This window comes from Hydra vulgaris, chromosome 09, assembly GCF_038396675.1.
Source record: "Hydra vulgaris chromosome 09, alternate assembly HydraT2T_AEP".
Taxonomy (NCBI): domain Eukaryota; kingdom Metazoa; phylum Cnidaria; class Hydrozoa; order Anthoathecata; family Hydridae; genus Hydra; species Hydra vulgaris.
The window spans coordinates 29,166,693-29,224,544 of record NC_088928.1 but is presented as its reverse complement, the minus strand read 5'-3'; the positions used below and the strand labels follow the sequence as shown (position 1 = coordinate 29,224,544).

Genomic DNA, 57,852 nt, shown 5'->3' with positions numbered 1-57,852 from the left:
ATATATATATATATATATATATATATATATATATATATATATATATATATATATATATATATATATATACATATATTTATATATACATATAAACACAAACACACACACAAAAGAAGTTCTAAACGAAAGAATAAATAAATTTTAATGTTTTGAAAAAAAAGATCCGTTGTTAAGAACGCCAAATAGCTTGAATTTAAGAGTACACAAACGCAAAAAAAAAAAAAAAAAAAACAAAAATAACCAAGCAGACACTATGATTTAATCCTTCTTCTCTTTCAAAAATAAGGCTTTCACTTTTTCTGGAATTTTACTTTCGATTCTAAAGAACAAAAAAACAGTTTCCGATAACTGCTAATGATAAAAATTAGATCATTTCTTTTAAATAAAAAGATAAAAAAAAATAAGATACTATCTTTGTTTTTTTGAAAAATTAAAGCGTACAAAATATATTTTGAAATTGCGTCTTTAGATATATATTATCTGTTGTGTGTATGTATAAACGCGGGCCATTTTTCAACTTTTTACAATTAGTGCTTAGGTCATATGAACTTTAAATGTGTTGGCCCTAATGCAATTAATTCAAACTAATGCAAAAAATATATATATATGTATATTTTAATTTTTAGGTTTTCAAATTTTGACCTCAAAAAACAAAGTTTTGAATAAGCAATGCGATATACGAGGTTTGCCTCAACTTTTGACCGGTAATTCAGATTGACTCAGAAACATCTTTAATCGAATCCTCGATCCCAAATCCCTTTATTAGACACCTAGACAATCATTGTGATCGAAAAACTTAATAATTTAAAAGTTTACAAAGATCGTTTTTTTGCTATACTTTGTTGTAATATCTTGCATAACAATATGACTGTAATGTAGAAAAAAAAAAAGTTTGTAAATATCAGTACTTTAATCAATCAATTCGATAATAATTTCAGCATCAGTGTTAATTTTTGGAATTTTTCTTTATCTAACAGCAGTATTTTCTAGAGAACTTAAATTTCTTATTGAAAGTATTGCCTTCATTAAAAATATTCTCTCTTCTTTATCTTTGCTACAAAGTAGTGGTTGAAGAATGGATTCACTATAAGCATTCCAGGCAGAGCAACAAACAGAAAAAATTAGGGTAAAACTGTTTTCTGAGTATTTAAGTTCATTTTTCGGACAAGTTCCAGCTGTTTAATAATATGATATGGTCCATTTTTGTTTTACCTAAACATTTTTATTAATAAAATTATCCATACATACACAAATAAAAACTATCAAAGTAAATATAAAAAATTCTTACCTTAATTTCAAACCATAATACAGAGTATACACCAACACAGAAAGGTGTTTTAAAATCTCAGCATCGTTTCCATTTAGTCCATGGTGTGAACACCAGATTCTGCAAGCCTACTTGTCAAGTTTAACCAGCGTGCAAAACTGGTATTAACTTAAATTTCTGTCTGGCATTATTTTATCTTTAATAACTTTTGTTATTTGGTATAGATTTATTTACATTAGTCGAAATTTTGAGATCATTGGCAATAGGAACAAGTTTCCCAATATTGCCAAAAAACTTATTGTTTGAAATTGTTTTGCCATCAATAACTGACATTAAGTACCTCAAAGATAATTGATTTGTGTGCAAGGCACAAACTATCCAAATAAGTTTGGTTTGAAGTTTTTTCCCTAAAAAATGAATAATACCTCCTTTCCTGCCTAAAAAATACTTATTTAAATATATGCATGCCATTTAACATCAAAAATTTACCTGTATTTATCAAACATTTATCTGTATTAAGATTGGTTGAATCACAGCCAACAGCAACTAGAGTGGATTCTATACCATGCTCTATAATCCATTTATAAATATGTTCATTTATAAATAACTCTCTATGGGGTAATAAACTCAGTAATAAAATCTGTAAAATGGTACAGATATAAATCACCTGGCTCTGCACAAACCGAATAATGGTCTTCTTGTACAAGTCTGTGGTAAAATTTTCCATCTTCTCCAATCAAAGAAAATTTTGTCTCATCCTTTTTCTTATCAAACATTATAAATTAAGAGCCATTTTCTGAGAAAACCAGGCAATACTCAAAAATGAGATCTTTGGATCATTCTCAATTTTACATATTGTATAGTTTGTAATATTAAAAAAAAGTCTGTAAATTTTTTTTTTCTGAATATTTCTAGTTCCTGAGTTATGGTCGGTCAAACTTTTGCTCTATTAATACTTGGAAAGTCACTTTTGGGGTTTTATGATTTTTAAATAAGATTAAAAGCAATGAGACCACTTTACCCTAAGTTTCTTTTCATATTATGGAAGCATAGGTAGAATTTTAAATAAAAAAGTAAAATAACCTGAGGACAACCCTTCCTTTGTCTAAAAATTATAACCTGAAATCACACATATTTGAATTTGGGGCCTACTTCAAATACATTTATCTCGAAACATAAAAAATGCCTGTGATGTATTTAATCCCATTTAGAAAGAGTATCCCATTGTAATTTTAATGGTCTAAAGAAACTAAGAGGATATTGTTTATAAAAAAACTTATGAGTCATCAAAGTATCAAAAAAATATTTTAACTAGCATTCAAAAATCAGTCTTAACGGGAAATGGGAAAGGTCCCAAGGTTGAATGTACTGATTTTCTATTACTCCATATTACAATTTTTTTAATGCAAAAAAAAAAACAAAAAAAAAAAACAACAAAAAAACAAAACTTAGGGGGTAATATTGCATTGTTGAAATAACTTTACATCAAAATGATGCTGAATCTGATTTTTTTTTTTTAATTTATGTTTGTAGACTTGAAAATTTTTTTTTTAAATAAACATTTTTAACTTGATGTTTATTAAACGTAATTAAATTATTGTTAGGCATTATATCTTAATTTACAGTTATTTAGTATGGTTTATTGACCATTTACTTTTGAATTATTCAGAACAGAGAATGAGTATTTTATGCTAAATATACTTAAAAAAAAAAAACTAAGTTGCAAAGAAAATGTCAGAGCTAGAGGTTGTTGTTGAAAATGTTTGCAAAGTTAATGATGTCAAGTGTGGACCATATCTACTTTTAAATGAAAAAAGGTTATTCAAGATACAAAATCTAACTTTGGTTGTCAAAGCACACTTTATAAAAATTAAAGTAAGCAATGCTCTTAAAAGTTGTAAAAAAAAAAACTCCATTAGCATCATATAGTAATGTAAAACGATTGTTGTTTAATTCCCTCATTATATTTATATTGCATAATAACCAAGTTTTATATTTTTAAGTTTTAAAGGCGCACCAAGAGACAGGATGAACAGAAAAGTCACTTATAGAAAACCGAAGGTGCACATCAATTTCTGATAACAACTATATGTCCTTAACCTAGATTTATCTTAGGTAAGAATTTGTTTACATCCATATTTCAACAAAAAAAAAAATTTAATTACTAAACCTTTAAAATAAATTTTTCAAATTTTGACCTTGAAATTCAAGGTATTGACTGGGTTCCTCCAAGAAGATGCTGTCACCCAATGCATGAACTAAACGTTGGTAAAAAATCAACTACTGTAAGAAGTATTTCGATAAATATGTCCACAAATGTTTCAAAACATTACAACAAAAATGTTACAGTAGGTTCTGTATTTTGTCACAATCACCTAGAGTCATAGTGCACTCTAATTAAAACTAAAACAAGTACTGCCACTAACAAAGAGTTAGTTGAAGGCACAACTGATTTTGATTTTGAGCCTAAAGAAATTTTACTTTCTGGAGGAAAGGTTGAAGGTGTTTTTTTACTGGTGCTACATTTACTGGTAACAGGTGCTACTTTTACAACTGGTAACAGGAGCTACATTTACTGGTAACAACTTATCAGAAGCACTCCACATCAGCCCTTTTCAGTTTAAAAGATATCTGATCTCAGCAATGGAACCAAAAATAATTTACAAATAAAATTTGAAAGAGCCAAGGTAAATCTTGCAAAGAGGTTCGCTGAAGCTGTTGCCCCAGATCAGAGTGAAGACTTTATCTCAAATGTTTTAGATCTTTCGAAACTTTAGACAATGATGTACCTGATGATCTAAAAAAATTGGTTAAAATTTATAAAGATAGTGACTCTATGGGTAAACATGTTGTTCTGTGTTTGATTGAACATGAAAAATTTACTTAGAATTTTTCTTAGGAAAGTTTTTGCTTCGAGTGATTTAACCGACAAACAGTTGCAACAGATTTTAATAGCACCTAATGATAAGATATGTTATGAGTGCAAAAATTTAAGCAAATCCTTAGTTGAACTAAAAAGATTAGCATCAAATATTTCAGCCAACGAAGATTTATGATACTGAAATTGCTGAAAACGATATCATTGATTATAAAAAACATTTAATGCATGATTGTCAACAGAAAAAAGCTAAAGTTTTTGTTTTTGAAAGTCTTGATGAAGAATCTGGATTTTGGTTGAAAGACTATTGCCAAAAAATTCTATCCAAATTCAGGGAAGGTTAAAAGAAATATTTTGAATGTCACTGCATGTAGACATTTTCTTCACTAAGAAAAACAACATTTTACAGAAAAAGGTGTATTTTACAGCTCTTTATAGGTGTGAGCAATGTTTATCAGAAACACTATCAATTGCCCAATTAGTTCTTCTGAAGTTTAAGCATAACCATTCTGATGTTAATAAACTCTTTGCAAAATCTGACAATGCTTTATTGTACCATGGCAACTTTATAATGGAAGCTTTTTTTATGTTGTACAAAAATAACCAAATACAGCTTAAGCGCTACGATTATAACGAACCTTGTCATGGCAAGGATCTGTGCGACGGAGAAGCTGCCGGAGCAAAGTCATTGATTTATAGCTTTGTTGATGCTGGCAACGATTTGATGTGTGCAGAGGACATTTATACTGCTTTACATTATGGCCATGGGAAGTATGTTCTGACATCAGCAAATATGTTAAAGATTGGGCTTTACCTACGCACAGTATCTTCCGGTATAGTATGAAACAAAATGGTATATTATATAAACTCTTTATGTAAGGTGAAGTATCAGGAGAAAAGTTTAGCCCAAAGCAGGTGCACCTTTTAATAAAAAAAAAAAGCTCCAAGTCTCAGAATACGTAATAACTCAACAAATAAGATCACTATTTTCATGTTGGAGCAGGCAAAAAAAAGACAAAAGATTGAATGAACCAATTGATGTTGGTAGTACTAATGTGGATAACAAAGAAGAGTAAATAGCAGATGAAGGTAATACATTTTATATCTACTCTCATTATTATATATTTTGATATTATTTGGTAATTACAAATATTTGTATAAATATTTATATTTTTTCTTTCTGTAGATCAGGAAGAATTAGCAAACTTGTCATTTATTTATCTTGTGCATGGCATGGAAACGATTGGATTGTTGTTATTTATATGGGTAATTGGTAACCTAGGATTATTTTCATTCAAAGTTTAAAAAAAAAATGTTTTTCATTCAAAGAAAACTTTTTTTTTTAAACATCATTTGATCATATCAATTGTGTCACTTAAATTTAAATGAAGTTTACTTTTGTCGAATAACAATCCAATTTTTCAAACTATTTTTATTAGAAAAATCATTACTCATATTAAGTTCTCAGTGATGGTTACATGGTGAGCTGTATGAAGTATGCTTCTGCCATCAAGAACCTTTTTAAGTGGCCAGATTTTTCAGATGTTACAAAGTACAAAGACAGTGAAACCATTTTTGGAATTCTACCACATTGCCATGAAAATAGCATGAAGACTATAATTGATGATCAATTTGAAAAAGCCCAAAAGGAATTTTAAGCAACAATGCATTAAAACCAAAGACATAAGGATAAGGATATGTAAAACTGATTTATGACGCAAACAATGATATAATAAGATAAAGACGTAATATATATGTCGATTAATTCCACTGCGACATTCGGTTGTTTTTTTAAAAAATACAAAAAATTTAACTTTTTGTAGTGGAGTTATTTTAATAATGCAAAATTACCCCCTAAGTTTTTTTTGCATTAAAAGAATTGTAATGTGGAGTAATATAAAATCTGTATCTTCAACCTTGGGACCTTTCCCATTTCCCATAATGACTGATATTTGAACGCTAGTTAAAACATTTTTTGACACTTTGATTACTCATAATTTCTTTTGCAAACAATATCCTCTCAGTCTCTTTAGACCATTAAAATTACAGTGGGATACTCTTTCTAAAAAGAGTAAGATAAGTTGAGTAAAATGCTTCAATGTTTTTTATACAAAACAATTTTTATCTGTTTTAAAATAATTTTTTAGTAAAAAAATTATCTAAAAGTTTTAAATAACAAAATGAGGAAAAAAGAAGACATCAGTTCTGAAAAAAAAATCCATCTCTAAAAATTCCACTTTTAGATTGGCTAGGAAACTCCCCAGATTTAAACCACATAGAAAATGCAGGCACCTTTTAGGTTCCGAGAAAAATATATTTAAAATAGGCTCCAAATTCAAAATATGTGATTTCAGGTTATGATTTTTAGACAAAGAAAAGGTTGTCCTTAGGTTTTTTAATTTTATTTTAAAGCTCTACGTATACTTCTATATTATGAAGAGAAACTTAGGATGCAGTTGTCTCATTGCCTTTAAACTTAGTCTAAAAATCACATAACCTCAATAATAACTTTACAAGTATTAAGTAAGACCAAAATTTACAAGTATTAAGTAAGGCCAAAAGTTTGACCGACCATAACTCTAAAACTATAAATACTTTGAAAAAAAAACTTTACAGGTTTCTTTTTTACCCTATCAGTGTTACTGTATATAAAATTGAGCGCAATTAAAAGATATCACTTTTGAGCCAACAGTACTTTTGCCTGGTTTTATCAGAAAATGGCTCTTAAACTCAATCTCTTTTTACCATATCATTTTCAGATTTTAATGTTTCATCATCTGCAATTTAGAGCATTAAATTTTCTTGTGATCTGTCACTGTTTCACTTTCAGTTTTAAAAAAGCCTTTAGCTGCTTTCAGAATTTAGAATTTTTTTCTTGTTTGTTAGCTAAAGTTTCTATTCTGGAAATTTTGTTTTCTCATGAACTAAAACACATGAACTACAACTTGCCTCCTCACATAAAATAATGTCACACTTGCACTTCGCTATATCAAATAGCTTGTCCAGATTAGAGTTAAACTTAGAAATGTTTTCAGTGTTGCACCTGAAGTTAACAATATCTATAGTCTTTTTCCATACTCTAATTATTTTATTTATACCAACTTTGTCCGTCACAATGGGAATTTCAGGATTCGCTTTCAACCATTGTGTTTTCACTTTAAAGAAAGCCTTTTGCATGTATCTTTAAGTTTTGCATTTGCTTTACAGTTATCATCTCTTCTTAGAAGCAGACCGTATTTAATATCTCTTAATGTTGGTAACTCAGAATCTAAAAATTCACTTGCAAAACCAATCATAACGCTTAATTTGCAACTGACTATTTTTATATGTTCATTTAGCTATCAATAAAGAACAACATTTTTCAATGGAAGATGTTTTGAGTCAAACCTGTCAAAAGTTGCAGCAAACTACTACTTAATTACTTAATTATGGTTATAACCCACTCTCAACTCATTTAAATGAGGAGGTAAATTTAAATATATAAATATATATATATATATATATATATATATATATATATATATATATATATATATATATATATATATATATATATATATATATATATATATATATATATATATATATATATATATATATATATAGTCCATGATCAAATTATTAGCCCACTTTATAAAATTTGTAGAATTTTGATTATTTAATGGTTTAGGGGGGATTAAAATTGGTTTGTAATGTTTTTATTTGCTGATGTATGTTTTTAGATTTATAACTTTCAGGCTATTAGCAATATAAAATTAATTTCAGGGTGCCAACATTTTTAGGGGTACAAACGACATCTGTTTAATTCATGACATTTGTGTTTTGTCTATTGTGCTAATGTACTATGTTTTCTTTAAGTGCAGTAAATTTTTTTGTTAACTATTGTGATTTATTTACATTAGATTTATATTATAATATACTTTAAACCATTTTTAAACAATATTTACGCAGTTTGTATACTTTGCTTCAATGTTTTTTATACAAAACAATTTTTATCTGTTTTAAAATAATTTTTTAGTAAAAAAATTATCTAAAAGTTTTAAATAACAAAATGAGGAAAAAAGAAGACATCAGTTCTGAAAAAAAAATCCATCTCTAAAAATTCCACTTTTAGATTGGCTAGGAAACTCCCCAGATTTAAACCACATAGAAAATGCATGGGAGCTATTAAAGAGAAATTTAGCTAGAAAAGGTCACAAATAGGACCCAATTGATTAAAAAATTATTTGGCATTGGAACCATAATGCACATTTGAAAGAAATGTCTTTAAATTGCATTTATAGCATACCGAATTGTCTTCATGCAGTTATAAAAAAATACTGGAGGATGAACAAAATATTATAAGTTCATGGTAATAAACATATTCTTATTGTTATTTTGTATATGTCAAGTTAGAAAATAGTTATACTTTATTTACATTTTAAGTTTTTACCTGTATTTTTATAAAAACATAAGTTTTCCCTCTAAGAAGATAAAAAAATATCAACCTGGGCTAATAATTTGATCAGGGACTGTATACACACACGCACACACACATATATATATAGATATATATATATAAATATATATATATATATATATATATATATATATATATATATATATATATATATATATATATATACACACACACACACACACACAAACACACACATATATATATATATATATATATATATATATATATATATATATATATATATATATATATATATATATATATATATATATATATATATATATATTAAGGTGGCTATAAAAAGAACTTTTTGAAAATGCTTTCACCCCCTTAATGTGTTCTTTATAATAAAATAATACGAGATTTAAAATTTTTTTTGTCAAGAAGTAGTATAGGGGTCATCAAAGACCCTAAAACAACAGTCGGGTCCCTAATAATATAAAAGTTGTACTCTATAGTGACATATGTGGTATGTCACTATAGAGCACATATTAGCTAGACAGAATGTAACAAACATACCTTAACAAAACTTGCAAAACTCTATCAATAATCACTTGATAAAATGTTTCAACTTCATTCTAAATTAAAAAACAGTTTAACTAATTCCTTTGTATTTTTAGGTGCCGAAATTATATTTGGTTTCAGCACTCAAAAGATACAGAAAATTTTCAAATAAAAACAATTCCTAAGATCCTTATCATTAAAATATGCAAAGTAAACTGGAAAAAAACAAACGAGCCATTCATGAAAACTACTAACATAACAACAATTTGATGTCAATTTTAGAATTTACTGCGAACTTAATATTATTTAAATGATTAAAAATATTTTTTAAATCCCGAATAATATTAGGTTGGCTAAAAAGTAATGAACAATTTTTCAAAAAATATATACTTAATTTATAATTATATAGATAATATTTAACAATCATTGTCTATAACCTCTAGTCAACACTTTGACAAAGAATAAAAACCAATGGTGTAGAGTTAGGTTTTGAATCAAAAACATAATCAAGGTCCTAAATGCATCCAAGTTTGCTTGTTAAGCAGAGCAGTTAATAACTCTATTGGTCTGCCAGATCTGGGTCTTCTTTCAAGATTAAGTAACCATTATATAACCAACATATTGCTGTCACCTGAGACACCGAACCCTAACATATCTGATTGCAAATATTTTGTGGGGCTTCAACTGCATACATGATATACAAAATTTGCAATACAGGAATTTTATTTGACTTGATAGAACTTTTTATGCCATATATACTAATTAAATTATGGAAACTTTTCAAAGCTTCTTAAAAATAAATAATAAAATAAATAATTAAAAAGACTTTTTGATTGTTAATAAAATCAGAATGCTTTATACAACAAAGTTAAAACTGATGCAAATAATTTAAATGAAGTAAAATACCTGCTTTTCTTCGTAAAACTTTGGAACAGTAAAAAGAAGGATGAAAACTTAAATGAGAAATATTGATAAATCTGAAATACTTATAATTAAGAATATTACACATTTAAAAATAGTAATTATTATACTAAAATATTTTTCTAATAATTATTTTTAATACTAATGTTAGAGCAAAACACTTATAAAAAAGCTGAGCAATATCATACCAATTATCATTAAAGTCAAAACACTCAGACAAGAACCAATGTAAGATACAAGCCATAAAAATAACCCAAACTAAAATTTAAATAGTAAATAATAATTTCTTAAACTTATATTTTTTAATTTATAATTTGGGCGTGCTATAAATATAAACAAGCATTGACTTTGTACTTACATCTAGTCGAAGTGAACCTATATTGAAAGCATTTGCAAATGAAAAAAAAATAACGTAGAACATACGTATGGGAAAAAAAGGGAAAACTTGAGGTCAGGTTATAAGAAGAGAAGGAAAAGAAAAAAAAAGAGAAAAAAAGACTCAGTAATATAAAGGAAATTACTAAATATAAGAAATACAACTTTGACATTTAAGGACATTATATATATCAAAAAATAAATAGGATATGTATACAATATATATGAAATATATATTGTATACATATCCTATTTATTTTTTGCATAGGTATAATATTGATATACCTTTCATATATCAATATTATCCCACTGGTGTAAATCCATGTTACTTCACCAGTGGGATAATATTGATATATGAAAGGTATTGTTAAAAAAAGAATAGCAAGTTTATAAAAATAAATTTATGTTTTACTCAGTGTGAAGTTATTGCATACACCTTAAATATTTCTACTCAGTGTGAAGTTATTGCATACACCTTAAATATTTCTACTCAGTGTGAAGTTATTGCATACACCTTAAATATTTCTACTCAGTGTGAAGTTATTGCATACACCTCAAATATTTCTACTCAGTGAAGTTATTCTATACCCCTTAAATATAAAGAAAAATAAGAAATCTTTTTTATTAAATAAAAAATTATTTTGGTTAAAAAAAAAATGTCCAAAATTTTATCGATATTACTTCTCCCAATAATTAGAAAGTTTTATAACTTAAAATGTTTTATAATTAAAAGTGAAATCTATTTAAATTATTTGTTAACAAAAATGATTTCATTTCCAGTGACTAGTATACCATATCACAACAACATTGTTGCTTTAAACCACAATATAGGTATATGGGTAATACAGTTTTACACTGCAGTACATTTGACCTGAGTACTATTAGTTGAAAAGCACCAATAAAATTATTAATTTTGAACTATACATGAATGGTTTACATCGGAAGTTTTTAATGCATTTTATTTGATCATTTTATAGAATCAGAATAATAAAAGGTAATAAACAGAAATTTAATCTAAATTAAAATAGCAACAATTCAATCTAAAATTAAAATAGAAATAACTTACTTTTAGTGAATCAAAAATGTCATTTATGAGAAACAAATGCTGACATGTTTTAATAGTCTTATTTCCATAACTGCACAATATTGATGACCATTTTGCAACCTATAAAATTTAACTACACAATAACACATCAATACACACATGTGGACACGCACACATTAATATTGTTTTTTTATAATTTTTCTTTGTAACTTAAAAGAAAAACTTCTATTAAGTATTCTGTGTTTTAATGGAAGTAATCTACTATTATTTATATCTTTCTCTCTTTTATCTATAATATCACTAATATTTATTAATTAATTGTACCAGAATATTAACTTTTAATGATTTTGTTACTAATTTTTATTAATATCTTTTTAATAGCACTTATAATTTTAAATTTAAGTGCTATTAAAATATGTTGGTTCTCAACAATAAAAAGGTAAACAAAATAAAACAAGTACAATAAAAGAAAATAGTAATCAAGATAAATAATTAAAAAAAAAAGATAAACAAATGAATAATAACAATAATAAACAAATATTTATTGCATAAATCAATATGGTATAAATTTAAAAATGTAAACAATGTGTAAAAATGTGTACAAAGGTGAGACAGACAAATAGATTTAAAAAATGGAAGATTTGGTAAAATAGTTATTTAAAAATCTTGAATTAGAAAAACAATTGAAAGTATTAGAAGATAACCAATTCTAAGTTATCAGTAAAAACATCAACATAAACACCACTTTTTAGTAGTTTATGTAAAAAGTCATTTTAATAGTTTATTTCACAAGTCTTTGGAACTAGAAGAAAGCTTCAACATTAAAAAATCTGAAAATTGCTAAAAAAACACCAAAATGAAGTTAAACTTTAGTATTTTTCTATTGAACAAGTTTTTATATGTAAGTTTTCTGATTAGCTACTATTGTCTGCAATTAATGCTTTTATAAGTATAGATTTTAAATGAAAGCATTACTTATTTAAATTATATTTTATTATAGGCAATTAAATTGCTTATAACAAGTAGGACAGTAGATTCAGGCATCAATTGCAATGTGAGCAAGATGAATTAAATCAAAACAAAATTTTTTTTCCTTGAATAATCACTTCCTTTTTTTCTTTTGAAAAGCCATATATATATATATATATATATATATATATATATATATATAATATATATATATATATATATATATATATATATATATATACACACGCATATATAAATAAATATATATATATATATATATATATATATATATATATATATATATATATATATATATATATATATATATATACATACACACATACATCTATATGCAGCAGTGGTGTAGAGCACTCACTTCATAAGCAAGAAGGTTAGAGTTTGATCTCCACCATGTCCTTGGTAGTACCACACTTAACTGCTTGTCTGCACAGTGGAATTTTTTTTCCCAGTTATGGAGTTCAGAGAGGGTTGTAACCTCAATTAAAGCCTCCTTGACTGTAGTGTATATATATATATATATATATATATATATATATATATATAAATATATATATAAATATATATATATATATATATATATATATATATATATATATATATATATATATATATATATATATATATATATATTAGGATTATGACATTTTTTGAATCTGTTGTGGCCATACTTCTATAACCTGAGAAATGTTGAGTAATTGATAAAAAACTGGTTTAATGGTAGTCTAGTTGCAAAAATAACCCCCCCCCCCCTTGATAATAACATGATTTTTCATAGATTACATGAGGACACATAAAGCTTATTTCAAACCCATTTATGAACAGCCACAAAAATAAATAAAACTAATTGTAAATTATCTTTAGTATTTATCAACTACATATCATTGAAGTGGATCATTAAAAGTAATTATTTTCAGCAAGTTAGTTTTAACGCTTCACAGGTCATTCTTTCCAATAAATTTCACATTTGCATATTCCCACTTTTTTTAATTTTGAAGGAGATCTTCCATCAATTTAATGCCTTGTTCAGCAATGATGTTTGTTCTTGGAATATGAACTACACTATCTTCTTTGCTCCAGTGTTTTTAAATACTCTTTAAAGCAGCTGTACACTTAATCTCAGTCAATGCATCAAGCATATAGTCATATGATTTATCATCAAATAATTGTTTGCTGAACCAAAGTTTTTTCTATTGATTTGCAATAAAAGCTTCTGCACTTTTAAGTTCACACCTCCATGTTGGTATAAGAAAATAGGCAAGAAGAACATATGATGCTCTAGAGTTCCATCTAGCACTGTGCAATGGAGGAAGCTTGTGGTACTTAATTTTTGGTAATTTTATTATGATTCTTGAAGTAACTAAAAGCTTCACATAACTCATAAAAGAATTTGAAGTCATCTTGCCATTCCAAGTTTATGTAATGATTAGGCTCAGTTTCATATGTATAACTTTTTTGAAGATTTTCATAATTTTCAGTTAAGTCCTTCACAAATTTATAATCAAAACCAGGACTTGTCGATTTACAATTTACAAAATGATCCAAAACGTGTTTTAAAAGGAGATCCAGTATATGATGCTGACATCCTAAATATTGTGGTTTAGTAAAGCCTCTGGTTTCCATTTCATTTTGTATTTTTATAACTATACCATTTAATCTTCCTGTGTTTACTGCTGTTGTGTCACATATAATCATTGAAATCATTCCTGTTTACTGCTGTTGTGTCACATATAATCATTGAAATAAATTAATTACATGCATCAAAATCATTTAGCAATTTTTTAAAAGCTTCAAAAATATTATTGAATTTTCCACTTCCACAATTCCTAAGTTAATTCCTTTTCACATTTTGAAGTGTCACAACTTGGTATTCAGTCTTGTTTATTTTCTTTCCATCAAAATGTAGGCAGAATTGTTCTTCTTGTACTATTTTAGCAACAATTTTCTTCATGCTTTCCCCTTGCCTTATAGTTGATCTCCATATTCCTGTCTGACTTGGAGTTTCTATTTCAATACCTTTTTCAAATAACTTTTTACAGATTCTAGCCGATTTATTTGTACTTAAAGATTCAGTTATCACAAGATTAGATACTAACTTTGTTCTATTATATACTCTCTTTATGGATTTTTTTAATTCCACTGGTTCATAATTGTCTTGTGAATCTAAATCTGAACCACTTTCTTCTGATGCAGTTGAACTGCTAACTGGACAATTATTTGCTTTGCTTGTAGAAGTTGAATCTTTTGCATTACAAACTCTGACATTTGAAGGATGTAATGACACTTGTGTGTTAGTACTGTGACCAACTTCTCCTGAACTTAATAACTGTATATTATAAAAATTTTAACTTCCAGACTAAACCATATGCCCTTAATATTGGTGATATCAAAAAGATCTCCAAAAACAGAGCATTCTTCCTTTTTGCCAGGCTTTTTAAGATACTTGTCATGTTTTTCTATAACCTTTTCAATTTTTCTTCCAACTGATTTTTTAAAAATACTCAGAAAGTTGAGTTTGTTCCATAATTTACTTATTTTAACAGCAATTAACTTTACTCTTTCTTTTCTGCTTTTTTCAATTGATGCAATTGAATGGTTTTTCAATAAAGGGACCAATTCTTGATGTTATACGTTTTTTAAACGAAACTAAATTTTTTGACCATACTCTTGAATATTTGTCAACAACCGTTTTGCTATATTTATTTGACATTGGAAAAAATCTAAAATGCATGGATAGTATATGTTAGTAACGTTCTATGTTTTAATATTATTTTAATAAAAATACTTTTCTTTAAAAATTTACTGTATAAATATAAAATTAATTAAAAAAGACATTGAAATGGGTAAAGACAAAAGAAATGAGTAAAACATAAAACACATTAGTATTAACTATTTTCTGTATTTGTGTAATATTTCAGTTTAGACCAACATATTACACAAGCACATAAAATAGTTTTTACTTAGGTGTGTTTTATGCTTTATAGCGAATTTAAAAATCAAATACTTCTATAATAGTCATAAAAACAACAATATTTTTATAGCATAACTTAATTGTGGGTGGGGGACATTTTTTAACTATATTCAATATTACTATGAAATTTTAATATTAACTATCAATTTCTCAGGTTTTAAAACTATGGCACATTAAAACTGTGACAAAAGTTAAAAAAATCATAATCCTAATATATGTGTGTGTGTGTGTGTGCGTGTGTGTGTGTGTGTGTGTGTGTGTATACAACTGTCACTAATAAACAACTGAACTTTACTTTAATTCCTGGAAGAAAAAAATTTGGCTGTGAAGAAAAATTAAGACTCTTAAAGAAATTGAAAAGAAACATGATCCATATTATATTTTACATACATATTACACATCAACATGTTTCAGAGTTATCAATTTCACCTGATAACTCTGTTATACAAACTAATAATCAAAATTCTTGTCAGATAAAATTTGGTGTCTCCTTATTATCCAGCATAAGTGTGCTACAAATGGACAAAAATATTAAAAATGAAATTTGTTAAATGATTCATTGAATGTCTCTGAACAAAAAACCCCAAATTAGTAGGCTCAAAAATCCCTTATTTGACTTGCTTGTAGAAAAGATAAAACTGTTCATCTATTTGTCATATATGTGAGATCTTAAATTAAAACCTATCCCTAGAAAGCAAATGTTATTGTGTTATATCCGACAATCTGCTTCACAATACTGTGGCAGTCTTCAGTTATGTTTCAAAATGCTCAAACATATATATGTACAAGTTTAGAAGATTATTTCAGTGATGGTGCATCCAATATAAAAATAACCAACTTAATATTTTAATCCACAATATTCAAAAAAATCTGATTAAACTCTGTTTAAAGTATTATATTTGAACAATAATGGGCTTTAAATAGTTACTGCCCTTTTATTTGTGTCCCTAACCAGTTTAAAGACCAGATCAAAGATGAGGGAACCAACTATATCTTCTTTAAATAACTTATAATTATTTGCATCCCTCACATGGGAAACTAGGCATGTTGGACTGGTTTCCAATAATGCATTGGAATTTACTAATGTTAAAAACTGACTACTTTAAAGCCTTATCACTTTTTTATAACTTTCAACAAGTGTCAATATCGCTTAATATGGGTCTTCCATAAAATACCTAAACAGGTATGGGGGATGGTGAGTTAACACGTGACGGATCCAGGATTTTTCGGTGTTTTACCCTAAGTATGAAATTTTTTTTTTAGTTTACAGGTCTAATTTCTGTAGGTTCAATTCTGTAGTTCAATTCTGTAGGTTACATTAAATTTATACAGTAATAATACAAATTCCCTTTTTTAATAATAATAAAAAAAACAACCTGTATATAAACTGTGAAAATTATGGCCATAAAAAGTTTAAACCTTCTCAATTTAAAGGGGTTACAAATTTCATATGGTCATAATTTTTGAATGCTGAGAGATAATTAAGAAATTTAAAATAATTTTTGAATGCAGAGAGATAACTATGAAATTTAAAATTTATCGATAAATATAATTTTAGCTGAGAATAGTACAGAAATTTTTCATGTTATAACATAAGTATTTTTTATAAAAAATTTCAGTTTATAAAACTAATATTTTTTACAAAACATGCATAAAACTATTTAATTCTAGTGTGGGTTGAGGTCAAATGTGCATTTTCTAACAGCTGTTTTATCATAATTTCAATAGGATTTAATATGCTGATATAAGTTTTATACTTTGGTGAGAAATAAACCAAAAGCTCATTTTCGACAAATCGAGATTTACTAGGTCAATGATTTTAAAAGCCGGTTACACTGAAAGTTGTTGCTTTTATCGGTGACTGAAATAAGCATTTTCTGATTTTTAAGACCGATCTTCACTGAAGTTTTTTTTTTTGAGTTTTAAAGTTTTTGTTGATAATAAGTAAAAATTAATAAACGATGGGTGGGTGGGAAAATATTTCAAAAATTATTAAACATTACCCCTCCTATTAAGAATATATTCCCCTCCATTTTAAACCAACTAATTCTATCACAAATCCATGCGTTATTTAACAAACCAGAAATTTAATTAGAAAAAAAATGTAGTTGATGGTGCAGAGTGTGTGCTACGAATTTCAAGAATACAAACTTGATTAATGAATGTAAATTAGTCAATAAAACAATTTTTCAATTAAAATAAAAATTAAAAAATCCAAACTTCATTGAGATAAACTTAGTAAAAGATTTAAAACCCAAAACATTTTTATGTACATGCACTGTGTATATGCACTCAATGTATATCATATGTATATGCACTTAATGGAAAAATCAAACACATACAAAAATACAAGCATTCAAAAATAGTACAAAAATCTAATTACTGTTAAAAGAATCATTGTTTCTCATTTACAATATTCATTAATAAATTATATAATCTTTAAAAATCAATTCATTTAGGAGAGCTGCCAAAGTTATGGAAATCAGAAAACATTACATTACTTTTAAAAAAAGGAAACATGAAAGATTGGTTCAATAACCTATCATCAACATCAATACGAAGTAAGATATTGGAGAAAATAATTAGAGAAAAGCTGATTATTTATATAATAGAAAACAATTAACAATTTAACAACTTGGTTTTGTACAAAGCAAATTAATTTAAACCTATTAAAAACTTTTAATAGTATTACAGCTAAAATTGAAAATGGTTATCCAATTGATTTGGTGTACCTAGATTTTGCTAAGGTGTTTGATAAGGTACCACATCACCAACTTGCATACAAGATTTATGCAGTGGCGTGCTGGCTCCTTTCATTAATGCCGGATTTTTCTAAAAAGGCCTATTTTTGCAAGATTTTAGTGTATGCGCTTGATTTGAAGATCCATAAATATACAAACACTACATTTTATAAAAACAATAAATTAAGTACCATTACATTGCCTTATAAAAAGATCTGGTTCATATCAGCGTTGATATTATTGCTTAAAAATGTAATGATAGATTTAAAAATAGGTTAAATGTTCAAAAGATTGTAGAAAAATTTATGGGTAATTTTTGAGATTGTAGAAAAATTAATAGCTTATTTTTATCACCTGAAGGATAATTGTTAAAACAATATTTTGTGTTAAAAAATACTTTTATAATGTTAAGTAACTGAACAATACATAATTCAGGAATTATAAAAACTTTATTTTTATAACTGACATATACAAAGTTTTATTTAAAATAAAAACTTGTCTGATAACTTGTTAATCTAGAAATTCTTATAGTATTTCACTTTATTTTCGAAAACAGCATGTGTTACTATTTTAAATAAAACAAGAAAGGTTATATGAAATAATCTAATTGGTAATTTCATTCAAACCAAAGATTTAAAATTGTATTTGATCATGCTAAACATTTAAAATTAGAGTCCTTTTTTTCTTTTGTTGTTGCTTGAATTTTCTTGCTCTCAAATCTTTATAAATAGTATTAAACATTTTTTGTTATTATTTTGAGGCTGACGTTAGATAATTTCTTACGTCAGTCTTAAAATAATAATATACATACTATCGCTCAAACTTTAACACTTTAAATCAGATAATTAAAAAAAATTATTTGTGATAGCATAAATAAAGTGAATAAGAAATAACTTGTTGATCATTTAAAGAATATAGTGAAACAATTTTTTTTCCAAAACATCTCTATAATATAAAAAGCTTAAGGCCCATGCAGGATTCCCTCTATAGTATAGCCTCTGGGACCAGTAAGCCACTGGATTTTTGAAAGTGGAATATAAATGGAAAATATTCTGAGATAGGATGTCTTTTTTAAAAAAAACAGAAAACAAAGAGTTTAATGGGTGAAGTTGTATCAGATTGGTGTAAGATACCCCAGTGCATGGTATTAGATCCTCTTCACTTTCTGTTAAATAATAATCTTCCCATATGCAGATGATACTATAAATTATAACTGTTATGAATATTTTGCAAATTAATTTGCAAAACAACATCAATTTATTAATTGAATAGCCAAATAAAAGGTTAATGGATTTGAACATAAGTAAATGCAGCGTTATGCACATTGAAAAAAAAAATAATAACTACAACTACAATATCAAAAAATCACAACAAAAAAACAAGACACATGTAATAAGGTCATTTAATATGAGATGGAATCCATAAGTAACTACATGTAAAGCACAAAATATTTTATGCATGATAAGAAAAAAGCTTAACACTGAAATATATATCTTAACACTGAAATGGCAGCAGTTAGTAGTTAACAGCTCGCTGGTAAAAGGAGTAAACCACAGTAATGCGCTTTACTACTACTGGTATAGAAAAAAAATATTTCCTAGGGGGGTTGACACCCCCTACACCTCCCTCCCTAGGGATAAGTAGTAGTAGTAGTAGTAGTAGTAGTAGTAGTAGTAGTAGTAGTAGTAGTAGTAGTAGTAGTAACAGCAGTAAAGGTAGGTACAACATATTAAATACAAAAATTAAAAATAAGTAGAAAAATGACTTACAGATTGCTCTGATATCTCAATCTTCTCTTCAAGAAGGTTTCTGATGAAAAAAAAATTGCATATAAATATTTTCCAACAAAACTTTCTAATAAGCTTTTTGAAAAAAAAGTTTTAAAAATGAATGGAATAAAAGTCACTTGAATGGATGTTCAGTTGATGTTTTTTGTACTGCATTAACCACAGTCATTCCAATTCGATAAAGAAATGCAACAATTAACAGTGACAGTCCAAATACAGAAACCACTTGAATGACAGGGTAATAGTATAACGACAAAAGCAAAAATAAAACACCAGCAAATGTGAGCATACTTCTCTGTATATCACACCAGTAAATCAATCTAATAACTAAAAACAAAAAACTTTAGAAAAATGTAAAACTATCATCATAACTTATCATCAAGAGTTTTCAGACACATGAATTATTTTGAGAAATAACATGTAAATATAAGTATAACATATGTACATATATCCAAGATTTACGTACATATGCACATTTATCCAAGAATTTTACACATGTACATATATCCAAGTACATATGCACATATATCCAAGATATATATACATATGTACATATAGAGATATCTAAAATATCTGCATATGAATACACTCAAGATACGTAAATACACAAATAAAACATAAAAGATTATTATACTTTAAAATAAAGGATTTTTATATTTTAAAAGAAAAAATAATATATTTTAAAATAAAAAATAACTATATTTTAAAATTAATAATTAAAAGAACAGTTGTGAACTACAAAATAAAACATTGTCATGCTAATATATTTTTGCCAAAATCTTTTATCTTAAGTTTTTTTTAAATATATTAACTAAATCCAGACATTTCACTAGATTAAATCTTCTTCTAGACATTTGTATTAGTCTAAAATGTTTTTTAATATCTTTGTTTCTGTAAAAATATAACAAGAAATATAAGGTTTTGAAAGTCTGAGTATTCTTCTGGCTTGAGAGGCCATTGATAAAAAACATAAATTTAATGTTCCTAGTGGTAGTATTACAACTAAAAAAATTGCTTATTTCTGATCCACAAAATAAGAATTTAGTAAAGCATTTTAATTTTAAGTGAGCAAAATATATTAGTACATTGCTAATCTAAATCTGCAGGAATAAATTGTTTTGGAAATTTAAAAAGAACCTGTTATTTTTCTTAATTAAAAAAAAACTTTCTTGAAAAAACTTAAGGTCAAAGTCTTTACAAATAAGCTGGGACAGAATCAAATAATAGTTTTCATAAAGTCAAACAACATATTTTTGCGTAATTGTTCAATTTGTGAATTTTAAATTTCTAAGGGTATTTGTAAAACCTTAAATTTCACAAAGATTTAATTGCAAATTGTAGAATGGAATGAGATATTCAAAGCAATAATTTATTTGTGATATTTCAAGTCTAATGTTGATGTTGTAATATTTTAAGTCTATTACATTGTTTTATCGTCAGACTATTAAACTAAATTAAAAAATGTTTAGAAAAACTATTCAAAAGAAACACTTTGTATCAACACCAGTTTTGAGGCTGAATAAATCATTTGTTTCCAGAAACTAGTGTTTAAAACACTTGGTAGTAAGGTAATTCTAAAAACAACTTTTTTTGAAATTGTCTGCTGCCACCCCCTAAACGTGTTCTATGTAATAAATTAATACTAAATTTAAAAAATTTTTAAATAAAAAAAATTTTTAGGGGTTGCTCAAGACCCTTAAACATCGGACGGGTCCCTAATATTTTGAAAAAAAAAGTTCTTCAAAAGCATATCATGTTGGGTCTCAAAAGAAGTGAAATTTTATAAAAATTTTAAAAATAGTAAAAAAAATTTATGGAAAAACACAAATTTGAAAAGTTTGTTTAAAAACACTATGAAAATATGTACTTTTTTATTTTTAGTTAAAAAATAATAGTCTTTAAGCTATAAAACTTAAAATAGTAATCTTTATATAAAATGATTATTATTTTTAGAATTTTTATAAAATTTCACTTCCTTTAAGACCCAACATGATATGCTTTTGAAGAACTTTTATTTTCAAAATATTAGGGATCCGTCTGATGTTTAAGGGTCTTGAGCGATCCCTAAAATTTTTTTTTATTTAAAAGTTTTATAAAATTAGTATTAATTTATTACATAGAACACATATAGGGGGTGGCAGCAGACAATTTCAAAAAAAGTTGTTTTTAGAATCACCCTACTCGGTAGATGTTGTATATATCTATACCAATCTATTCTGATTAAAGAATTAAATTACTTAAAGTATGGATAATATTATTATTATAATTTGTTCAAAAGGACTAAATTAAAAATTATAAAAATAAATAAGCTTATCGGTCTTTTAAAGTACATTCAGATAGTAAATAAATTCAGATCTATTGATTTTGCTTTAATGGTTACTATATCTGAAAAATGTTTCCAACACCGTGAGTTAAATGCAATAGCCAATGCATGAATATTACTAACATAAAATCTGTTATACAATACATTGATGATAGCAGCATTGAAGTTGAAACAATCAAACAGGCTAATATATAGATGTCAAACCATAAGCCTATAGTTTTTTGTTGACTTTTGATAAATTTTAAAGATCATAGAAACCTTGGAATTGCAATAATACTAACACATGGATCCAAATGGAGATGAATTTGGATGGCAGGTAATATTAAAACACTGGTTTCTGCAAAAAATGATGCATTTTATTCAAATGCAAAACTGATATCAATAACAATGTTTTTAAATTTTGTAAACTTTTTAAAATCATATTTATGCTGTATTTATTTTATATAATTTTATTTATTTAAATTTTAAGTTGCAATTGTTTTAAGGACACAAGCTGCCTTTAAAATAATCGTCTCTTAAATTTTATTAGCAAAAAAAATTATATACTTACTTGAAACATTTATATTTTCATTTATCCATAAACCAAGAGGACTCTTTAAACATAATTCTAAATGAAATAATAATGATATCTAACCATTAAAAAATAGATCATTTATTTGTTACAATATTTCTACCATTTTACTTTTATCTGTTCAAAGAATTCTTAGGTTCGTTTATGTTTGCTTATTAGATTTGTTAGTGCCTATTAGATTTGTTAGTATATGTCTATTAGATCTGCCAGTATCTGTCTATTAGCTATAGTTACATGGTATTAAAAGATATAACAAACTTATAAGCAAATATAAAATCATTTAGCCATTTTAATTATTATTACAGTTATACAAATCTGCTAAATACGATTTATATAGTTAAGATTGAATAGATAAATGAAGAGATGTTGTAACAGCTGTATAAACCACATAAAACATAGAAAAAGTTTAAGCTTGACCACATCCTGGTAGTACTGCGCTCAACTTGTTTCTCTGCAAAGTGGCCTTGTTCTTCATATTTCAGAGATAAGGATTTGAAAGAAGGTTGTAACTTTTCCTCAAATCTATTTCTTTGATATATTCATTTCAAATCTATATCTCTGAAGATTTGTTATTGCCTTAACAGGGAAACACAAAATCTCAATAAAGCTTTTAAACAGATAATCTTGAAAAAAGTCCTAAACATTTTTTTTATTACTAGAAACTCTCTAGATCTGGGTATCGCTTTAGTTATCATAATTTACAATGATGGTTTGGGAGATTTTGAAATTTTTTTTAATTATTTGGAACTCTTGTCTGCAAGATTTTTTGATAGGGCCCATTATTGTAAGTGATAATGGGCTCTAATGAAGCACACTCACTTATACATGAGTGAGTATGCTTCATTGGTGTAGTGCATTCTCTTTTAAAAAGAAATTAGATGGATGCCAAATTTACTACACACAGATCTCATTATTCTTTGCTCTTCTCACATTGACATCAAAAAGAAAATCTAGTGTAAAAGAGCTTTGGGTCAAAAATATGAAGTTCTGAACAATCAAAGAAAACTAGGTCTTGTTTAACTGCTTCTTTTACTACATAAGCAAAACTACATAAGCATAAGGATGTAAATCCTTATTATCTTTAATTAGGTATTGGTTTTAAACAGAATTTTATTTCAATATATTCATTTCAAAATGATACTTCTGACGCCAAAATTACAATCTACACTTAAATGCTAAAACAAACGCAAAATATACCTTTATGTTTAGGTTTTTCAGTTTCTAAAGCGTTATCATAAGATTTAGATTTATCTAGGAATTCGTGTTGAGTTTCATGATCTTTGCTTTTTATCAATGTTTCAGTGCAAGGAGCTTTTGGAAGATGATCTATTAAAGAATCAGACAGAGACTCTTGACCATTGCTTGTACTTGAAACATCGTCAGAACTAATTTCATATTGTTCTTTTGGACTAATTGGTGTTGTTTTTAAAATAGATACATCATCATCTTGTATAATATCAGATTGTAGTTCACTAGTTTCTTTATCTACAGAATTATTATTTGGTGTCGGAGAAATAAAGTTATCTTGAATATCACCCATAATATTTTTTTTTAAACGTTTTTTATTTAAAATAAAATACTTTGCAAAGGCTTTTAAAATAATTTTGCAAGACTTATGCGCCGATTCTTTTAAAAGCCCGGGTTCAAAGTACGATGATATTAAAATAGCTGAATTATCAAAAGCGAATAAATTAATTCGTTTCCAAACTCAGCTTAAATTTTTCATGACTTGGATGATCGATAACAAAATCTTCATTGGGCACGCGAGATATGCCAAAAAAAATATTAAAATATTATTTTAAAGAAATTGAACCTGTCATTTCAAAAAGGGCACAAGTTCATTTATTAAATATATATATATATATATATATATATATATATATATATATATATATATATATATATATATATATATATATATATATATATATATATATATATATATATACTAACCTTCTAGCACAAGCATTTTGTAGTTAAGAACTAAAAGGTAAATAAATTATATAGCAAATGCTAATTATTTTAAATTTGAGATTTCTGCACAAGTAAACAAATTCTTTTTCTTCACTACTATTAAACAAACTAAAATTAAAAGTCGTACTTAGTTTTACTGAGAATTTGTATTTTATTTTATTTTTTTTATTCTAAAAAATAAAAAACAGAAAGTTAATATACAACAAGTTATTGTAAGAATATGTTTTGTTAAATAAATTAATATTTATATTTGAAATTTATGTAAATATGTAAAATTCCGTTATTTTTATGAAAAAAATCTTATGCTTAACAAAAAAATATATTTTTATTTGAAACTTATCAATATTTGAGCTTAAGATATAAATCTTGATTATCATCAGTTTCTTAATTTTCATAAAGTCGTTCCTTATATCCGCCGCCATCAAAAAATTTTCTTGTGGTTCATATATTTTTTTTTTATCAACTATCTACTACTGAAACGAATGTTTTCAGTAGGAGGTAGGACGGTTACTAATTTTAGGCATAATGTAAAACCAGAAAACACTAGCATGTTAGTTTTAGTGAGTCAAAATAACGCAAGGGTTCCCTCTAACCTCAGTGATTGGGAAAAAACTTGCGAAGAAGAACCATATGATTTACCACATGTCACTACTAACTAAGAAGACTCACCAACAGGAAAAATCACATAGTCAAACCTGAAAAGACTTCTCCAACTCAATCAGATACTCAAACTGGTCCTGAACCTAAAGAGCAACAACAGCTACAGTTAGATACTCAAGAGAGTCAAAAGACTCTAGCTCAAAAAGAAGGGTATGAAAGGACTCATGGTGAAGACCAAAGACAAAATGTCTCTTTGTTTATTCCAATGACACTCCAGCAAAAACAAAGTAGAAGCAAAAAAGCAAAATTAAGTAATATAATGAAGTCGAATTGGAAAGAGAATGAGAAAAAAAGTACAGAGCATCTGAGTTTGGAAATATTTTATTTTGACAGATGATGAAATATCTGATGATGAATTTTTTATTAATAACTTGTTTGTTTAAACTGTAAATGTAAAATTTACTTATAGAAATACAAAAAGCAATTTAAAAAATCCTTGTTTAGTTTTTCGGTAACCAGCAAAAAAAGCGGTAAATTGTGATAAAAAGCGGTAAAAAGTGATAAAAATGGTAAAAAGTGATAAATGCGGTAAATTTGCGTATTACGCATTTTTATGCAAAATTACGCACTTTTACGCATTTTTACCGACGCACAGTGGAGTATTTTAAAGTAATAGTCGATCAAAAGTCGATTACCCACGACTAGCATATCTAATAAAAAAAATAAATAAACACGAGTTTAACAAAGCGCTATTTGAACTAAAGCGTAACAAGTCATGTAGATATGACGACATTACTAGTAATGTAGCTATCTATGTTATGGATAGTATAAGTAAACCATTATTTTATTTAATAGCATTTTCATTTGAGAATAGTATATTTCCTGATAAATTAAAATTAGCTAAAATTCACCCAGTTTTTAAAAATGGTGATTGTTCTTCTGTTTCCAATTACCGCCCTATATCACTACTCCCTGTCTTTTCAAAAATATTTGAAAGGGTAACTTTTAATAGAATTTATGATTACATGACATTAAATACGCTTTTATACAAAAATCAATAAGGATTTCAGAGATACTGCTCTACTGAACACGCTATTATCGAACTTTCCAATAAAATATCTATGTGCTTTGATAAAGGGGAACAAGTACTTAGAGTATTTATCGATCTCTCTAAGACATTCGATACCGTTGATCACGGAATTTTGCTTTCAAATTTAAAGCATTACGGCATTAAAGGCCTAACATATAAGTTCGTTAAAAGTTATCTTTTTAATAGAAAACAGTTTGTTGTCCTGGAGGAGTCAGGAGCTCTTGATATTGATTGCGGAGTCCCACAGGGATCGATCTTGGGACCTTTATTATTTTTAATATATGTTAATGATATGAATAAAGCTTCTCATAAAATATCGTCAATTATGTATGCAGACGATACAAATTTATTCTACAACAATTCTGATGTAAAAATATTGTTCGAAACAATGAACACTGAACTGGAAAGCTTTAACCAATGGTTTATAGCTAATAAGTTATCATTAAATTGTGAAAAAACAAGTTTTACTCTCTTCCATAAAATAAGACAATCAACTAATCTTCCATTAAAGTTGCCAAAACTGTCAATTAATAAAAATGAAATAAATCGAGTAAATTATACAAGGTTTTTGGGAGTAATATTTGATGAGAACCTATCATGGAAAAAACATATTAGTCTTATTGAAGCAAAAATATCATCTGCTATAAGTGTATTATATAAATCTAGGGCCTTTCTTGATTATAAATCACGCAAAATGCTTTAAGTGTATTATATAAATCTAGGGTCTTTTTTGATTATAAATCACGCAAAATGCTTTACTTCAGTCTTGTTGATTGTCATCTCTCTTACGCTAATATTGTTTGGGCTAACACACACAAAACTAAATTAATAAGATTACAGAGGCTACAAAACCACGCATGTAAAGCGGTTAACTATTTAAAAAGATTAGAAAACCCTTCCTCTGTAATGAAATACATGAATGTGTTAAATATATCAAAACTTAATTCGCTTCAAATATTAATATTTTTGTATAAATATAAGACTAACTTGGTGCCAAAAGTATTTTCTGATATTTTTACATTGGCGTTTTCACAAAAATACAATCTTCGGTCAAATAGCAACCATAACTATCAATTGGGCAGAGTAAAATCAGAAGTGTCAAAATTCTCAATTATTAACCAAGGTCCGTCATTATGGAATCAGTTAGAAAATAACAATATAAAAGATTTGAAAAGCACTTCCTCTTTTAAACGACAAATGAAATTGCATCTCCTAAACTTCTGATATATATGCGAGTATGTTTATATATGTGTGTGTAAGTATGTTTGTATATGTGTTTGTGTATGTGTATGTGTACATATGAGGATGTAAATATTAGTTTTTATTCTTCACCTAGTATTTTTCAGAAAAAATAATTTATTGTAAATTTACTAAAGTCATGTAGGCTTTAAATGTTATTAAATGTTACTGTAAATTATGTTATTGAGTTTTATTCTTCACGTAGTATTTTTCAGAAAAAATATTTTATTGTAAATTTACTAAAGCCAAGTGGGCTTTAAATGTTATTGCAAAGGGGCTCTATGAAAAGATTGTGGTGACACCAGTCATCCGTATCTTCTTTGAGCCCCTGTCTGTTTTATATATATTCTTTGTGTAACGTAAAAGTTTCATTGTAATTTTATTATTTTATTTTTATATAAACAGCGAACAAAAAAAAAAAAAAAAAAATTACAAAAATTTTGTAAAAGTATACTATTAACTATATATCATGAAAGATTTATAAAGGCTACATCACTAAACAACAATTTTAGTGTTGCCCACTCCCCCTTCCAGGTATAAAAAAAGTTTAAACTCGGACTTCGTGGGTACTCATTGTATTTGTATTTTACGCTTCCTGTCAAACGCAACCTTTAAAAGTATTATTTAAGCTTGTATGCTGTAAAATCTTTAATAAATCACGATGAACGTTGAAGAAGAAGGTATGTACATACAAAATAAATGTATAGTTTCTTCATTTTACTTAACAAAGTGAGATTTTTTAAAATATATATTAGAGACTAAAATTGTTAGATTTTTTTTTGTAAATACTATATTCAAAATTGTTTTCGTATATGAATTAAGCCGAATTTAGCAAAGATTTTTTATGTAACTTAAACATTAGTCATTCTAGTTAGCATTTTTGAAATAAAATGTTCCACATAAATCTTCCATTTTTTAAAATTTAATTTTGATTAAATACGACAAAAACGTTGTCTTTTGAATAAAAACTTATTTCTTTTTTTTTTTTTTTCAGAATCCCAACCAATGGTGAAAGAGATGACTAGAAAAGAACTCTACGATGTTATGAAACAATGCCAAAAGAAAAAAATTGATTACAAATTTGTGTTTTTAGAAGATCATCTCAAATTTATTGCAAAATGTACTGAAAATGAACAAAGTTCACTGAAAAAAGCCTTAAATACTTTCAAGTTTCATTTTAAACAAAAATGGATAGATTCTAACTACATAGAAAAACGTTTTTTGAAGCACAATAAACTATGGCTCATTGCTATCATAAGTTTACCCACCTGTATAATAAAAAGGCCTGGTCGACCATCAAAAGATTTCGAGTTGTTGAGTTTGCCAAGCAAGAGACGTAGAACAAAAGCTTTGAGAGACCAAATATCTTATGCACAACTAACCTATGCTGCCCAAATGAGTCAGCGTGATGCAGGACATTGTGATGCGTCTAGAATAATGAAAGATATTAGCTGCTCACCGGAAAAGGCAAACAAATATAGAGAAAACTTCAATTCCATTCAGACGAATGTTATAAAAAAACACACACCATCGGAAGTATTATCAATTTTCGTGGAAGCCAATATGACAAGGAGACAATATGAAATAATTCATGCAGCTAATAAAAATATTTATCCATGTTATTCGCTTTTGAAAGAATCAAAAAAACAATGTTATCCTCCACAAGAGTCAATGACAGTTTCAGAAACATGTTGTGAAATTAAACTACAAGATATTCTAGACCACACAACTAGAGGCTTGTGTGATGCTAGATGTTTGCTGCTGTGATGGCTCACAGCAGCAAACATTTAAACAAAAATTCCAAAATAGTACAGATAGTGACTCTAACATTTTTCAAAGTTCATTTGTGCCTCTACGGCTTATATGTCATATTGGTAGCCAGAAGATTATTTGGCAAAACCCTGTGCCCTCTTCTACAAGATATTGTCGCCCAATTCGAATTCGTTTTATCCATGAAACTAAAGACATAACAAATAAAGAAATCTGCTATGTAGACGATCAAATAAAAAAACTTAAAAAAAACTGAAATATCGATGTTTTTAGGTGGTATTATACATATAAAGCATACCTTGGCATTTACAATGGTTGATGCAAAAGTATGCAATGCTGCAACCAACACGACATCTACTATGAGGTGCTATATATGTGGACTAACATCAAAAGACTTTAATAATTTAACCATAAAAAAAATAGATAATCCAGATGCCCTTAAATTTGGTTTATTGATATTGCATACAAGGATTAGGTTTTTCGAATCTTTACTACATTTATCATACCACATTACCATAAAAAAATGGCAAGCGAGAACACAAGATGATAAAATAATTGTAGCTGAAACAAAAAAAATTGTTCAAAACAAATTCAAAGAGAAAATGGGGCTGCTGGTGGATATTCCAACTGCAGATTTTGGGAATACTAATGATGACAATACATCAAGAAGATTTTACTCAGATCCTCAAACCTCATCCTGCATTACAGGAGTTAACATTGGACTTATTAAAATTTGTAGTATCATTTTGGAAACCTTGTCAAGTGGATATAAAATAGATATCAAAAAATTTGAAAAGTTTGCAGAACTTTATGTTGAAATTTATGGATGGTATCCAATGACTCCTACAATGCACAAGATATTGAGACATGGTGCCACAATAATTGATCAAGCTATACTGCCTATTGGTCAATTATCGGAAGAGGCGGCTGAGGCTCGAAACAAGCACTTCCGTGATTATAGACAGAATTTCTCGAGGAAATTTTCAAGAGAAATTTGTAATAGGGATATCATAAAAAGACTTCTGTTAAGTTCCGATCCTTTGTTGAGCAGTGTCAGAAAGAGGCTCAAGAATAAAAGAAATGCTATTTCCAGTAAGGCATTAGAGTTCTTGCAACCAGAAACATTGAACGAACTACAACAATATGAAGAGGAGGCATCTAGCGAAATTGGATCAGACTAATGTTTATTTTTTATCGTTTTTTAAGTATATTTTTTTTATTTTATGTTGTTTTTACCTTTATAGTAGGGTTTATTTCACCTTTAAAGTATGTGTATTTGTATATTTCCTTTTGTTTAAATTTTTTGTATTTGCATCACTTTTTTTAAACATTTTTACTCTTAAGGCATTTAATGTTTTAATTGAAGTTTAACAGTTTATATTGTTTAGTTTTTTTTTTAATTTTTTTTTTTTTTAACTTCTTTTTGTATGGTTTATATGCAAAAGTGTGTTTTGAGTAAAAAAAAACCTGCACAATTATTTTAAATATTATATTATGATTTCAAACTGCTTTTAATTGTTTATCTAATTGTTAAAAGCCATAAAATAATTTTGATCAACTTTTTACCATAAATACTCCACTGTGCGACGCTGCGGTAACGCCGATGCTTATTACAAATAGTCGATAAAAACTACCTATTTTGCAAACATTAGTAAAACCGTTTGTTAATTGTAAAATTATTTTACGAGTAAAAAACTTGATAACTTGATAATTGCCAAATTTTCGTGTAGTGATTTTATTCACGTTTTAAACTTTGTTTAGATTTAAAATAATAAAAAAAAGTATTTATACACTAAAAATTTTCATTTACATTTTAAACGCACGAGTTTTCACGGGCCATTTTTTTGCATAGAAAAATAAGGCCTTTAAAACCAGGGAAAAAAAGAGCGAAAGTTCGGAAAGAAAATTAGAAGAGAAAGAAATAAACTTTTAGATTGCATTCGTTGAACAAAAAATAAGGATAATTTATTATCTTTTTGCATGCAGTTAATTTATTTTTAAATCTTGTGACTTTCATAAGAGCTAAATTAAATAATTCTGAACTGTATATTTTAATTGTGGCGAGCTTAAATTAATTGCTCGCCACAATTGAAATATACAAGATCATTTGCATCTAACTGCTAACCATCAAGAAAAAGAAAAGCGCGAGTAAGCTCTTTCTACTTATCTTGGAAATCACAGAATGAATTTATCGAAGAGTGCGGCAAATTCGTGGTTTTAAAGGTTATTTGAGAAATTCAGAAATCAATATACTTAACCAATATACTTAATCAATATACAATATACCATCATTACAAATAACACTCCTGATTCTGTTCACAGAGAATAAATTACTTTTATATTTCCTTTTTTTGTATTGCGGCAATAATTAGCAATGGGGAGTCACAGGGGCGGATCTAGGGTACGTCTAATACGTCTTAAGACGTACCTAAAAATATCAAAAATATAAATTATACTATATTTGATTATTAATTGAGTTTTAAAAAAGTATATATCTTTTTTACTGAATTGTCAACTCAATAAGATTTAAGTACTACGCTTGCGTTTTACATTTACGGGCAATTGTGAAATAAAAATACCAATGGTTCTTGTTTAAAGCGATTTTTAAAACGTATATAAAAGTATCTTAACCGGAGGTTTAAGAAATTCTTGATAAATAATATTTACCTAAACAGATCAATAGACGTACCCAATTTTATTTTAATATAAAATTAAAAATCTTTTTAAATTTTTATTTAGCTTGTTAAAAAAATAATTGAAAATTTTCTTTACTTATAACAATTTTTGGACGTACTTAATACCTAACACCCTTAATAAATTTTTGACGAAATCTATTGTTTTGCAATCATCAGGAGGTAAAAATAATAATAGTATTCTATAAGTGATAAAATACATCAATAGACGTACCCAGTATTATTTCATTATATTATTTATCTTTATATTTAATTTAGTTTTCATTATTTATTTTTTAAATATTCTGTTTTTTTATATAAAAAAAACACTGTCAGACGTACCCTAACACATACACCCTAATATACATACGAATAATTCAAAATATTCAAAATTTGTTTAATTTTTAATGTTCAAGCATTAATTTGTCTGTCCGAGTACTGATTTAAAATGTCAATCAATCAAGAAAATAAAATTTTATTTCGAGGCCAAACATCAAGATAGTAATCTTTTATTGGATAATATAAAAAGGAAACCAATGGAAGTCTCTACTCAACCACCATTATCATTATCAAAATTTAGTAAAATTACATGTTGTGAATCATTTTCTTTACCGTCCAATAATTATGATATTGGTTATTTGGTTTCTAACTATACTAGTTATTCAAATGTTGCAAAAACCTTAAGTAATTCTGAACTTCAACATTTAGTTAAATCTGTTTTTGTACCTTGTAAAACATATTCTTTTCCTAAAAATCTGAATGGGCGAAGTTTTCAATTTATGTGGATGGAAAAATTTCCATGGCTCACATATTCGAAAATATTTGATGGAGCCTTCTGTTTGCCATGTGTACTTTTTGGGTGCAATTTTCCATCTGAATGTAGTTTAGTCGAAAGATTATTTAGTAAGCCTTTTGATCGCTGGAATGAAGCTTCTCTTTACTTTCAGATACATGCATTTGGCAAAACCAATGATAGGTCTGTCTGCAGAAATAAAAGCTTACATGTAAAAACTGCTGAAGTTTTATTTTCAATGTCGTCCATTTGGTCTTGTAAAACAGAATCAATAGATATTACATCTCAAAAAATAGTTCACTCACAGATTTCTAAAAACCGACAGTTATTACAACCTATTATTGAAACAATTATTCTCTGTGGACGTCTTGGTCTTTCTTTACGAGGCCATAGAGATGATTCGGAGTTTCATCCTGAAAATGGTGAGTTTTCTAATCATACTGTAGGTAATTTTATTGAATTGTTACATTTTCGTGTTAAAGCTGGTGATAAAGTTCTTGAAGATCATCTTAAATATCATCAACGAAATGCATCTTATATATCTAAGACATCACAAAATCAGTTGGTAAGGTGTTGTGGAGAAGTTATTACTGACACAATAATAGCAGAAATTAAAAATTCTAAATATTTTTCTATTATTGCTGATGAAGCTTCTGACAGTTCAAATAAAGAACAGATTCAAAGTTTAATATAAGCGAAGAATTTATCAGTTTTTTACATTGCACAAATGGTGTTACTGGTGAAGGATTATTTGATATTTTGTTAAAAAGTATTTCAGATTTTCTTTAGATATCATGAATTGCCGAGGACAGTCATATGATGGTGCTGGAGCAATGGCTGGTCATACCAAAGGATTGTCCTCTCGCATTTCAAATCTAAATGAAAAAGCTTCATTTGTTCATTGCTATAGCCATAGGCTAAATTTAGCTATTTGTGCCTCGTGCAACGTACAATATGTTAAGAATCTTCTGACACATGTTAAAGAAGTATCATATTTTTTTAATCTTTCACCTACGAGACAACAAAAGTTAGAGGATCGAAAGTACTGTTCCATCGGCTGTTAAAAAAAAGTTAAAAGATGTTTGCAGGACACGTTGGGTGGAAAAAGTAAATGGATTAGACACTTTTCAAGAAATTTTTATTCCTTTGGTCTCTTGTCTTGAAGAGATGTCTTTAAATGTCAGCTAGAGTTTTAATCACTCAACATCTTCAAGTGCATTGTCTCTTCTGAAACTAATTACAGGTTTTGATTTTATTGTTGCTATGTGCATAACAAGAAATGTGTTTGACTTAACTCTTCCCATAACGCGAATGTTGCAGTCAAAGAGTAATGATGTTTATGATGGTTTAAATCTTATTCAGGCGTTGAAAGATGTTGTATCTTCACTTAGAAATGGAGTTGATCAGCACCATCAAATGTGTTATGAATAGGCTTTAAAAATTGCACAAAATATTAATGTAGCCGAAACAAAGCCAAGAACTTCCTTTATTTCCAAAAACAGAGATAATACACCTTCCGAATCTATTTCTGATTATTTTAAGTTTGTTATCACGATTCCTTTGTTAGACCATCTCAGTGTTGAACTAGACACAAGGTTTGATGATACTACCTTAAAATGTTATAAAGCACTTGTGCTAGTTCCTAGAAAAATGATTTCAGTAGTGCAATGTTCTCGTGACACCAGTTGGAAAGACTCCATCATATCTTTCAGTGACTTTTATGGAACAGATTTACCGAATCCGCTTGCTTTGTCTGGTGAGCTTGATTTATGGGAAGCCTTCTGGTTAAATTTTAAAGGAGATATCCCTTCTAATATTTCTGAGACTTTAAAAGCGATAAATTTTCCTGGTTTTGAAAACATAAAAGTTTGTCTAAAGTTACTTGCTACCTTTCCATTAACTTCATGTGAGTGTGAGCGGTCATTTTCTTCGCTTCGGCGCCTAAAAAATTACATGCGAAGCACCATGGTTCAGGACCGCCTAAATGGTTTTGCATTAATGAATATTCATACAGAGATAGTTATAGATATAAAAAAAGTCATTGATAAGTTTGCTACTATTAATCGTAGATTAACTTTTAAATAAAATTGAAATAAATATAAAATATATTTAAAAAAAATTTAAAAATATAAAGTTTAAAAAAATACAAATTACTAAAAATAAAAACAAAACAAAAAAAGTCATCTTTATTTGCGACTGGTAAAAAAAACCCGGCTATTTTCATAGCCACAAATCTTTTTAAAACATTATTTGGCATAAAGAAATTATTGGCATACATCGCGTTACATACGTTGGTTTCAGATATATCGTTGTTGCTGTTATCATTCTTTGTAAATGCTATATTATAATAATTATAGTGTAAACGTTTTTATTTTTTGAAGTTTTATGTATTATACAAGTTTAAATAGAATAAAGATTTTAAAACTTACTTTTGCTATGCAAAATGTAAAACTAAGATTGCGGCATCTAATTTCTTTATATAAAATTCAATATTTATTATTATAATAAGTAATTATTTTGTTATATTTATATTTTTTATGTTTGTTACAATATAAACATAATATATAATTATTTACGATAAAAATATAAGATGTGTAAAATGTGTAAGATTATAATTTAAAAATGGAATGTGAAAATATTAAGCTAATTTGTGAGTATAAATAAATCTAACTTGTCAATATAAATAAATTTCTAAATTTTATGTAAATATACGATTTTACTATGGTAAGATGTCCTAGTAATATCCTTGCGTATTTTTTTTATAAATACAGAGTTGTCACTAGGAAGAGCGGTGTCTAACCCCCCACCCCCTACAAAAACTTTATTGAAAAATTAGTCGGCAAATTTAGACTTGTATTAGGCAAGTTTTTAACTATAGTCAGCAAATGTCAGTAAACGATGACTTTTTTTTTTTTAGAAGTAACTCGACAAAAACATACGTTATTTCCTCCCCCCCCCCCCTCCTCCTCCTTGAAGATCTTTTCGGAATGGCCCTTTTGTATATATATGGTGTATTAATTCTTCCCCTCCAACTCCGGAATTGTGTGTGTAGGGGGAGGGGGAGAAAAATTGCTCGTGGAAAAATCAGATGTACCCAAAAAATTTCCTGGATCCGCCCCTGAGTCAGCAAAAGTCTTCTTTTTAAGTTTTTCCATGAGAAAAACTTAAAAAGAAGAAGAGAGTATAATTAAGTTTTGATTAGAGTAACCCTCAAGAATTTTCATTCCTTTTTCTTTTTTTATTCTATTTTCTTTAATTTCTAATTAATGTCTAATCTGAATATTTCCAAATTAGAATTTTTTACGATCCAGGAAGAACAATAATGTGAGTTGTGGGTTAACACACAACCCAGTAATCCACAAGCAATTTTCATTCCTTTTTCTTCCCGGATCGTAAAAAATTCTAATTTGGAAATATTCAAAAGCTGTACCATTTGCTCAGCTGCTGTCCAGCTCGTTGGAAAATCTTTCAGAAGGAGACAAAGCTATCATTGGAAAATCTTTCAGAAGGAGACAAAGCTATCATTGGAAAATCTTTCAGAAGGAGACAAAGCTATCATTACATAAACTTTTTCTTATACAATGGAGCTCAAGAATTAATGCAGACTTTAGTAAAATGAATTTTCAGAAAAAATTTGTCATATTTTTCCGTTAGAACTAACATTCTAGCCAGAGAGGAGCCTGAACTTCTAAATAAAATTTATGGAAAGGGATTTCATTCAATATTTCCCTAAGTGTGTACTTTGAATCTTTCTAACCTTGCCTGTTTTAACTTCTGAAAGCGAAAGATCTTTCAGCAAGCTGGCTATCCTCAACGAAAATGTTAAACAACTAGTCAAGTGATATTATGCTATTTGATGATCCTTTTAATTGAACCAGAGTTCTTAGAAACAAAATTTGAAATAAATTCTTCTAAAATAAGTTATTTCAAATTTTGTTTCTAAGAAGACCCGGAAAATGACGCTACTACAGTAACGTCAATGTGGTTTTAGACTTTCTAGGAAAATAAATAAGTCTACTAGTTTGTATGCTATTTATCATTTAAAGACTCGGAGTAAAATAGGGCATCCAATAAACTTATATATATATATATATATATATATATATATATATATATATATATATATATATATAATATATATATATATATATATATATATATATATATATATATATATGTACCCCACCCACCCAACCACCACTAGAACAAAAATAATAAGAATAAAAAATCACTTCTAGTTTTCACAAAGTATTCGAAAATTCTGTATTTAAAACACTTCAATAACAAAACAAATAAATACAACAAGGAATGGCCATTTTCAATATTTTATTAATGGCCACTTTCAATATTTTATTGGGCATTTTCCTATTGATAATATTTTTCTGGTATTTTTTACGTCCTCTCACGATGACCAATAAACCTCTGATGATACCTCACCCTTTGTGCGCCCCTAGAGCCTCCTCTCAATTCAGGGGGCTTTTTTACAAATTTATAGAATTTTTTTTTGTTATAACTTTTAATGCACCAGAGTATGAAAAAAAAAGTAATATTTTGGACTTTCGAACATTCATATTATGAACAACAAATTTTCAAAGCAAAGAAAGTTTTTAAATTCATCATACCGTTTCAATTTTATAGATGTTTGATGTTGAAGAAAAAAATTTAATTAAATTATTCAACTTAAAATTGCAACATTACTGTTTTTAAGCAATTACTTTGAAATACTTTAAAGTAAAAACGATTCTATAAATTAAAAATTTTCTTTCCTAATCTATATATTTTATGTACTTTGTTAATTATTAAAAACAAAAGAGAAAAAATAAAGTATGAACATTTGTTGTTGTTGTGCTTTAAACTAAAAAAAGTTCTAAATTGTATGATAGTATATTTTTTTTCTTGAAGTATGATGATCGTGGAATTTTTTATAATTTAAGTCACAGTACTTTATCTCCAGAAGTTACAGAGTGCATTAGTGTAAACATAGAGATGCATGTTAAATTATTTTACAACTGTTCATCTCTGCTATTGCCTCAGTGGTTTCGTTGAGGAAGAGATTGTCGTTTATCTTGTAAAGTATGCTTTATAATTTTCCTTCCTACATTAAATGACAAGCTGAAAAATTTTCATCTGTGTTGACTGAATTACAACAAAATATATATTTTGCCATATGAAGAAACCTATTTATTTAGTCGATATTATAAAGTATTCACGGATATCACTTCCAAGCAGTCGTACCAACTTTTGCGTGAACTTTTGCATTTCCCATCATTTTCGTTACTTAAATAAATAACTACAGGAAATATTGATGCTAAGTGGTGCAAAACTTCTAAAATTAGATGGTAAAATATCTCAAGACATTTGCTTAATTTTTGATGAAATATACTTGCAAAAATGTGAAGAGTACTTTGCTGGAGAGATGATTAGTAGTGATTTGTCTCGAGAAACGTATAAGGGAATAGTTTTTTTAATGATAGTAGGCTTGAAACATTCCATATGTGATTAAAACGTCACCTAAAAAAATCAATCAACGCTGAATGGTTAAAAGAAGAAATTTTTAAATGTCTTTATATTCTAACTGAATGTGAATTTAATGTTGAAGCTATTGTGTGTGACAACAATGTCTCTTCTTTGTGCATCAAATCAACAAGCCAAAGTAACTTGCTAAATTTTGTTATTAAATTATTATTAATTTATTATAACTAAATTATTATAATTAAATTATTATAATCTTTATTATAACTATTGTAATTATTATTAAATTATTATAAATTTTGTTATTAAATTGTTTTTAATTGTTGTAAGCCAAAATAACTTGTTAATTTGTAAAAAAAAAAAATTTATTTTCTAGATTTTAAGTTTAATGGATTTAAAGATCCTATAATTGAATGTTGTAATTGTATGTAGGGGAGAGATTTGTATGCAGGGGAGATATTAGGTGGAGCACCTTCCGCAATATTTATTAAAAAGACCTCACTCTTGATACTGGTTTGCATAAAGCACCGAAAATAACCATGAAAGTGTTAAATAAAATTGTAAACAAAATATTTCTTTAACACTTGCAATTTTTGATGAAACTACATCTGTAGTGATTTACTCATTCAATTCAATCGATTCAATTAGCGGCACATTGGATTGAAACTTGGCACAAAAGATACCAAACTGTGAGAAGTTTACTTCAAGTGCTCAAACAGCTGCAATAATTAAAGACACTTAATAGTCATGCCTCAATGATTGAGAACTTACTTAATAATGGATATCACTTTGTTTTAAATGAGAAATTTCAAAGTGACCCATTTGAAAAAAGAGATGGACAATATAGCCAAATGAGCGGTGGAAGATTTTTAATTAGTTTAAAAGATGCCATTATTTCTAAAAAAATGTTTTGATGATGGTTTTAAAGTTCCATTTCGAATCAGAAGATAATTTAACAGGTTTAAAAAAAATTTCTTCTTGATATCCATAAAGCTGAGTGTACTCCAGAAATCATGACACTTGTAGGGAAGGTGCTGGATATATATCAAAGAAAATAAAAAAAATATATTGTTGCATGTTGTAAAGAATTTTTATGTTGTGTCAATAATAATGAAAGCAATCCTGATCATACTTATTTAACAATTATTTCAGGGGTGGTATCACTATTCCTTCACCGTCACCTTTAGATTATGTTTGCACAATCTTATAACAAAAAAAAAAAATTTAATTTATTTGCACGACAAGCATTAGAATACTTGTTAAACCACTTTTATGACTCTTTTCAGATTTTTTCTTGTTCCATACTTGACAAAACTGGGATAAAACTTGCTAGAAGAATTGTTATCAACATTTTTTTTAATAATAAAAGAATTATCTCTGCCAGGAAGTAGCTGCTGATCATGTAAAATCTTTTTAAAAAAGAAAGTTTGTGAAAACTTGATAAATTATATATAATATAATTATTTTATATTTTAATGAAAAAAAAAAGATTTAAATATTTTATATAACTGTTCATGTTTCTTAGACTGTGTATACTTAAATTCTAAATTTTAAAATAAAAACTCTTTATATTTCTTACATAATGTTCGTTTATTATTTCTAATACAATGTTCGCCTAATATCGAAATTTATGAATATATACTATTTTTATGGACTTTTTAAATTTAGAAATTAAAATAGTTTTTCAAATATTCAAAACGTATTTTTTGAAACATTACCATTTTAAAAACGGGCCTTCTATTTTTTCATTCAAAATACAAAATATCCGGCAGTATATATACGTAGTAGAGGAGAGTAGGGTAATGGCGAGCGCGGGGTAACTCCGAACATAGTCAAAACAGCACGATAGAAAAAGATAGTTGACAGTTTCTTTTTGCTAAGAGGGAGTCCCAAACACAGTTCCAGACGTGCAGTAGTGTAGTGAAGTTGTGCTCGTTGTTCCCAATAAATTGAACATAACTTTTCTTGATAATTTCATGAAATTTTTTGCTTGAGAAACCTTCCTGTTGTAGCCCCTATGGATATAAAATCACTCCTTTTGTTGTTGTTGTTGTTTCATAGTACCATAATCAAGGAGTTTTTAACACGTTATATATTTTGGGTATGTCAATACAACCTCAAGTAAATTAATCCAATTTCATTTGTTTGTGTCCGCGGGGAAATATTGAACGATTTTAGTGGGGTAATTTCGAACGTCTAAAGTGTCATTGAAGACACACGGACGTCAGCGGTCAGAACTTTTAAGTTCTGACCGCTGACGTCCGTTTTTTATCAATGTGTTATCAATGTAATGACGTCCGTGTGTTATCAATGTAATGACGTCCGTGTGTTATCAATGTAATGACGCCTGTGTGTTATCAATGTAATGACGTCCGTGTGTTATCAATGTAATGACGTCCGTGTGTTATCAATGTAATGACGTCCGTGTGTTATCAATGTAATGACGTCCGTGTGTTATCAATGTAAAATAATCAAAAGTAAGAAACATTAAAATGTTTCTTACTTTTGCCACATTTAATTTCAACAGATAAAATTTTAGATTGTATTATTAAATACGTTCGATTTTAACAGGTAAATTGTTAGAGTTTCATTTAATAGAGTGAAAACCAGAGAATGTTTAAGAAAGAAACATTCCACTATTATTAGTTTGTTTTATTTATTTTAACTTTTATTTCGCTGATTAAACAATATTACAATTTTTCATATAAAATAAATTTTTTTATATGAAAAGATTAAAAAATGACTTTTTTAATCTTTTTAATTTATAATATATATATACTGTTATAATCAGTCAGGGACTCAAAGAAGTCCCTGATGATCGTTTATCATCACAACCTTTTCATAGAGCCCCTTTAGTCACTATTGAAATAAAAATAAAAAAACACTTTAATTTTTAAAGAAAAATAAAAAATTTAATAAAATTAAAACACATAAGAAGAAAAAAATACAAAAAAAAAATAAAAAGAAAAAATACAAAATAATCTGAAAATAAATACTTTAAACTATAATATATATGTCAGGAATTAAGGAGATGCATTTTAGTTTGTTGTTTAGTTCGCCAATTAGTAGTTCGCCAATGAGAAATATTTTAGAGCAAAATAAAAATAAGAAGGAACAAGTAGAAAATACTAATGGTAAAAGTAAAAAGAGAAAGAATAACTTTAATCTACTAGAGGCTATTTACCATCGTGTAAAGAAAAAAGTTTCTACGTGTTACCACCTGATGGTGATGCTTGTAAATTTTCAAATTATATGGAACATATAATTACAAAAAATAGAGAACAGAAAAAGTTATTCATAATTGGAGATATAAACATAAATATTTTAATGTACAACAAGCATGCTATTACTAAAAATTTCTTTGACGACATGTTTCAACTTAATATCTATCCCCATTATCAACAAACCTATCAGGGTAACTTCCAAATCTATTACTGCTATTGACAATATTTTACCAAACTCAATACAAGACCCTTCTCTAAAATGAGGAATTATAAAAACAGATATTTCAGATCACTTTTCAATATACTTCTCTTTGTCACAAAATTCCACAAAAATTAATAATTCAAAAATCTTATGTTATAAAAGAATTATCGATGAAACGTCTACTCAAAAATTTGTCTATCGATGAAACGTCTACTCAAAGACTTGCTATCGGCAACAAAATGACGAACGGTCTACCAAGAATGTAACCAAGGAAACACAAACTTTGCGTACATTAACTTTATAAATTTATTTATCCTTTCTTTTTCTTGAATTGGAAAGTTTTCCAATTCAAGAAAAAGAAATAAAAACAAAATATTTAAATTGTCCATGGATAACAAAAGAAATAAGAAAATCGTCAAAACAAAAACAAAAACTATACGTAAAATACTTAAAAAATAGAAGCGATGCAAACCTATCCTTTTACAAGCAATACAAAAACTTATTTGAAAAAATAAAAAAACAAACACACAATTTAATACTATTCTAATAAAAATACAAAAATTTAATGGTGACTTAAAAAAGACATGGGACATTAAGAAGGAAATTATTGGTAAAAGTAAATTTAATGTTTACAAAATGCCTTCTAAAGTAATAATAAGTGAATCAAACAACAAGCGAGATATTTCCAATGAATTTAACAAATACTTTGCCAACATTGGTGCTGATCTTGCATCGAAAATTTAATGCCCAAATAATACATTTAAAAGTTACTTAACATGCTCACACTGCTCTTTAAATTTCAACGAAATAAATCAAGGCGAAGTTGAAATAGCTATTAAATCACTTAAAATTAAGTCCCCAGGAATCGATGATATCTCTTGCAAAGTAGTGTAAGATATTTTTGAGGAGATACGTAATCCAATATACCAAATATTTAATTCATCAATTTCAACAGGTATTGTACCTGATAAACTAAAAATCTCTATAATTATACCAATCTATAAATCAGGAGAAACCAATTCTTTAAACAATTATAGACCAATCTCTATCCTTTTGGTATTCTCAAAACTTCAGAACGAATAATCTATAAAAAATTAAATGAATATTTAAAAACTAACAAAATTATAAATAAAGGTCAATATAGTTTTCAAAAGCTACACTCAACTGAGCATGCAATCCTTGACCTCTCAAATAGGATAAGTAGATCATTAAAAAAAGAAATTCACATTAGGGATCTTTATTGATTTGTCAAAGGCAATTGATACCGTCAACCATTAGATTTTACTAACAAAAATGAAAAACTATGGTATAAAAAATCAAGCTTTAAATTGGTTTAAAAACTACCTTAATAATAGACAACAGTGTAATATTATAGATAGAATAAGCAACTCAAATTTACTAAAAACATAATGTGGTGTGTCCTAAGGTTCCATTCTTGCTCCTCTTTTGTTTCTTATTTATATAAACGATCTTCCAAACGCTTCTAATATCTTTAAAACTATAATGTTTGCCGACGATACAAACTTATTTTACTCGTCAAAGACAATCGAAGATCTCTATGAAAAACAAATGCTGAACTAAAAAAAGTTAACATCTGGTTTAAATTAGGGTTTGGGAAAACCCGGCATTTTTAGACCCGATGAGTCCGAGTCGAGTCTAAGAATATTTATTGGGTTCGGTTCCGGGTTAAAAGCTTCTTTTTAACTTGCAATTCTAACAATAGCATGAAAGGATTTTTTGTTCTCACCCCAATTTTTAAAAATGGATTTAGTATACGTTCAGGTAAATAAAACATCTTTTTGCCAGTTCAACGTCTAACATAAATATATTATTCTAAACTTTTATTATAATCTTACCTAATAACTACCAAATAAACTTGACATTACTTTTTTAAAAATATCACATTTAAAAAAATGCATGTAAGTATACTAGCAAAAATAAACTCAACTCAATTAAAATAGTTGCAAGTGTTTATTACAAAACAGAGCAATTATTTTTATTTAAAAATAATCGCTCTGTTTAAAATAAAACTTTAAAAAAACGAATGCACTTAATGAATTGTCCGATAATCTAGAACGAATTCTTGAACAGAAGTTGAATGCTACAGAAAATGTTCGTTCGGAATTCGTTGATGTTGGTTTTATTGTCATTAACGCTTGATACAATTTTTCTAAATATACAGATCTTTTTTTGTTTTTGAAAGTAAAAAAAGTTCTTTTTTAATATCAGCTAATTTATCTCCGCAACTTGGCAAAATTGGACATTTCGCACTTTCTAATATTTTACGTTGTTCTTCCTCCAGTGTTAATGACAGTGTGTTTCCTGTAGTATTTTCGTTATTTTTAACTGAATGCCCCTGTTCATGTGTGTTTTGCTGTTCTTCATCCACACCAAATAATCTCTTCAGTATATCTGTTGTATATAATTGTATTTTCTTTGAAAGCATAGTACCATTTACAAGAGAATCTAATAGCTCTTCTATTTCTTCGTTTTTACGGCTATTTATTCGAGTTTTCATCATCATTAGTAGCTCTCAACTTAAATTACCATTGGTTTCTTTTAATATTCTTAACATAAAATCAATTGCTAATCGGGCTGTTGCAAGATTAGCATCGTCTCTGCTAAGAGCTTCAACAGTTAATTTAATAGGCTTTAGAGTATTTTCCAATTCATTTAATAATTCAATATTAATTTTTTCTATTAAATGTATACTTCCAATATCTTGCAGAGCTTGACTTGCTTACTCATGTTCAACCTCTATTGGAACAAATGAACGCACCTAATATATTCCAATCAAATATTTTTCAAAATATACTTTTCATGTTTAAATAAAAACTAAGTCTGGTTCCAGAAGATTTTACAGCACACTTTTTTAAAAACAATATAAATAAATACAATACAAGGGCAACAGACAACTTTAAGATACCTTTTGAAACAACAAGACTCTCAAAGTTCTCAATTGCATATCGTAGTCTCTATTTATTTAACAAATTAACAACTTAAACAACGAACACTCTCTGAAAAAAAAGCTAAAATTTACAATAATCAAATTAAACAACTGTAAGGAATTTTTTTAAAGTTAAACAAATAAATAAATGTAACTTAACTTTTAATACAAATTGATAAAAAAAATAATATTAATAACAAGGTATATATGTAACACGTACATGCATACCACGTATGCAACTGATTTTTTATGTGTATTACACGTTTAAGAAATAGGTACTCGATGACAAGACTGACTAAAGTCTTCTGCGAGCTTCCTATGACTACAAATAAGTAGTTATTTTTATCAATCTTACACAAAAATTTTTTTAATCATATTTATACACTGTCATTATTTTGAAATGTAGTAAATAAACTTATAGTGAATCATCTAAACTCTCCTCCAAAAATCAGAAGATTTATTTTTATTTATTGTATTTTTTGTTTTAATTGGAGTAATATAGTAATATATTTCTCGGATTATTTTTATTTAAACGTTATTATATTGTTGTAATTGATATTGATTTTATTCATGTCTCGGAGTTGTAAGCAACTATATTTTTATTTACCTCGTATATTTCGAACTTTATATTTATGATTTAAATTTGTATATCTTTACTGCCAATCAGTGATTGGTTACTTGTAATTACTTTGCAGTTGTAAAGTAAACATGTATAAAATAAAAAAAAAGCCATAGGTGATACAGAACTTTTTTGTTCAATTTGCGAAGAAAAGTATAAGGACTTACTCATTGAAGACTGGAACAAATAAATGCTAGTCCTGGTTGCGTAAAAGTGCACAACTGGTGAAAGCACGCCCCGGGGTTTTTTATTTTATTTTTGTTTGTTAATTTTAAAAGAGTGTTATTGTATTAAGTTGGAATGAAAAGTTGATCATGATCTATCCATGGAAGACTGGATTATGTGCTACAGGTGTAAGGTCTGGTGGAGGTGAGCATACCCTGAGGTTTTGTTTGTGATTTCTGCACTTAGTTATTACAATCAGCATTTTATTCTCTATTACAAAACAGTGTTTTTGATTAACCCAAGGTGTGTTCGGAATTACCCCACGTACATAGGGTAATTCCGAATACCAATGGTTTTGTTTTTGCAAAAATTTTTATTTTATAATAAGATATATAAAAAATGCTTTGCAGGGATTTGTGACTGAATAGTTAGACTAAATGATAAGTAATAAATATGATCAATTTTGTATAACTGGTGTTTTTAATTTGCAATCCCGTTTAGGTGTTCGCTAACACCCCCTCTCCCCTACGGATTTATAAATAGATTTACCTCCCCTGTAGGCCTACGGATTTATAAATAGTCTGAGCAGGACAGAGGGGTAAAAACTGCTTTAAAGATAATGTTTAGAAGGGTAAAAACTGTTCCAAAGAAAAAAGTTGTACAAGCTGTACGCAAGAAAACAGCTTGCTTCTTGAAAAATGCTTTTTCGTTCTGCTTCTTTCAGTGGTGGTAACACTAACAATGGACCAATAGCAAGTTGTTTTTTCAGTCCAAAAGAGAATGAGATTCAATCTCTTTTGTAACTTGTAATACAGAAGACCAAGATAACTCTTCTGCTTTGAAATATAAGTTCAACTTAAATAGCATACTTCTGAGCATTTACCAGCATGTTGCTAACATGATGCAACAATGTTAACAAAAAAGTTGATCCGAACAAAGTTAAAGAAGATGGTTAGATGATATTCCATAAAACAGATATTTTGATGGGCTTTGCTTAGCCCCAGTGTGCATCAGATGTATGCACATTTAAAACGATTTTTGATCACATTTGCTAGGTACTCTGAACAGTCAGAAGTACGTTCGAATAAATACACTAGGGCGAATAAATCAGGAACAAGTTGCAAAGCAAGATATTGCAAATAAATACACAAGACATTTACTGCAGACTGATGATAAAAACGCATTAAATAGTTGCAAAAGACTTTGTGAATGTAGTAAATGTGGAAAACTTGGACATACACAAGAGGCTATAAAAAAGATGAACTTACTGAAGAAAACATGATAATTCAAGATTGTTTTCTGTGATAACATATAATAAATAATATATATTTTTGCATATTTGTGTTCAAGAGCCGTTTTTTATATAGTAATGCTAATAGGGTAAAAAAGAGCCCAGTAAATTTTTTTTCTAATATTTGTATTTTTTTGAGTGATGATTGGTCAAACTTTTTAACACTTGGAAAGTTATTATTGGCATTTTGTGATTTTTAAACTAAATTTAAAGCCATTGAGACAATTTTATCCTAAGTTTCCTTTTATATTGAGAAAGTATATGTAGAACTTTTGAAAACAAATCAAAAAAACTAAGGAAAACCATTTCTTAATCTAAAAATTGTAAGCAGAAATCAAAAATTTCTGAATTTGGGGCCTACTTTATAATACATTTATCTCAAAACATAAAAGGTTCCGCAGGGTATCTTATCGTTTTTGAAAAGGGTACCCCATTGTAATTTTATTGGCTTAAAAGAATTGAGGGGTTATTGCTTACAAAAATACTTATGAGTCATCAAACTGTCGAAAAATGTTTTAAGTAGCGTTCAAAAATCAGTCATTATGAGAAAAGGCAAAGGTTCTAAGATTGAATGTATGTATTTTCTATTACTCCATAATACTATTCTTACACTTTTATTATGTATGTTTAGTTATATATGTTCAATAAACCTAATGTTTATTAAATGTATATAATCATTTTTAGACATTACTTCTTATTTACAGCTGTTCAGTTTGGTTTTTTGAGCATTTTGCTAATTTCTTCTGACTTATTCAGAACAGAGAACCCTGTCTTAATAACAACAACAACAACAACAACAACAACAACAACAACAACAACAACAACAACAACAAGATATTTATTTTCCTCAAAATTTACAACCATCTAGTTGCAATAATATATTATTAATAATAATAACAATAATAACAATAATAATAATGATAATAATAATAACAACAATAATAATAATAACTTTATTCATTAATAAAGCAAAAGTAACAGCAAAAGCAATAGTATTTAAAACAATTATAATAATAATAATAATAATAATGATAATAATAATAATAATAATAATAATAATACAAATATCAGTAATGAAAAAAATATGACAAAAACAAAAAATTTTCTATAAAAATAATAAAAAGAAAAAGTAAAAAAACTAAAAGAAGTTAATAATGATAAAAATGTTAAAAAATTTTTTTTTAGAATTTGTTTAAATTTATTTTGTTTTAAATAAAGAAATAAAGATAAATTACAAAAGTTTTAATTTTTCAAACTCATTTACAATGCACACAAGGCTTCGATTCCATTCGCTGATGAAAGTTTCATGGGGAGGTACATTTAGTTTTCCATTATTGATATTTCTAGTTAAATGTGAATGTTAAAATTGAGTTTCAGTGAAGAAGGTTGTTATAGAGGAAGGTAAATTTTTATTAAGGGAGTTAAAAACAAAAAGAAGATTAGCAAATATAACTTGTGCTGACAAGGTAGGAATTTTAACTTTTTTGAAGAAGTTTGAAATTAGAGTTTCTCATTTCCCGTAAATTTAGCATCCCGGGATTCCCCGTGTGTAACTTATTTATCCCGGGATTTCCCGGCAATATTTTGAATATAAAAACAAACGGTTTCTGACAAATTTATCTTAGCATGCTAATCTATATTACTATTTAAAATAAAATATTGTCTTAAAAAACATAAGCAATCAATTGATTTGTCACTTAATCGTGAACGAATTTTTCCCATAAATAGACCCGCGGCAGAAAAAGCTCTTTCTGATTCAATTGATGTCGGCTTGATGGTCATTAATGCGGAGTATATTCTTTCTAAACTTTCGCTACGTTTTCCAGTTGCCTCAAAAAGTTTGATTTCTTTTGTGAGGTTTTTTAAATTGCTGATGTCTTCTAGAGCTGCTTTTTCTACTTGTTTGACATTACAAATAGTAGCATCCAATTTTTGTTCAAGTGTCAATATACTTTTGCCAAATAAATTTGGAGCAACCTTGTTTTGACATCTAATATCAGCTTTAGTTCTTTATGAAACATAGATTTTACGTAGATTTGTAAAACGTCATTTTTAAGAGATGATTTGCGGAACATTCGAACCACTTTTCGAACCTTCTGAATTGTTAAGGCTATACTTACGCTATTTTGTAAATCATCAATAAACGTAACGCCTGTTGAGTTGTATGACTCATAATTACAGTAAAAGACATCATCAAACTCATCGTAGTCACAAACTTTCATCGGAACCTTGCAACTGTGATTCAATATATTTTGATGAAGAGTCTGATTTTTTGTAAAGAACATCACATACTGCCAAATGAAGTCCGTGTGCATAACACAGCTGATGTTCAATACCGTCTCCGTCAGTGACACTAGCTATGATGTGCTTTTTAATTGATAAATTTAAATCTGACAGTTCATTTTCAACCAGATCGATATTTTTTCTGCAGGAAGTGATCCAGCTATCGGAGTCAATCCCAGGTTCCAAAACTTTGTTAATAAATGTAAATTTACATTTAAACAACGTCGATTTTTTAAAGACGTATATTTGTCTAACGATAAAGAAAATCGCGACCCGCTAGATATTTCTTTTGTTATCTCTAAAACCACAGTTTGTTTAGCTAAATCAAATTGTTTTTTTAACATACTTATGACATGGGATGGATTTTTTGGTAATTACGTGCTTTTTTCAGACAATGATTTTCTAATAAATTTACTTTTTGTTATGGCATTTATTGACATAATTTTGACGAAAATCTGCTGTTTAACAAACAAACAATGTGGTTTTCTTTTGCCCAATTTTAATTTCCGAACCAATATCTTCATGTTGACGCTTCATATTTAAATCTAAATGTGCGTTTTTAAAATGACGAAGGAGCTCACTTGTCGAAAATCCTTTGCACATTATCTTTACATTGCACTTTTTGCAAATTGTAGATTCGCCAGATTTTTCTTTTCAAAAATACTGCCATGCTCTTGATCCATTTACAATTGACATGATATAACTAAATTTAATCGTAAAACAACTAAAGGTAAAGTTATAAATATTTCTTACATATGTATGCTACTTCTTAAATACGTTACATACGTCATTACATACGTATATACATTAAATACGTCTTACATACGTATGTTACTTTATACGTCATGTTTACACGTCTTTATACGTAGTTACTTTATACGTCATTACATACGTATATACGTTACATACGTCTTACGTACGTATGTTATTTCTTACATATGTATGTTATTTCCTACATACGTATGACTTTTTATGTCTTTGTTTGCAGTTTTTTAAATACAAAAATTATTAAATATTTCAATACAGAAAAAGTTTAACTTTTTTCTAGTGTGATAAGGTAGGAATTTTAACTTTTTTGAAGAAGTTTGAAGTTTCTGTATTATGGAGTTGAAAATTTATTATTTGATTTGATTGGCGCTGAGCTGAATATAGTTTATTAATGTTGCCAATTTGTCCCCAAACCTGACAACTGTAGTTGAGATGAGACTGAAAAGTTGCGAAATACAGATTCTTAAGGGTAGTCTTATCAACATAATGGCGAATTATTGAAAGTATGCCATTAGGTTGATTAAGTTTTTTACGGAGTGCATCTATATGAAAATTCCACGATTCGAATCTATAAAAATACCAAGATATTTAACAACGTGTGTTGGACATAAACATATAATATGGTTGTAGTATAAAAGTTTTGTCTTGGAGATAAAAAAAAATATTAGTTTAGTTTTTTCCAAATTCAGAGAAATTATGTTTGTATTTAGCCAATGGACTTAACTTTTTAGATCTAAGTTTATATTCTTACACAAAGAATGATGAGACTTATTAATATGTAAGATATTAGTATCATCAGCAAACAAATGGACTGATGAGAAATGGACAGAGTTATATTGATCATTAATATAAATCAAAAACAATAAAGGGCGAAGAACAGAACCTTGGGGAACACCACAAACTATGTGCTTGTTATTTGATTTGTAACCATTAATGCTAACAAACTGCTTCCGATTTAAAAGATAAGATTGAAACCAATTACAAGCAACTCCTCGGATTTCGTAATGTTCAAGTTTAAAAATTAAAATGGTATGATCAACAGTATCGAACGCTTTTTGTAAGTCGATAAAAACACCACTAACAAAATGACCAGTATCCAGAGCCTTTTTTCATTTTTTCGACACCGACGATGATGCCGACGTCGGAGTGAGTTCGTGTTCAATCATATAAATTAAAAAAAAAAAAATCAGCATTAGCATTGTTTTGCTTAACGTTATTTCAACGATGCGATATTACTCTCAAAAATTTTTTTTTGTATTAAAAGAATGGTAATTTGGAGTAATTGAAAATATTTAGTTTGAATTAGTTAGCATTATTAATTATGCTATGCAATTCAAACTAAAACAAGTAATGTCGCTATTAAAGATTTAGTTAAAGACACAACTAATTTTGATTTTGAGCCGTAAGAGATTTTACTTTCTGAAGAAAAGGTTAAAGGAGCTAAATCTAATGATAACAACTTCACAGAAGCACTCCGAATCAACCTTTTTCTGTTTTAGATGAAGAATAGAAAGATATCTAACCTCAGAAATGGCAAAAAAAAAATTTAAGAAAATTGTTTAAAAGAGGTGCAGCTTACAAAAAGGATTGCTGAAGCCACACAGTGGGATAAAATCGAGTTTTTGTGCCAAAATTATTTTCGTAGTTTTTTTTATTAGAGTAGCTATATTTATATATAAAATGCATAAGTAAAGTAATAAACATGTGATTATACGATATAAAAAAAATATTAAAAAAATTAATTATTTTGGTGAAAAATACGAAATATTTTTAATGGACAAATCAACTTTTATCAGTGTAAACATTAAAAATATTACTTTTCGATGCATGTATTTGTCATAAAATAACTTTTTTAGATTTATATTTACAAAACTTATATATTATAACAGTAATGAAAGATTTTGTAGGTATTCTTTGTGTACAAAACATCTTTTTTACATGTTCAGTATTTCTCATCAACTGACCATTAACCGAAGACCAATCTTTTGTTATAACTTTTTTTTATTGCAAAAAGTTGCAAAATATTTGAGATTGAGATTTACATAGTCAAATGTTTGGAGGATATCGGAGGATAGTTTATTTGATACCTAATAGTAAAGGTCAGTAGCAAAAAAAATATCAAAAGCTGTCTGTCTTCGATGCATAAAAACTAATGATTACGTTTACGTTAAATTATTTTTAAAAACCTGAGCGAAAAAACATTCTTAATTAAAATAATAAAGTTTAAAATGAAAGTCAATAAAGTTAATATAAAACAATAATAGCGTAAGAAAGTTGATAAATAAAAAATGCAAAATAGCGTTTTGGAACACATGTCAAATTAACGTGTAATTAACCGCATAAAATTACGCTTAAATAAATGTAAATGTTTTTTTAACTAGATATTTCCTCTAATGAACATGTCTTCACCATTATGACAATTTTTCACCGTGCAATGCTGATATTGATTTTTGGCATTTTGGCACACTCTGCCCTACTGTAAGCCGTGATCCCAGATTAGAGTGAAGGTTTCATCTTAAATGGTTAAATAAATCTTTGGAAACTTCAGACAATGTTTGCAGATTCAAGAATTACTCTCTATTACCGTTAAGCAGTTTGTGGCATATACTTCATGCAATTAAAACATCTTAACGAAAATTTTCAGCGGGGTTCTCTGAGATTACTGCTGCAGATATAAACTGTATCCCTATGTTGCAAGATATATCTTTTAAGTAAAAGAATAGAAAGTAATATACCCGAAAGCAGCAAAGGATATTACAAAACTAATTTCTAGTTCAACTGCAGTGTGACTTACCTTAATACTTCAATGATTGTTAAATATTTGTTTTTAGTGATTTTACTGACAAACAATTGCTTTAGATTTTAATAGTAGTTAATGAATCGATTTGTCAGGAGTGTAAAAGTTTAAGAAAATCCATGTTTGAACTAAAAAGATGAGCATGAGATAATTCAACTGACGTGGATATATTTTATGATATTGAAATTGCTGAAGAAGAAATCATTGATTATAAAAAAACAAACTGCCGAAAAGTTCTACTACCCTTGCAGTATAAATGAGGTACTTCATTTTCATTCAGTTTGAAAAAAAACACCTTTCGAACATAAATTGATTATTTTGATTGTGTTCCTAAACTTTAATAAAAATCATTACTCTTATGAGGTTGTTAGTCATGGTTACTGGTGGTGGTTAATGGTGAGGTGTACAAATGGCTGTGAAATCCTTTATGAGTTTTTACAACCATTTCATTTTTGTAGAAATAAGATTCTGAAAAACTCTAAAATAAATTTCAAGCAACAATGCATTAAAATAAACGACATATAAGGATAAGGGGTGGCGAGAGCCTTCACGCCGTCTGGGACAACAACCCTGATTAGTGCCCCTATTTTTATAAATTTTCTTATATTATCAGTGAATGACTTTTATTATTTTGGAATCATATTTTTATTAGGCGCCCCTTGGATATCTGCCATTTGGGACTTTCCCTTTTTTATGTCCAATAAGAATGTTTTGCAAAAAAATTGTGGTGATTGGAGCCTGGAAACCAAAATAACCCAAAAAGATCCCCCATCCCTCCATACCCTAAATGTGAGGGCAATGAGTAGTTAAAATATTTTTTATATTAAATTTAAATTCATCGACGTAAAAATAACGACGAAACTAGTAATAATTCATCGACGTAAAATTATAAATTATGACCATGTAAAATTTAAAACCCCCTCATTTAGTGATGAATGGAAACGTTACGCGGTTATAACGGTAAGCTCTCTTATCTAATTTCTATTCCGACGGTCTCCTTAAAGTCCGCAAATATAAAAAGATTAATCTTTTAGTTCAAGACAACCTGCCCAAACCCAAACCCTCAGTTGATGTATGCACACTCACTGTACCTATGACTATATAAATCAGTCAACGTATGTACACTGCGATGCGCCTATCCCTATTTTTTCTAATTTGCCTATCCCCTTAAAATCCCTGTTTTCGGACGTCAAGGATGCTCAACGTTGGAATAGGGGTTTGAAAAGAGAGACACCGGTTATAACTTTCGAACACTAGAAGATTATTAAATGAAATTTTAAACTTGTCGATGAATTTAAATTTAGTATAAGATAAGAAAAAAATGTATTATTAACTCATTGTTCTCACATCTGGGGTAGCTGAGATGATCTTTTAGATTTATTTTTGTTACCAGGCTCCAAGAAGCATTTCTAATAGGGTTCTTTGATAATTTATGTTTTCTCCTTGCTCCAGCCATTAACAAAATTTTTCTATGTTTTTGTACTTTATAAAAATTTTTAAACTGCAAAATAAACAAGACTAAAAACTAAATAGGGGAGAGTGGGGCACTGTGATACATGAAGCACCATGAAACATTGTAATTGTAGAAACAGTTTAAGAGTTGTGACAATCACTTTTATATGGTGAAACAGTTACTACTAGAGCTATATTTTGACAAAAAAAATTATACCATTTGATATTATTAGACCTGCGAGGGGTTGATTTTTGTGTTTTTTTGATGACAAAGAAATATATTAGTTTTTAAAATGTTGCTAAGTTTTAAGGTATATTAATCAATATGTCTTTATGTAGTAACATATGGTATATATAGGTAAGTAACATTAACTTGTAAACTACAATCATAGGCTCTTTACTTCATTAAAAAAACTATTGAAAAAACAATTTGATACTAAACTTAAATCGATTGCGTTCTATTAGCAAGTTTTGGGTACCTTGATACAGCATTTGTTGGGGGATATAAAACTGTAGAATAGTTCTTCGTTGTGTCATAAATAATTCTTAAAACCATTTTTTTTTATATTTGCAGTCATTTTTAAAGAGATTTATATAAATATAATACTAGTTTTTAATTTCAGTACAAAGCCATTATCTATTGACGCTTAAGAATGACATTTAAAACAATGTATTATCTGGATTTCTGAAATGTGATTTGACCATTCGATGCATTATTTGAACTACAGTTATTATTTTTTTTTTTGTTTTTCAAGTACAACACTTGGCTTTTTTCTATGTTTTATATATTATTTACTTTTTTAATGATTTTCATAGTTTGTATCAAGGTGCCCCATGGGTCCCTTGATTCAAATTTCTAATTTTACTTTAAATAGCGTCTCAAGTTTAACCTGTTATATTTTGGTAATTAATAAATTTAATTTTGTAGGTATGAACTTATTCTACAAATCAAACTAATCGTCTAAAAAAAAGCATATTAAAAAAATTGTTACAAGACAAAAACCAAAAGTGTATCATGGTGTCTACCGCAAAGCATTTTTGTTTGACATAAGCATGAGCATACTTAAGTTTGGAGTTTATATAATGCTTGAAAGTGTATTTTCTAAAGCATCAAAAAATCTTATTTACGTCACTGACTTAAACAATGACATATCAAGATAAAAACAAATAATTTATTGAGTAATTTCGCTGTGTTTATATTTAATATACAAAAAATTTAGCTTTTTAATTTGGAGTTATTTCAGCAATGCGATATTACCACTCCCAAATTTTTTTTGACTTGTAATTTGAACTATGGAGTAATAGAAAATACATACATTCAATCTTGGAATCTTTCCCATTTCTCTCATAATGGCTGATTTTTGAACACTACTTAAAACATTTTTTGACAGTTTAATGACTCATAAGAATTTTTGTAAGCAATACCCCTCAATTTTTTAAACCATTAAAATTACAATTGGATAACTTTTTCAAAAACAATAAAACATTCTGCGGGAACCTTTTATGTTTTGGGATAAATGTATTTAAAGTAGGCCCCAAATTCAAAAATTTATAATTTCTGCTTACAATTTTTAGATTAAGAAATGGTTTTCCTTAGTTTTTTTGATTTTTTTTTTCAAAAGTTCTACATATATTTCCATAATATAAAAAATAACTTGGTATACAATTGTCTCATTGCCTTTAAATTTAGTTTGAAAAATCACAAAATCCCAATATTGACTCAGAAACTACAAATATTTAAAAAAAAATATTTACAGGGTTCTTTTTTACCCTACCAGGATTACTCCTCTGCCTTTCCCTGAAAATGGCTCTTAAAACTACAGTTTATGAAAGAAACTTTTCAATTTCCATGCAAGACTATATATTTATGTATGTATATATATATGTATATATATATATATATATATATATATATATATATATATATATATATATATATATATATATATATATATATATATATATATATATACATATATATATATATATATATATATATATATATATATATATATATATATATATATATATATATATATATATATATATATATATATATATATATATATATGTTGACCTAGGTTGATTTTGATGATCTTAAGTTTTGAAAAGAAACGTTCACGCAATGCAACAGGCATTGGATGTGTTACAAAGAGAACACATTTCACTTTGTAACTCTTCCAACCATTTATAGTTTCACTTTGATTAGATGTTGCAAAATATCTCAAACGGTCTCCATTTAGCACAAATCCTCATAAAGTTCTCGCTGGTATGAGCGAATTTTTTTGTACAAGATCATCATTCAAATCATTAGAGAATGATTTTTTAGTGTCAGTACGTTCCATTTCAGTATTCGACAAATTCTTGAGATGATTAGGATGCAAAAATTTGAACAAATTAATAACCTGTATGTATAATAATATATGTACATAAATCTAGAAGAGGACCACAATTGTGGAACTCATTTCTCACAAATAAGATTAAAACGATAAACTCTTTTCAACCTTTTAAATGCGTTGTTAAACAACAGTTACTTGACCTCAACATTACTAAAACAATCTCTTATTTTTTTAAAAACTTTCACACGTCTTGAAATTTTTTTTTTTTTTCTTTCCATTAACACAATAGCAGGAAATGATTATGGTTATATTTGTAAAAATGCATTTAATTGTATTTATATTTATAAAGATACATTTACTTCGCTGTTTTACTTATACGAGTTCTTATATTTATATATATTTAAATATCTTATAACTTGTGTTTATCCTATATTTAATTGATATTGATTGTAAAACATAATTGAAATTAACGGGACAAGATGATAAGACCATCGTCTTCTGCTTGCTCCAGTCAATTTGTTACGTTAACAGTTTTGTAAAAAAAAAAAAAAATTTATATTGACGAAAAAGATTATATAGTAATAATATAATAATAATAATAATATATGTGGCTCTGGAAGCGTGACTGTAGTCATATGACTGCAGTTGATATATTGCAGTATCAATTATAGGATTAAAAACATTCATTTTAAACATAAGTTTTATTCATTTTAAACATAAGTTAGTGGTATATCAGTTTCCTGCTGGTGCTTTTGAAGTTAAAACTATGCTCTCCCGTAAATTACGGGTAAATTGAAGTTCTGTGTGGGCCATTAAGAGGTTAAAATAATTGCACAAGAAAGATCTATTTGTTTGTTCTGGAGCTCAACAGAAGCTTTATTAGTTGCACAAAGTAATCTTTCTAAACAACAATAAATACAATAAATTTAAACATTCCAATAGCATTCCAAAGACCGATAGATTACCGTTGATAACTTTAATAACATTGATAACTAATCATTGATAACAAAGTTTCGATTATGAGATAAGCAAATTATGTTTGGCACAAATTCAGTAGTTATCAAATCAAAACTCTATTTTTCTTTCCACTAATTACACTGGCGCCATTGTAGCCTTAGCCTCGTATCTTCACTAAGTTTAAACCTTGCATAGCCAGTCAATCACTTACTTGTTCAGTTAATTATACAGAATTTGTATCTGTGACATCAAGAAATCCGAGAAAAGATTCATTTATGTCGGAATTTTTATAGTTTAAATCTACCCAAGGTATGACTATGGAAATATGATCAACTCAGCTGATATCGCAGTATCAATTTTGATAGCAAA

At 27.6% G+C, this 57,852-nt stretch overlaps 3 protein-coding genes across 3 annotated transcripts; 2 read left to right on the top strand and 1 right to left on the bottom strand.

Moving 5' to 3' along the window:
- Window positions 1–241: 241 nt before the first annotated feature.
- LOC100211808 (reticulon-3-B) lies at window positions 242–24,472 on the bottom strand. The gene is made up of 9 exons (XM_065805250.1): window positions 24,027–24,472; window positions 22,809–22,865; window positions 20,055–20,262; window positions 19,918–19,957; window positions 11,471–11,569; window positions 10,218–10,287; window positions 10,015–10,061; window positions 9,124–9,182; window positions 242–319 (listed from the first exon to the last, which is right to left on the bottom strand). The coding sequence occupies exons 1-9, from the start codon at window positions 24,367–24,369 to the stop codon at window positions 259–261; spliced, it is 984 nt and encodes a 327-aa protein (XP_065661322.1). The 5' UTR covers window positions 24,370–24,472; the 3' UTR covers window positions 242–258.
- Window positions 24,473–28,293: 3,821 nt separating this feature from the next.
- Window positions 28,294–30,849, top strand: LOC136085069 (uncharacterized). The gene is made up of 2 exons (XM_065806412.1): window positions 28,294–28,412; window positions 28,727–30,849. The coding sequence occupies exons 1-2, from the start codon at window positions 28,394–28,396 to the stop codon at window positions 29,497–29,499; spliced, it is 792 nt and encodes a 263-aa protein (XP_065662484.1). The 5' UTR covers window positions 28,294–28,393; the 3' UTR covers window positions 29,500–30,849.
- Window positions 30,850–33,761: 2,912 nt separating this feature from the next.
- On the top strand, window positions 33,762–35,052 carry LOC136085390 (52 kDa repressor of the inhibitor of the protein kinase-like). The gene is made up of 3 exons (XM_065806692.1): window positions 33,762–34,026; window positions 34,211–34,387; window positions 34,430–35,052. The coding sequence occupies exons 1-3, from the start codon at window positions 33,762–33,764 to the stop codon at window positions 35,050–35,052; spliced, it is 1,065 nt and encodes a 354-aa protein (XP_065662764.1).
- Window positions 35,053–57,852: the final 22,800 nt, after the last annotated feature.

Coding starts and splice junctions, on each gene's coding strand:
- LOC136085390 (XM_065806692.1), top strand. CDS start 33,762: ATGAATTGCCGAGGACAGTCATATGATGGTGCTGGAGCAATGGCTGGT. Junction 34,027..34,210: donor AAAGTACTGTTCCATCGGCT/GTTAAAAAAAAG, acceptor AACTAATTACAG/GTTTTGATTTTATTGTTGCT. Junction 34,388..34,429: donor TGATCAGCACCATCAAATGT/GTTATGAATAGG, acceptor ATATTAATGTAG/CCGAAACAAAGCCAAGAACT.
- LOC100211808 (XM_065805250.1), bottom strand. CDS start 24,369: ATGGGTGATATTCAAGATAACTTTATTTCTCCGACACCAAATAATAAT. Junction 20,263..22,808: donor TGAAAATATAAATGTTTCAA/GTAAGTATATAA, acceptor TTTTGTTTTTAG/TTATTAGATTGATTTACTGG. Junction 11,570..19,917: donor TTGAGATATCAGAGCAATCT/GTAAGTCATTTT, acceptor TAAATTTTATAG/GTTGCAAAATGGTCATCAAT.